The following is a 72,089-nucleotide window of genomic DNA, read 5'->3' as shown; positions in this document are numbered from 1 at the left end:
ATGCCTCCCCACAGGACAGAGTTAGACACCAAGAAAAGGAACAAAAAGTTAAAAATTGTCTCAGTCGTGAAGGATTTCTCCTCGACTGAGAGAGAACAAGAAATTGAAGTGCAGCATCTGAAGAACAGATACTACACTTTGGTAACTTTCAACTTTCTATGTCCTAAGTCAGGGCCATCAATGTATTACAGCCATGTTTTTCGAGATTTTTATTTCGATACAAATAACCATGATACAAATCGCTGTTTCTGCTTATCCTGGCGTTTTTCTTCAACTTTTCAACTTGCTAATAGTACGCAGCCAGCGTTATTTGTTACACTTTTCTGCTAGTAAGCAATGTAATTTTGTTTCGAAAGTAATATGTAACTTAGTGCTATTGCGTGTATATGCACTTATATCATTAATGAATATGTATATATATGTATATATATACAATTATATTTCATAACATATATATATATGTTATGAAATATAATAATTGTATATATATATATATGTATATATATGTATATATATGTATATATATGTATATACAATTATTATATTTCATAACATATATATATATATATATGTTATGAAATATAATAATTGTATATATATATATGTATATATATGTATATATATGTATATATATATATATATACAATTATTATATTTCATAACATATATATATATATATGTTATGAAATATAATAATTGTATACATATATACATATATATATATATATACAATTATTATATTTCATAACATATATATATATATGTTATGAAATATAATAATTGTATATATATATATATATATATATATATACATACATACATACATACCATAACAAAGTATCATTCCTGTCTGTTTGTTTGTTTGCAGCTTGATTGATATGTAAAAAAAAGGGTACACTGTTTCATAAATTCATTTTCGTTCTGAGGATTTGTTCCAGAACGATTTTTATGTATACGATTTATTCCAAAGAAATCCACATTTAAGAAGTGACGTCATTTGCATATTACATTAAAGAAAATCTATGTTATTAATTGTTTTTTTTTCTAATACAATTATTTTATTTATTCTATTTATGAATATTATTTAAAATGGATTTATTTAATTTATTTTTAATTTAGATAATATTTAATGTCATTTATTTTCACTTATTATAACCGACACTAGCTGCTTTTAAAAATGGAAGTAAGTTTATTTATGGTATTAGGTTCATTTCCCTTTTAAGTTATGAGAGTTATTTTCGGTTTAATTTCCATAGACGACAAAAATAGATGTGTTTGATGCTTTCATAAATTCAACATGTGGTCCACTTTCATGAAAATCGTAAAAATATAGGATATTCGCTGTATATTAAATAGTATGTGACTTAACCCTCATCCCGTCAATATGTTTCAACCGGGCAACGCCGGATACTGAGACATCTGCATGCGAGTATTATGTTTTTTTCTAAGCAGTACAATTCTTGTAAGTATAAGAAAAATAATAATAAGTTTAGATCGAAGCTAACACATAGGGACGGTGAGTCGCGTGCGAATACCATTACACCACCTTGAAATGACTTTTATAAAGTATTTTCAAACCAACTCATATTTAATATAAGTAAACGATCATACTTGCAACCCTTTTCTTTATCTTCATCAATGATTTCCAAAATCACATTCTTAGATCGTTCATAGACATTCATGCAGCAACACTTCAAAGGCCGGTGATGATGAAGATCTTTCTAGTTTTCTCTCAGGGCAAACTACGTCCGGGAATCGAGTACCGTTGCTACATCTGGGCAAAAGTTGATCGGAGGACCCTATCCTGCCTTGAGAGAGTTCAAAACCGATTCCACTACCATGTTGGTGATACACTTTTTTTCTTCCCTGCAATTTTTTTCTTACAGAAGAGACATTGCTAACCAGTCTCTGCTCTATCGTTATTTCCATAGCAACTGCGCATCTGAGCTCCAAGCTACAATCTCCTTTATAAAACTTTCACAAAAAACCCATCTAGCTATAACTACTATCAGCAATTTCCCACACTCTATGCCTAAATCTAAATGTAGATTCTATAAACAACCTTTTTTCCTAGAACTGCCTATCGAATTGCTCCGCTGACCTGCTTTCCTACTGACTAAAATATGGTTATTTTCAAGCCCTATATAAACAAGTTCTTGCTGAGACGTCGCCTTAAATAATCGAATTATACCAAATCCCAACTACTAACGATTACTGCACTGCTGCTCTGATGACTACGTACACCCATTGACCCTTATCTTCGGGTCTCGATAAGTAGTGACTTCCTTATTAAAACATTATGTATTATATGTCTCCTGAGTTTGTATGTCTGTATGTGACTATGTATTTTTAAACCAAGATTTAAATACTATGCATTTAGTATGACTGCGACTAATCTAAAATGATGGGTATATACCGATTCAGACCTGTGTTTTTCGTGTAAACACGATCGAGGTACCTTGCGCCATGTACTATCTCCATGCCCGCAATCACTTCAGATGGCATGGCGACATAACAAGGCCTGGAAAATAATAATGGAATTGTTAACAACATGATGTGAAAAAGCAAACAAGCAACCTGTCAAGGAATTCATAATTCAGTTTCGCAAAGAAGGTAAAGTCGGAGGAAGAAAAAATTGGAATGAGAAGTTACTGAATGAAGCTAATGATTGAAAAACGTTTGTGGATCTCAAGACATCTCTGCAATTTCAAGTCCATATAATCTGAACCGAATAAAAACCGGACATTGTAGCGTGTTCGATTGAAAAAAGAGTATGCTCCCCATAGAATTGACCATTCCCTGGAAGTAAAACTAGGAGGCACACAAAAGTTGCCTCTGATTCTCTTGACAATGCAGCTCTATGTGCATCAACATGGATTTAAACGAAAGCGAAAAAAGCAAAAAGCTACTCTGGTTGGCGTATTGGCGTATTATACACACACACACACACATACATACACACACACATACACATATATACATGTGTGTGCGTATGTGTGTCTATATGAATATATATATATATGTGTATATATATGTATGTGATTATATATATACGTATATATATATATATATATATATATATATATATATAAATGCTATTAAATTGCTTTTGATGCTAATACGTGGTTAATGCTAAAACGAATTGCTTTGTACTTTTAAAATAATTTTCAACGCTATTGGTAAAGTTTACCCATTCGTTTATTGATGTTTCATATGTTTGAATTAATGACTTGAAACATGACGTTAATGCTTAATCTATGAAGTCTCACTAAACGTATTACTTCGCTAAAGTAAAACTCTATTCATAAGAAAATACAAACATCTAAGTCAGTAAAACATGAAAGTAAAGTTTTTCGATTTCTTGTCATCAGCATTTTTTTTAAGAATGTGTGACTTATATGATAATACGATAGCGTGTGTGTTATTTTGCGTGTCACACTTATATCTTTTTTCTTCTGAGTAACTGTCGTTTAATTATCATGAACTTTCATTTATTGTAATAAATAATTTTACAAAATATTTTAGCTTCGGTTTCGATTATAGCTGATGGCACTCAAGTCATCTCTCTCTTTTATAAATAATTTTACCGTATTTTAAGCGTATTTTGCAACCGGAATACGCCGAGCGTTCCTGTTAGAAGGGGAGTGAAAGAGAGAAATAGAGAGAGAGAGAAAGAGAGAGAGAGAGGGAGCGAGAACGACATAAAAAGAGAGAAGATATATTCATAGAGTTTGAACATTGTTTTGTTGGCGAGTTCTCCGGGGTTGACCTTTCAAATTCTAAGGTCTTATATCGTTTTGCCTTGGTTCAATATTATATACAAAACTGTCATTCTTGGCTTGAATCATACTAGAACATTTTCAAACTCGTAAGCACCTGCTTAACACATTTGCACCTCATAAGTAAAGACAAGGTTCATTAATGTAAAAGCCTCAGCTCCCTCAAAAGGGGCGCTTTCCATTGTGCCACACCGGTTACATTATGTCACCGAAGTTAAGCAACGTTAAGCCTAAAAATGGGTGACTATTTGGAATTTCAGGTGCTATATGTGCTCTTCGTTTACGTATTGTTTTCATTTGTCCTGGACTTATGCTTGTCACTGTACTCAAGCAGTGCCGATTCAGAGGAGGTGAGGTTGAAGATTGCGCAACTCTTGCCTTACAATTACATTGGCAGCTACACTTACAGGAGGTATCCATTGTCTTTCTAGACTGCACTGAGGTATTGGTTGATCGATTTAATATATATATATATATTATTACATATATTAAAGCTATATCATATATTTAATTATATATATATATATCGTATATATTATAACATATCATATATATAATTATATATACTCTATCCTGTGCGATTAGGAATAAATCAACCTTTTCTCCAAGAGAGAAGGCAAAACCTGAGAGGCTTAATCTAGAACTGCACAGGACCAGCTTTCTACTACAATCAACAGAGAAAAGTTCATTGTGGAAATGGTTTAGACTCTGTTGATTTTGGTACCAATGTAGAAATCCGAGCGGCGCCGAGATTAGATGATCTACGTTTGTATGGCAAAGAGAATTTCTTTTTTTTTGTCCATATTAACGCATGTCACGCATTCATCTTGCGGAAAATACCGTTGAGATGAAATAATTCTTTCAATCTACAAAGTTTTAGTTTAAAACTTTTATATATTAAAACAGTGACATTAGAGTTTAGATATGATTTATGTTTAGTTTTCAAATCCATTTTGTTTCTTTTCGTTTGTGTGCATATGCAGACGTAAATTTAGTGTCTATTAAGATGCATTTGATGCTATTTAGTGTCGGTTCCCTTTGCTCGATATGTCTGGCTACTTGGGAGTCGAGGGTTTTTTGGGTGAGGTCAGAGAGAGGGGTGTATATAAAGGAAAAGATAAAAATGGCGAGAGAACTGCCTATCGTGGGCATCGGACCGCGAGAGAGCGCGAGACTGGCAAACAAAGATGGCGACTGTCAGACGTGTGCACTTTAACGGTCGAGGAGTTGGGAGACGCACGCGCTCTTTTAAAACGCTCGACAGGAAACAGACGAAATAAACAAGTGAAGGGCTCAGATAAGGGACGAAAAGGGAGAAAAAGACAGAGAGAATAAAATAAAAGAAAATAATTTAAATAAAAACCAAAAAATATTCTCCCCCACTCGACAAAAGATAGCTACCCTCAAAACAAACTAAAACAAAAGCAAACATTTCTGTGAACATGCAGGCATAAAGTGCATTCTTCCATCCTTATGCTGGAGTCAATTCAGATATATATATATATATATATATATATATATATATATATATATATATATATATATATATTTTAATATGTCATATATATGCAATTATACATAATATATATATATTATGTATAAGTGCATATATATGACATATTAATATATATATATATATATATATTTTAGTATGTAATATATATGCACTTATACATAATATATATATATATATATATATATATATATATTAATGTCATATATATGCACTTATACATAATATATATATATTATGTATAAGTGCATATATATGACATATTAATATATATATATATATATATATATATATATTTTAATATGTAATATGTATGCACTTATACATAATATATATATATATTTATATATATATATATATTAATGTCATATATATGCACTTATACATAATATATATATATTATGTATAAGTGCCTATATATGACATATTAATATATATATATATATATATATATATATATATATATATATATATATATATATATATATATACACACTAGCAGGGAGACCCGACGTTGCTTGGGATTGAATGAGAATCAACGAATGTTCCACATTTCCAATACTTTTATTGTCATTAAAATCGGTGAAATCGATTGATTGGTTGCTTTCATCAGAAACCCACCACGATGCACCGGAAGGGGAGTTTCACATGCCTCCCCGCAGTGACTTAGTCAACAATTCACTTTAATCTATATTGCCATGTAGAGGACGTACTATTAATTTTATGAAATTATTTTTGTATAACGACTTAATTAAAATTTAAAATACAAAAGACAAGCACAATATTTCAATTGTGCTCTAAGCAGAAACATTCATTTTGAACGAGCCGCTGTCTTATCAAAACCTTGTATTGATTTTATACGAAAGGCCCTCTACTTGTACGGTGATAAAGCTTCTCGAATGCACTTATGATGTTAGGCTTTATGCAAGTGTAACCTTTGGTCAAAATTGGATTATCGATTTTCAATACTTATCCAAGAAATTCCGATACGAAAACTATCTAAGAACACTCCCAGGCACATAAGAAACAGGTGTGTCAAATTTTTAAAAAGATTGGCCCTTTCGTTTTTTAGTCAATCGGCAACAAACGCATAGACCTTCTAATATATAAATATATATATATATATTCTGTATTTTCATTCAGCTATCCTCAGTACTTTAGGTACTTATGTCAAGTAAGCTACAAAGTAACGTCTTTGTTTCATTAATATTAACTAATTGCAAACATATTATTGTAGCTTACCATACGTAAACCGAAATCTTAAGAGTAATATATATATATATATATATACATACATATATATATATATACATATATATACATATATATATACATATATACATATATATATATATATATATATATATATATAACTCTATGTAGCTTACTTGACATGAGTATACTTTCCTAAAGCACTGAGGATAGCTGAATGAAATACAGAATATATATGTGTGTGTGTGTGTGTGTGTGTGTGTGTGTGTGTGTGTGTGTGTGTGTGTGTGCTAGCAAGCTGCCCAGCGCTGCCCGATAATAAAATACGCTTAATATGATAATTTAATCGATATAAATTTCGTACTTCTTATTATAGAGCCAATTCTCTATTGATTATTATCTTGTACCCAATATATAGTAGTGATTTCACAAGTTTTTTTTAAAAATCAGCTAGAATCAAAACCAACACATTTAGCTCTCTATTATTCGCGACTATCTGAACTAATGGCGCATGCACATCAAAACTTGATAAATTAATGCAGTTATCAATATAAATGTGAACTTGCGCATGCGTAGAGCACTTACATTACGTTGAACTACGCATATAAATGTGAACTTGCGCATGCGTAGAGCATGTAAATTGCGTTGAACTACGCATATTAATGTGAACTTGCGCATGCGTAGATCACGTACATTACGTTGAACTACGCATATAAATGTGAACTTGCGCATGCGGCATGCGTAGATCACTTACATTGCGTTGAACTACGCATATAAATGTGAACTTGCGCATGCGTAGATCACGTACATTACGTTGAACTACGCATATTAATGTGAACCTGCGCATGCGGCATGCGTAGATCACTTACATTGCGTTGAACTACGCATATAAATGTGAACTTGCGCATGCGGCATGCGTAAAGCACGTACATTACGTTGAACTACGCATATTAATGTGAACTTGCGCATGCGGCATGCGTAGATCACTTACATTGCGTTGAACTACGCATATAAATGTGAACTTGCGCATGCGTAGATCACGTACATTACGTTGAACTACGCATATTAATGTGAACTTGCGCATGCGTAGAGCATATACATTACGTTGAACTACACATATTAATGTGAACTTGCGCGTGCGTAGATCACGTACATTACGTTGAACTATGCCTGCCAAGTTCTAATTTTTCAATTTAGACCACTTAGCAACTTTTTTTTCGGTTAACAGTCAGACTTTGTTCTACAATATCCGAATAATCCATAAATAAAAGTCTGCAGACCAAAAATTGACGGAGTATATTTTATGACCGGGCAACGCCGGGCGGCCTGCTAGTAAGAAATAAAGAACTGTTCAAGTGATGGTTAATGTTCAAGTAATGGTTAATGTTCAAGTGATGGTTGATGTTCAAGTGATTGTTGATGTTCAAGTGATGGTTAATGTTCAAGTGATGGTTAATGTTCAAGTGATGGTTAATGTTCAAGTGATGGTTAATGTTCAAGTGATGGTTAATGTTCAAGTGATGGTTGATTTTCAAGTAATGGTTGATGTTCAAGTAATTGGTAATGTTCAAGTGATGGTTAATGTTCCAGTGATGGTTAATGTTCAAGCGATGGTTGATTTTCAAGTAATGGTTGATGTTCAAGTAATTGTTGATGTTCAAGTGATGGTTAATGTTCAAGTGATGGTTAATGTTCAAGTGATGGTTGATTTTCAAGTAATGGTTGATGTTCAAGTAATTGTTGATGTTCAAGTGATGGTTAATGTTCAAGTGATGGTTAATGTTCAAGTAATGGTTAATGTTCAAGTGATGGTTAATGTTCAAGTAATGGTTAATTTTCAAGTAATGGTTAATGTTCAAGTGATGGTTAATGTTCAAGTAATGGTTAATTTTCAAGTAATGGTTGATGTTCAAGTGATGGTTAATGTTCAAGTGATGGTTAATGTTCAAGTGATGGTTATTTTTCAAGTAATGGTTAATTTTCAAGTAATGGTTAATTTTCAAGTGATGGTTAATGTTCAAGTAATGGTTAATTTTCAAGTAATGGTTAATTTTCAAGTGATGGTTAATGTTCAAGTGATGGTTAATGTTCAAGTAATGGTTAATGTTCAAGTGATGGTTAATGTTCAAGTAATGGTTAATTTTCAAGTAATGGTTAATTTTCAAGTGATGGTTAATGTTCAAGTAATGGTTAATTTTCAAGTAATGGTTGATGTTCAAGTGATGGTTGATATATATTATTCCTTAATTGGAATTCATTTTTGAGATGAGCATTATATATATTAATTTATTTTTATTTCGGACTATTATTCTCATCTTTATTATTTGTTGAATGAATTCCAATTAAGGAATAATATATATACCAATCGGTACGCACCCGACTGTGGAAGATCAGATAATAAATAAACGTTGCTTTATAAGATCAAAGAATCCAACCTTGATCGCCTGTGGCGCAGTTGATAGAGACGTTGAATCTCTACAGTTCCAGATGAACATTGTCTGAAGATAGCGGTTTCAATCCAACCCAAAGCATGCCAGAGGTTTACTTGGCCAAAAATGTGGTGAAACGACAACAACTACGGATAGCAGTAATGGCTGAGAATGCAGTTAGGAGATTAAAAGTTCCTATCCGTCGCGGTTACTACCTGACGAAGGCCAGAGGAATAGTTGGCCGAAATGTTGTGAATAAACAAACCAATAAAAGATGAAAAACAACTAATAAAGATGAGAATAATAGTCCGAAATAAAAATAAATTAATATAAGTAATGGTTGATGTTCAAGTGATGGTTAATGTTCAAGTGACGGTTAATGTTCAAGTGATGGTTGGTGTTCAAGTAATAGTTAATGTTCAAGTGATGGTTGATGCTTAAGTGATGGTTAATGTTCAAGTAATGGTTGATGTTCAAGTGATGGTTAATGTTGAAGTAATGGTTGATGTTCAAGTGATGGTTGATGTTCATGTGATGGTTAATGTTCAAGTAATTGTTGATGTTCAAGTGATGGTTGATGTTCATGTGATGGTTAATGTTCAAGTAATTGTTGATGTTCAAGTGATGGTTGATGTTCATGTGATGGTTAATGTTCAAGTAATTGTTGATGTTCAAGTGATGGTTGATGTTCAAGTGATGGTTAATGTTCAAGTGATTGTTAATGTTCAAGTGATGGTTGATGTTCAAGTAATGGTTAAGTTCAAGTGATGGTTAATGTTCAAGTAATTGTTAATTTCACTATAGCAGCATTGTAGATATTCATTAGCAGCGCCTGTTCCAGTGACTTGGTGGTTATAGCTACTGACTTCCGACTTGACGGTTGTTAGTCGGACCCTATCCGCGAAAAAGAAAACACTTTATTATTATTATACACTAGCAGGGCATGTGGAAATTCTACAAATGAGAAATATATTTAATAAACAAATACGTTTTGATATTTTTTCTGGATGCCATAAAAACGGTTTTTGATAGAAAAACCAGTAACACTCAGCAAATATGTTATTAAAATTTCAAGGAAAATAGTGTCCATTGTATTTTAGATACAAAACTGACTCAAATGAGATAAATTAAGAACTACTAATAGATACTGAGAAAATAATATTGTGCTACATATAAAATCACATTGTAAGATGAAATCTTTAATTTACTCCTTCAGTTTAGCACCTCTTGGCAGACAATATTTTTCTTTTATTGCGCTGTTTCTTTCGAATGTTCCCTTTTACGTGGCGTTTTTCTTCAGACAATTCTGAAAGAGTATGCCATTATAGTATTTATAGAAATAACTGAGACCAGTAACACCATGTCAGAGAGAGAGAGAGAGAGAGAGAGAGAGGGGGAGAGAGAGGGAGAGAGAGAGAGGGGTTGTAAAGAATAAGACAGGAAGAGACCAATCAAATTGCAGATAGGTTTCTGCGCCATATCAAAACCCTCAAATAATGACAAAGATTCACCAGCCTAAATATGATAAGATCACTGGAGAAATCTAAATATAGTACTCCATACATAGTCGGATAGTAAGTTTGTAGATATAGAGAATGGCCCTGGGTGTCAGAAAGTATTTGAAACGGCAAAGAGCACTGACTCTACGAGAAGTTGAAAGAGCAATGGGTCGAATATACGAACTCCAACACAGATTTCGTGAGAAAGAACAAGAAATTTCAGGCTCGATTTCGGCTCAAGAGTAAAACCACCCATGCGAATGGTAGGAAGAAAGGGATACGTTCATGGCCGAAAGACACGAGCCGTCCCAATAAAGAAAACAATCCATCCTTCCTCTCTCTCTCTCTCTCTCTCTCTCTCTCTCTCTCTCTCTCTCTCTCTCCGTATTCTTATAATGAGCGCAATTAATAGATTCATGTTTACATTACAAAGATGTCCATAAATTGTATTTGCGCAGTCTCCTTCTAACGTAACACGTGTGCGCTGAGCAAGGAGTTATTTTCTCAATTAAAAAAAACGTATTTATTTAAGAGTGGAATGTAATTCTATTGTTTTACACATATTACTCAAGTGCATATAGTTGTGAAAGGAAATGACAGTAATAGTAACTAAATATAAGTATGTCTTTTTTTTATTTATTTATTTATCTCTTCGAAATTTGTCTACAATCGCCAGATGATGTGCACGTTCTGTGTGAAACAATGCCATTTAGAATTTATTACAGTCGCAAATGAGAAGGCAATTTACGGACGTTATTTGTGTTATTTGTGTTATTTGTGTTATTGAAGAAATGTCAGATTTCTTTTGATGATTATGTTAACTTATTTTGCGTTTGGAGTTATTGTAGGAAAAGCGTGTTTCTAATACAAACTCTCCGGGCGGGAATAAGTAATTCATAAAAGTAATCGAAGTGAGATATGAGACGACTACTCTCTCTCTCTCTCTCTCTCTCTCTCTCTCTCTCTATATATATATATATATATATATATATATATATATATATATATAGTAATAAGTAATTCATAAAAGTAATCGAAGTGAGATATGAGACGACTACTCTCTCTCTCTCTCTCTCTCTCTCTCTCTATATATATATATATATATATATATATATATATATATATATATAGTAATAAGTAATTCATAAAAGTAATCGAAGTGAGATATGAGACGACTACTATATATATAATATATATATATATATATATATATATATATATATATATACAGTAGTCGTCTCATATCTCACTTCGATTACTTTTATGAATTACTTATTCCCATTCCATTCTTAAATAAATACGTTTTTTTAATTGAGAAATGAAGTTCATGCTGAAGTGGAAAAGACCTGGACTTGATGAAATTCATATGTACTAGTTGCGATCTTTCACAAGAATCCATGAGAGACTTGCTGGTTCTCTGGATGATTGTGTCAGATTGTGATACCAGAATGGCTTGTAGTGGGAAGGATTATTTTTATAATGAAAGATCCTGCTAAAGGGCCAGATGTTGTAAATTATAGACCAATTGCTTGCTTTAACTTTCTTTGGAAGACACTGACAGGGATAATCAGTTCAAGAGTATATGACCATCTCGAAGTAAATCGGGCACTACCAACGGCAGGAGAAAAAGGTGTTTAGGAATAAAAGATCAACTATTGATTGATAAATGTATTTTAAAGAATGACAAAAGGAAAATATCTTGAATGTAGCTTGGATAGATTATAAGAAAGCTTGTAATATGGTGCCGCATTCGTGAGTATTGACGTTTAAAATGGTAAGGGTGGCTGAAAATATAATTAGGTTCATAGAGAAAAGTATGAACAGTTGGAGGACCAACCTTTTTTCAGATGGGAGTCTATTTGGGACAGTTAACATCAGACATGGTATCTTCCAAGGAGACTTCTTTCCGCCACTTCTATTCATAATAACACTCGTACAATTGACCTATGTACTAAGAATGGCAAAGATGGGATACCAACTGGAGAAGAATGAACAGAATATCAACCACATGCTATTTATGGACGATCTGAAATTGTTTGGCAAAACAAAAAAAGAAATTGACTCTCTTGTTATAACTGTACACCAGATGAGTGAAAACATAAATACTGAGTTTGGAATTTCCAAATGTGCAGTAGTTAGTCTCTGGGAAAGAGAGGAGCCCCAAAAGGCATCATTTTGCCAAATGGTAAAAGACTAAATGATCCTAGTGCAGAAGGCTACAAGTACCTGGGGGTGCTTTGCAATGAAATAAAAGAGAAGACAAAAGGCGTGTATATGACGAGACTCAAACTGCTCCTGAAATCTAGACTAAATTGTAGATATCTGTTCACAGCCATCAATTCATGGGCGATTGTAGTAATTCAACACAGCGCAGCTTTTATAGGATGGACACAGGAAGAAATGAAGAAGCTATATAGAAACACACGGAAACTATTAGTCAAGTATGGAGCACTTCACCCAAATTCTAATGTGTTCAGGCTGTATATCACAAGGAAAAAAGGAGGAAGAGGTCTGATTGCGATTGAAGAATATGTCGGGGGGGATGTTAGAAGTGTTCACCACTACTTGGCTTACGGTCATGAGGTGTAACTCGCAGCAGTGGCGAAAAGGGAAGAGCTAGATAAAGATCCATTGGAAGATAAACAGAAATACAATGAAAGAATCAAAGCAGAAAAGTTGGTAAGAATGAAACTTCATGGTCAGTTTGAGTGAGATACTAAGGCACAAAATGTCCGGATACGTGGAATTTTATGTCGAAAAGTAACTTAAAAAGAGAAACAGAAAATCTTATATTTGTAGCTCAGAAACAGGCACTGAATAAAAACATGTGAAGAACTATCCTGATAAGTGCAGATTGTGTGCTATATCTCTTGAAACAGTGTCACACATTGTAAGTGCGTGTTCTATTCCTGCTCAATAAGAATACAAACGTCGCTATGCCAATGTTTGTACACATTTGTAATGGAGTTTGTGCCTGAACTTTGGAATCCGAGTGACGAACATACGATACCAACATCACCCAGAAGGAGGTAATGGAAAATGAGGACGTTAAGACTGCCTGTGATTTCATGATTCAATGTGACCGAGAGATAACACACAGGAACACGGATATTGCAGCTGAAACAATGAATGCACAATTATTGATCATGAAAGAAATAGAATAGACCTTAAACGACATCAACATAACAGGCAAGAAGAATGAGAAAATACGAAACTATGAAAAACTGGAGATTGTAAGAAAACTTCCATCGTACCAATAATCATAGGTGCGCTTTGCTCAATTCCTTATGATCTTATGAAACAGCTGAACTCCTTGGGAATCAAATACAACATAACCGTACTCCAGAAGTCAGTTCTGCTAGGCTTAGCAAACATCCTACGCCAGGTGCTTTTCATCTAATTGACTCTTTGATTATCCTCACGAGTTATGGTGCAAAATCCGCTCTTGAAAAAAAGAAACCGGTGTAAAACATCGCAACACTGTGAAGTTAATGGAATAATAATAATCATAATAATAATAATCATAATAATAATAATAATAATAATAATAATAATAATAATAATACCCCTCCTCCTCCAAACATTTTAGCGTAGGTATGAACTGGCACCATACCAAATAGTCGTGAAGGATTAGGAGGATGGAAAGACTTAGGAAAGAAACATTAACTAGATCTCCATTTGATGAGTGCGAAGAGGGCGATTGGCGAAGCAAATTACGGTGAAGACTAATGGTCAGTGCTAACGAGAAATCAAAGGTAAACGACTGTTGCGAAAACGCAAATTTATTTACAAAGGTTATCGAAAGAGGTAGAGAGTACTGAAAATCTGGGGAAACTTATTATCACTCAGACTCCAGCGAACATCATAGGTTGTGGACAGAAAAATCTTTGTTACGGCCTGTGTGAAAACTCACACTGAGTAAATGATGATGATGATGATGATGATGATAATGATGATTATGATGATGATGATGATGATGATAATAATAGTAATAATAATAATAATAGTAATAATAATAATAGTAATAATAATAATAATAATAATAATAATAGTAATAATAATAATAGTAATAGTTATAATAATAATAATAATAATAATAATAATAATAATAATAATAATTGTTTATTTAACTCTATATTCTGATACTCTCTCTTGTCTATCCTTCCTTCTTTATTTTTTTCACTCGTCTTCTGCTCTATTTTTCACTCTCTTTATTTGATTATCCGTTATCTACCCCCTATCCTCTCTCTCTCTCTCTCACTCTCTCTCTCTCTCTCTCTCTCTCTCTCTCTCTCTCTCTCTCTCTCTTAATGTATTTATCTATCCGGTATTTCTCCTTCACTTTCTCTTTGTGACTATCTGCCTGTATGCTCACACACACACACACACACACACTCTCTCTCTCTCTCTCTTTCTCTCTCTCTCTCTCTCCTGCCTTTCCCGACTCCTTACCTAGCCCTAAACGGCCGTACGTGTTCGCGTTTGTTTTTCACTTACAGAAAATTTAGGGCTCCAAATAATTGTACACAAACAGGGGCCATCTGTTTCTCTAGAAGTGTCATCTTCGCCCTCATCCCCTGCGACCCATCACCCCGTGGGACTTGTCTTGACGTAGTCAACGAGGGGGTGGGGCTCATACCTCACCCCGATCAGCACCGCCCGCGTACCCTTGTTTACACCCTTTGCGCCGAAAGGGAATGCAGACGGTTTCTATCTTTTTTAAATATCTAAGATTATTCGGAATCCTTGTGGGGGTGGCGGGAAGATATATACGTACATAAATAAATAAATAAATAAATAAATATATATATATATATATATATATATATATATATATATATATATATATATATATATAGTTTGTTTGTGACGTCTGCAGTACGATACACGTAATAATTTGTGTGTGGTCTCTCATATTTTTATATATAATTTTGTTTGAGGAATCAAAGGTAGATGATTGGACTAATTCAACATCGATGATAAAATATCACACACACACACTTAACTATATTATTACTTGGTTTTGGTAGTTCATCTCTCTCTCTCTCTCTCTCTCTCTCTCTCTCTCTCTCTCTCTCTCTCTCTCTCTCTCTCTCTGTATATATATATATATATATATATATATATATATTTATATATATACCCTGCACTGATATATATATATATATATATATATATATATATATATATATATATATATATATATATAGACACCCTGCACTGAAAGGATGAAACACTAGTGTCTGTAGGTATTTAATTATTATAGTAAAAAAATAATTATGACAGCCCCTTTAAGAAATTCATTTCTTACTGTTGAGCACTTTCAGTTGAATTAAAATCGGTCAATTTAGCTCTTATGCATAGATCATCGTATAACGATTAGATCACTTTCTGACTGACGTAATAAACATTTAAAATTAAAAATGTTTAAAATTCAACGTTATTTCACGCGGTTAATGGTAGCCGAATGGATACGGTCTCCGCTAATCGTGCCAGAGATGTCTCGTGTTGCGGGGTTCGAATCGTTCGGCTGGTGTTAATTGTGACACCCTGCACTGAATAATCCGGAAAGGATGAAAAACTAATGTCGTTAGGTATTTAATTATTATAGTAAAAAAATAACTATATATATATATATATATATATATATATATATATATATATATATATATATATATATATATATATATATAAGTGAAATTGTGTCTGTTTGTGTTCAATCAAATAACTCTGTCAATTTTCAGTCTACAGAATCGAGATTTGACATAAGGGGTAGCGAAATTTGGAAAAATCTTTTTTATCCGTTTTCAGCCAGAAATTTGGCTGTCAAGGGGTCAAAGTTCAACGATTTCACCTTTGCAGACTCTACCAATCTCCTTCGCCAATTTTGGGTCTAAACATTTGAAATTTTAGATGTAAGTTAGTTGGACAAGGATCAAACATTTTAATTTGATTTGAGCCCTAAACAATAAATATTAAGAGGTCAAAATTGGGGTCAAAGTTAAATATTTTTACCTCCATAGTCTCTACCAAATTACTCAGCCAATATTTTTGGTTTAAACATTTTAGATTTTACATAAAGTGTAATCAGACATCGGACAAGCTTTTTAATCTGTTTTCGGAAGAAAAATTTGGCTGCCAAGGGGTCAAACACTTGAAATTTTAGATGTAGGTTACCTGGATATGAGTCAAACTGTTTAATATATCTATACATATGCACATAAAGTTATAAACAGTGCATAGGGCCCCAGTAAAGCTGGATTGAACTGCTAGTATATATATATATATATATATATATATATATATATATTAACTCTGTTTTGTAAACTCTCTCTCTCTCTCTCTCTCTCTCTATATATATATATATATATATATATATATATATATATATATATATATATATATATATACTAGCAGTATACTACTAGCAGTTCAGCCCGGCTTTGCTCGGGCCCTATCAACTGTTCATAACTTGTCCTTCGTGTGAATACACTTTATGTAAGATTTCAAATGTTCAGACCAAAAATTGTCTGAGTAATTTCGTAGAGACCGCAGAGGTAATTTTTTTATAACTTGTACCTCAATTTTGACCCCTTAACATTTAATATTTTGGTCTCAAATCAAAATACAAAGTTTTATCCATGTCCAAGTTACCTACATCTAAAATTTTAGGTGTTTAGACCCAAACTTGGCGGAGAAATTTGGTAGAATCTGCAAAGGTCAACTTTTTCAGCTTTGACATTTTGACAGCCAAATTTTCGCCCGAAAATTGATTAAAATGCTTGCCGCATGTCTGCATACTTATTATGAATAAATTTGAAATGTTTAAGCCCCCAAATTGGCTTAGTAGTTTACTAGACACCGCAAAGGTCAAATCCTTTGAACTTTGACCCCGTAGCAGCTCAAATTTTCAACCCAAACCGATTAAAAAGCTTCTGAATACAATTTATGTAAAATTTCGAATGTTTAGACCAGTAATTGGCTGAATAATTTGGCAGAGACCGCAGAGGTAAATTTTTTAAATCTTTTACCCCAATTTTGACCCCCTACCTCAATTTTGACCCCTTACCTCAAATCAAAGTAAAACGTTTGATCCATGTCCAAGTTACCTACATTTAAATTTTCAAAATTGGCGGAGGAGTTTGGTAGACATTTTAAAGGTCAAATCGTTGAACTTTGACCCCTTAACAACCAAATTTTTGGCCGAAAACTGATTAAGAAGATTATTCCAAATTTTATGACAAATCTCAAGTCTCTAGACTGAATATTGAGAGATATTTTGTAAGGAAATGTACACAGACAAACATCTTCATTTTCATGAATTTTCCCTATCTTTCGAGCATTATATCGTCATTTTTAGGGGCGTGTAGTGCAATATTTGCTCACTGGTCATGAGACTATCCGGCACTTCTGGGAATATAGTATGTATTTATTTATCATGATACAAGCATCCCAGGCATTACATCCTTCTTTCATTTGAGTGGTGGTGTTAGCATGATATCTGTTGCGTTGTCATGAGTCCACCCTTCCAAGTATTTGACAACAATATTTTTGTTCCTCATGGTATCATCTCTGAAGGAAACGCAGGAACTTCTTCCTTAGGAAACAGTGTAATGTTCGTTGGTCATGCTCAACCAGGGAAAATACATATAACTAATTTCTGTGACCTTAAGTTAAGGTTAAGGGTAGAATTGCCTTTCTTGGATAGATAGTCTTCACATTAATAATAACGATTTTGTCTTAGAGTTAGGGAAAGAGCCTTGGTGTGGGATAGTGTTTGTATTATGGTGAGGGATAATATTTGAATTATGATGTGGGATAGTATTTGAATTATGGTGTGGGATAGTGTTTTAATTATGGTGTGGGATAGTATTTGAATTATGGTGTGGGATAGTGTTTGAATTATGGTGTGGGATAGTATTTGAATTATGGTGTGGGAGAGTATTTGAATTATGGTGTGCGATAGTGTTTCAATTATTGTGTGGGATAGTGTTTGAATTATGGTGGGGGAGAGTATTTGAATTATGGTGTGCGATAGTGTTTGAATTATGGTGTGGGATAGTGTTCGAATTATGGTGTGGGATAGGGTTTGGGTTATCGTTAGGGTAAGGATTCACTTGCTTAAATAGATTTGTCTGTGTGGATTTTCGTATCCCAGAAAGCTTATACTTTATAAGGTTTAGGTTAGAGCTGCGGTTATGGTTAGGGTTAAAGTTAAGATCACCTTGCTTGGATAGGCTTTCCGTTGTGATTTCCATGTTCTTAAAAATGTCATGTTGTAAAATTTGGTTTAGACTTATAGTAAGGATCACTTTGTTTGGGTTTTCATGTTCCTATCGTAATCCAAGTCTAAATCGGACTGGCAAAATGTTTGTTCATGATAATCCGTTTTATTAGTATAAACGAATAATTCTGATTTCGTTTATGAACATCTCTCTGGAAAGGGATGGGATTCATTTCCAGAGGATTTTCCTTAATCCCGGCTTCAAACCAGGAGCTTCAAAAATCAAGGGTTTTCCTAGGGATGTTGGTGGTACCTATCATTGCAGAAGTTTGAAGGCCGCCAAAAATATCGGGGATTTGTAGTTTTTTCAATTGTCCTTCCAGACAACTTGATACTACTCCTAGTGTACCAACTACGACCGGGATTATTTGTGTTTTAACCCCGTGTATACGCCTTATCTCCAAGGCTAATGGAGCATAATTGCTCCACTTCTCATTCTCCTTCTCTCTCACATTACTGTCCCAGTGTACTGAGAAGTCTACAATCTGACAGTTTTTTGAGACCTTGTCAATGACGACTAAATCCGGACGATTATGTTCCAATTGCTTGGTCGTTATGACACTTTTGTCCCACCATACATCTACTTTGCCATCCTCACTTGTTCTCACTTCATTAGGCACCTCCTCAAACCATTTTCCAGCACACTTCATCTCAACCCTCTTACACACCTCCCAATATATCCGTAGTCCCATGCAGTCGTGTCTTTTGCGGTACTCTCTCTGGGCCAGTCCACCACACTCTGCTGCAAGGTACGCAAGGTACTGAGCTCTTACCATAAATCCGGCATTCTGCAGCAACTTCCTCTCCTAGAATCACTTTTTTAAACAATCGTGTTCCTAATGTCTGCTCTTGTGCTGCACAAACAAAAGCTTCAGTATTCTTAGCCAGATACCCAGCTCTAACCATTGCCATGATCTTTCATCAGCTGCTTCTGCTATATCCTGGAAGAACCTTCCATGCATTTTCTTCCTAGCCAGTTCCTCTGCCCTTTCTCTATCCATACGTTTCACATAATCAGCCTTGGTCTCACATACCTCAACTTCATTGGCCACAACCTTAAACATCCACTCCTCACTTCTAACCACATGCTCCTTCAACGACATCTCCTCGGTTCTAACACAATCTTTTACATTTTTCAATCCTATCCCACCATCTTTCCTCTTTTGATACAGCCTCGCTACGCTACTTCGAATGTGAAATATATCAAACATTGCTAAAACTTTTCTTGTTTTGATATCCATGGCATGCAATTCCTTATCAGACCATTCTAAAATTCCCGCACTGTATCTCAAAACACTGACTGCCCATGCATTTACTGCTTTCATTAGGTTTCCTGTAATGTGCATCCAGGAGACAAGCGCCCGAGTGTTTGTGTGTTGTGTGGGTGCGTAAGAGAGAGGGACGAAAAGGAAAGACTTACCTCGGGGCCGGCTCGGCGTTGCCGACCGAAAATAAAGAAAGAAAGATCAAGATGGCGGCCGCCGTCTTTTGTAAAGAATGATATCTCGCAAAGTCACATGAATTCTCGCAATATGAAAATTTAGCCGGCCTGCAACGGCCATAAAAGCGGGTGTTTGAAAGACGTTGGGGGAGCGATGATTGACTTGGTCGGGAATCGTGTTGCTGTTGCTTCTCGTGCCGTGTGGGTGTGAGCATATCTTACCATTGTTGGGACCGTTCTGAGTAACCGATTGTTGGGTCCGTTCTGAGTAACCGTTCGCGTCCGTCTAGGTACCTTGCTAGTTGGATTCCGTGCAGAACCGGTGTTTACTGGTTATTGAATTGCTTTACGTTGCTGCAACATTATACATTTACAGAGGGCACAGTAATTTTAAAGGACTTTCCTTACACATTTTTTACATTTCCTCCATACAGTTTCGACTTCGCAATTATTTTCACTCTTCTAAGATACTCCTTCCTGACTTTTTCCTTAATTTCTCTGTTCATTATGCCTACACCCTCCAGCACTGCTAAATACTTATATTCTGTATCTTCTATTTCTTTCCATTTCTACCGAATATTTTCAAATCATCCATAAACAGTAGATAGTTGAAGCGTCTGTCACTAGATCCAAAGTTATACCCCAGTTTTTCTCTCTTCAAGAGGATGCTCAGTGGCATCATTATCATTACAAAAAGAAGTGGCGAAAACGAATCTCCTTGAAATATTCCATGTTTAATGCCAACCTGCCCCATCTCCTCTCTGTTTGCTGTCAGCACCGTTTTCCATTGAGCCATACTTGTCTCCAAAGGCCCTACTACATTCTCAGCAACCTTCATCATCAATAGTGTTTCACGTATCCGTGAATGAGGAACCATGTCATAAGCCTTTCTGTAATCGATACGCTCAGATTCCTCTTCTTTTTCTTCTTCTTCGCATCCTGTATTATTGCTTTATCAATTAGTAGTTGTTCTTTAGTACCTCTTGAGCCTTTCCGGTACTCCATTTGTTCGTCAGGAAAAACACCATTACTCTCTAGATCTTCATAAATTTTCTCCGCAAATATTCCAGTCAACAATTTCTACATCAATGGCAGACATGTAATTGGTCTATGATTATTGGCATCTGTTCCATTTGCAGAATCTTTCCTAATCAGTGTTTTTCTTCTCTTCACAAGCCACTCTCCCGACTCTACAACCCTTTGCAGAGCAGCAGCTATAGGTGGATAAAGGCATGGAAACTGTTTAAACCAGAAGCCCATCACTCCATCTGGACCAGGTGCCTTCCAGTTTGTCATCCTTCGTATGCCAGCCTTAACGTCATCGATGTTTATCTGAACGTTCTTCATCTGCTGCATTTCTGATAGCCTTTCTCTGACCTCTCCCACCCAGCTAGCCTTCTCATTATATCGCCCTTCGACAGACCAGAACTTCCTTGCATCTTTTGAATTTAGAGTGTTGCTATTTCCCGCCTATTTACTACCATTTAATTCTTTATACAGCTGAGACTGATTGTTCCGGAAAGGGTTGTTCTGCCGAAATGCAACACTTTTTCCAACAAAGTTCCTAATTTTCATACCGCCATTTTGGACCTTCTCTTTCAACATTGTTAGAACGTTCATCGTTCCCTTTTCCAGCAACCTATACCTCCTTTCAAGCTCGTCCTTGGCTTTCTATCCTAGTTTAACTCCTTTTCTTATTTCTTCGATTCTACCAATGTCTTTCCGCCACCGTTTAATACTTTCTTCAAGCCGCCTCTGCCAGTGTGGCCTCTATCCTTCATTTCTCTCTTTTTCTTCTGTAATAAGCCAAGACGATTCGCAACAACGTATGACACTGCATACAGAAGCCTGTTAAGTTCCGTAATCGATATGTTCTTTCTTATGATGTTGTGAATTACTCCTTGAATTATTTTACCTCGTTTTTCACCTTCTGCCTATCGCTACTCTTCATACTTGGAATCTCTATGATATCGTCTCTAAGAAGAACTTCTCTAACTTCTGAAGTACTTCTTTTTCTACAGAAGTCAAAGTTCGAACTTCATCACCAATTCTCCATACATCTGCTCCTTTCACTGGCTCCATTGTCTCAGCGTCAATGATCTCATCTGCCTTAGATCCTTCAAACTCTTTCTCATTACTTCCCTAACCATAGGATTCCATACCGCCTAAAATAATAATAATAATGATAATAATAATAATGATAATAATAATAATAATAATAATAATGATAAAAAAAATAATAATAATGATAAAATAATAATAAGAATAAAAAATAATAAGAATAATAATAATAATGATAAAAATAATAATAATAATGACGATAAAATAATAATAATAATAAAAATAATAATAATAAAAATAAAAATAATAATAATAACGATAATAATAAATATAATAATAATAATAATAATAATGATAAAATAATAATAATAATGATAAAAATGATAAAAATAAAAATAATAATAGTAATAATAATAATAATAATAATAATAATAATAATAATAATAATAATAATAATAATAATAATAATAGTAATAATAATAATAATAGGAACACTAGGAATAATTCTGAAAAACTTTGAAAAAAGAATCTCAGAAATTGGGATCAGAGGAATAGCTGCAAAAATACAACGACTAACGATAATGAAAACGGCTGAAATATTAAGGAAAACCCTTGAATGCGGAGAATAATACAAGAAGACAATATAACGAATAAGCGTTACAGGGAATGAAGAACACCGAAGCTGCATATTTACAAGTTCTACACCCCCATCATGCATCCCCCCCATTGTTTCATCACCGTTCCTCCCAATGAAAAAATGATACCAAAGAGCCGAGAAAGGTCAAGAAGGACTGAACCAGGAGCGAGCGCTAACCAGACCTCGGCTGGACAAGCGCGAAGAGAACTGAGACCTTGTGGAGGCTTAGTGCCACTCAAATTCCAGTATAAACCAATGGCCACTGCCAGCGAGAAATCAATGGTAAAAGGCTGTTGCGATGACGCAAATTCATTTGCAAATGCTATAAAATATCGAAGGAGGAGGAGAGAGCTGGACGTATGGGGAGACTTGTTGTTACTCAGCTTTCAGTGAGCACCATAGGTTTCCAATCAGACTTGTGTAAAAGCTCTATGTGAGCCAATAATAATAATAATAATAATAATAATAATAATAATAATAATAATAAACGTTTTCATTCAATACGTCTTCAAATACAAACTCACATATGTTCATATTAATTATTACATACACACATATTTAAACATTTCTCCATCCTCTCAACCATTCCTGGCTCATTACTTTCCATCTCCTTTTTTTATCATATTTTAGTACTATTTTTTAGTACATCACCTTTTATCTTTTTTCTACGCCGGTGTAAATTGACCCCAAAACGACATGAGCCACCCAGTTTAGAAATGCAGACCAAACCTGTTACATAAACATGGAATTCCTATAAGCTCTCCCATATATTTATACTAGCAGGGTGACCCGACGTTGCCAAGAATTGAATGATGATCATCGAATATTTCACACTCCAATATATTTATTTTCATCGAAATTAGTTAAATCGTCAACTTTTCAATCAAGTCGATTGATTGCCTGCTCTAGTTAGGGATCCATCACGGGGCACCTCGAGAAAGTTTCACATGCCTTTTGCAGTGACTAAGTCCATATTGCAGTGTACCTTGCACTGTAGAGAACCTACTGTGGATTTTATCAATTATTTTTTTTATATATAATGGATTGAATAAAAGTTTAAAATAAAAAAGTTAAATATCATGACTCATTTGTGATTTAAACAGAAACATTCATGTTATGTGGAGATAGGTAACCAACCTGGAACATTCTACATGAGGAACCAAGTCACCAGATTCACCGGCCCCTTTGGAACAGAGACTTCCCCCTGAACGTCAACACGCTTTATTTGTCTCCATGTAAATACGTAAATAAACTTCTCTTTCAGTATTCAAACCACGGTGTATATTTATTTATTCCTTTCATGGAATACTTTATCTTTGATTGTCCGTATAATAGGCCACCTTAGGACATATGAATTCATACTCACACAGAATCACACACATATATATATATACATATACACACACATATACACACACATATATATACTTACATCCATATATGTATGCATAGGTGTGTCAGAAACTTTGTGAAAATATTGAATAATTCGACCCCCTGTTTTTCCAAGCTTATAACTACTCGAAAAATGTAATTCAAACCCTATTTTTTTAATTAAAGGAGCAAGGACCAAGGTTTCATTAAAAAAAACAACAACAACGTGATTTAAAAAAAGGTTTTTACAGGTAAATTTCTAACAAACACTACTTTTTTGTTTTAAATTTGAATATATTATTTATCTTCAATTTGAGATATATAAAACTTTGGTGAGTAAATTAATTATTTAATTTTTAATAGACATTTCAAAATGGGGGAAGGGCGTGAATTAATTCGAGCCCCTGTCTTTCCAAGCTTATAGCTACTCGAAAAATGTAATTCAAACCCTAATTTCTTTTTCAATTAAAGGAGCAAGGACCAAGGTTTCATAAAAAAAAAACAAAAAAAAACGTTTTTTTTTAAAAAAAAAAAAGGTTTTAAACTTTGGGCTTTACAGGTAAATTTCTAAAAAAAACACTATTTTGTTTTAAGTTTGGCTATATTATTTATTAATCATTTATCTTCAATTTGTGATATATAACACTTTGGTGAGTAAATTAATTATTTACTTTTTAATAGACATTTAAAAATGGGAGAGGAGCGTGAATTAAAAAAAAACGTTTGTCTAAAATATTATATTCGGTTTATTGGAAAGAGCATAAAATTTCATATTGAACCTGAAAATATCGTAACAATTGAATCAATAGAAAAATTTTGATATATTTTTAAAGTTTAAAAATTGAAAAATACTGAACTCGTAAAATTCAATTAATTTCATTACTATTTTTTAAAAAATAAAAAAATAATATTTCTATTACTTTTAATACAACTTTAATAGTTTATTTTGGAAGTATAATCCATAAAGAAAATAAACAACCCACTTTTAAAAGAGAAATTACGAGTCTTTTATATTTTATTCGCAGTTTCGTGTTAGGGGTGTCAAAAAATCCTACAAAAATTCTGATACATCTGTATGCACATACACACTCACATACATACGCATACGTATGCAGACACAGACATATGCATACACACACGCATATATAGAGACATATGCAGGGGCTCACACATACGCATACATTCATATATAATCATACACACACGAATACATTTACCCACCCATATATATGCGTGCATGTATATACACACACATATACACAGATGCCTATACATTTACCAACCAATATATATATGGACACACGCACCCACCATCATACACACACATATATATTCATACACCCATACCTCACATATATATTGGTTGAAGTTTTCTTTCTTTCCTAATCCAAGCACATATGCATACATGTATTCAGTCACCCAAACATAAGTGCGCGCACACACACAAACAAGATGGAGGATAGATAACAGATGATATATATACATACACACGCACAACAATCACACACATACACGCATACACGCATACATACACATACACACATATATATATACATACACACATATGTGTGTACATACACATACACACGTATAATTTCTAATTGTTTGTTTAGTTTAGGGAAATGGTATTATACTGGATATGGATGAGCGCGCCCGTGACAGTATGCGCGTGCTTTATTGCGCTTGTTTTGTTTCGTCTGTGAGGGTGCACATTTACCTAAGTATGCATGCGTGTAAGTGTAGTTTGTTTTACTATTTTTTAAAACTCCGCCGCTGATGTTGCTGACGACCGGAAAAATGTACACAAAAACAGAAACATAAAACATCCGAACATGTGTAAGACAATTCCTTGTTTAACCATGAATTTCACGTTCAAATAAAATTTCGGTTAGAAACTCTTACTTGTTTCGTTTGCTATTTTTTAAACTCCGTCGCTGTTGTCGCTTTTGTCCGGAAAAATGTGCACAAAGACAGAAACATGAAACACCCGAACATGTGTAAGACAATTCCTTGTTTAACCATGAATTTCAAGTTCAAATTAAAATTTCAGTTAGAAACGCTTACTTGTTCCGTTTGCTATTTTTTTAAACCTCGCCGCTGATATCGCTTTTGGCCGGAAAAAATGTACACAAAGACACAAACATAAACATCCGAACATATGTAAGACAATTAAACGAATAATAATAATAATAATAATAATAATAATAATATTAGTAATAGTAATAATAATAATAGTAATAATAATGATAACAACAATAATCATAATAATAACAATAACAATAACAATAATAATAATAATAATAATAATAATAATAATAATAATAATAATAATAATAATAATAGTACCGATAATAGTAGGAGCACTAGGAACAATCCCGAAAAACTTCGAAAAAAGAATCTCAGAAATTGGAATCAGAGGAATAACTGCAAAAGCACAACGACTAACGATAATGAAAACGACTGAAATATTAAGGAAAACCCTTGAATGCGGAGAATAATACAAGACAATATCACGAATAAGCGTTACAGGGAATGAAGAACACCGAAACTGCATATTTACAAGTTCTACATCCCCCCATCATGCATTCCCCCCATTGTTTCATCACCGATCCCCCCCAAAAAAAGATACCAAAGGGCCGAGAAGGGTCAATAAGGACTGACAGACCGAGGAGCGAGCGCCAACCAGACCTCGGCTGGGCAAGCGCAAAGAGAACTGGGACCTTGGGGAGGCTGAGTGCCACTCAAATTCCAGTATAAACCAATGGCCACTACCAGCGAGAAATCAATGGTAAGCGGCTGTTGCGATGATGCAAATTCATTTGCAAATGCTATCGAAGGAGGTGGAGAGGGCTGGACGCCTGAGGAGACTTGTTGTCACTCAGCTTCCGGAGAACACCACAGGTTTCCAATCAGATCGTTTGTTGACTTGTGTGAAAGCTCCATGTGAGCCAATAATAACAATAATAATAATAACAATAATAATAATAACAACAACAGCAACAACACCAACGATAACGATAACGATAATAATAATACGATGCCTTGAAGTGGTTTTGTTTCTGATGGTGACTTGGGGTAGGACATGACAATTTATATGTGAAAAGTCGGAAGTTATTTTTGTAATTAAGTTAACCCCATAAATATTACAGAGATATATTTTGTGATTAATGTGTATGCACTAAAATAAAAGTGTCTTCGAATTTTGATGTTGACTAAAGTATGTTCTAAGACAAGTCCGTGTAGATATAATCACAAGGGAGTATATGGTTAGATATTGGCTGGCATTCATGTCTGCTTCGAGAATGCAGTTGCTGTTGTGTGTTAGATCAGATGTGTGGTGTTTCAGTGCGGTGTACATCGCAAGATAAATGGATTTCGTAGATGAAGGCAGAATAAAGGAAGCGATACATTTTGCCATGTAAATAGGGACATGGGGTGTGGTCTCTGCAATAAAAGGGATTTAAAACGCGTTGACTATTTCGCATGTTGGGTACTCGATATTCAGTGTAAAAAACTAACTTGCGTTCGTCGTAGATAGATTTTTCGTATGTGACTTTCATTTGCATAGAAGGAAAACTTTACTTTAAGAATAATGAATTGAAGATAAAAAGCAGCTCAATTTTTGCCGGCTGAAAGAGAACGTTGGAGTTGATATTTGTCGATGTTAATTGCGATATTATATCTCGGGAGATTCCTCTCAGGGAACTTTTTCTTGTCTTGATATAGTACAAAACCTCTTTGCAATCTTCTGGGAGATGATCTCTTCCCTTCCCGACAGCCTCTTCCATCCAAAAGATCTCACTTACCTCTCCGTGTCCTTATAATATGTGTCTGACCGAACTCTAATCTACAAAAATTTCCTACAACAAAAACAAACTTCTCTTTCCCCATCTCTGTCTGTCTGTCTGTCTCTCTCTCTTTCTCTGTGTGTATATATATATATATATATATATATATATATATATATATATATATATATATATATATATATCAATCTTTCTATCTGTAGCAAAACACGAAACTTTATGGACAAAGTTTTTTTTTAAGAACATACTATTTCTAGAAAAAAATAATGCAAACTGCTTCCAACCGATTATAACACAGTAAAATTCAAGCATAATGCAATCCGAAAGTTTTTGGGACATCCTCTAGAATAATCAGTAATCTTTTGACCATTCCACACATTGCTTCTAATCCTCTTATGGTGACGATTTAAGGCTAGCTAGCATTCAAACTCAAAAATTATCGAGTGATCTTCAAGCCTTGAAAAGCGGTGACAATTAGCATATATATATATATATATATATATATATATATATATATATATATATATATATATATATAATCTGTGGGTTAGATCAGATGTGTGGTGTTTCAGTGTGGTGTACATCGCAAGATAAATGGATTTCGTGGATGAAGGCAGAATAAAGGAAGCGGTACATTTTGCCATACATATATACATACATATACATACATACGTACGTACGTATGCATGTATGTATTTATATATCATAATTTAGGTATTTAAATTTCAAGATTTAAAAAGATTAATTAATAAATGCATTTCCTTAACCCATGAGTTGTCGATGTTTTTTCATCTTCCCCGATGAAAAATATTAGCAAATGTTTTTATTAGTGTTCACCTTATTTGCTAAAGGCAATAAACACAGAAAATTAAAAGGTTTTAAAGTTTTTAAATCATTTTAACTACATAGAATAAGGAAAAATTGGTATTAAGGTAGAAAAAAGGATATTGAACTTCAAATCCAAAATGCATGCTAACTCCTGAAATGGAAGTTCCTGGTAGTAAGGAGGTAAAAATATCCATACGTATTGTAATTTTTCCAAGGCACTAGGTAACAACCACATGTAGACGTAATTCCTTCGTTTCACCTTTGGTTGGATAAGATATCCGGCAAAAATTTGATTATATTAATCCGGTAAAGTTTCAAAATTTAATCCAAGTTCATAATCCAATTCGTGAATAAAAACAAAAATATTCTTTACCGGATTTATATAATAATTTTTTTGGCCAGATATCTTATCCAACCAACGGTGAAACGAAGAAAATATGTCTACATAAGTTATGGGAGCTTCACATATATGGATCATTTTTGAGGGCCCACTAAAGTAGCACGTTTAAACGCCAGGATTTTATCCCTTACACATTTTTCAATTGTGTGTAAAGGATAACCATTGGTTAAAGGGATCTCAGTTATACTTTGGAGTTCCGCATGGAGCAAATCAACAGATCCCGATGAACTAAGGATTTAATCAGATTTATTTTTGGATTTTAGGGGAGAACGAAACACAGCTAATGTATTGACCTGTAAAGGTAGGTTATCAATATACGATTGTAATAAAACTCATTCCAGATCTTTCGACAAGACCAACTAAGAAGGCTAATGACCCATTAACCTCACCATCCATTGGAGAAGTCAACGCAGAGTGACATAAGTTAAATTGTTGAAACAATTCCTCAGCTTCCGTACAAGAAGAAAACATGACGAAAATGTCATCCACATAACGCAAATAGCACTTGAAAAATCACTTAAAACTTCTATATCCGATCATGATTGAGGAAACAAGAACAACCCACTCATGTGGATTAAATAAACGATATGATTCGAAACATTTATAAATTCCCAACTCGAACGTAAAAATTATCGAGTTTGAAAATATTCACCTAACCGGCCGAAAATTTGTGAAAATAACGAAGTTGTCCAAATAATAAAAGTAACCCAAATGAAAACAAAAGGCAATATTTTTAATTATTACTATCAATATTTTTAATTATTACTATCAATATTTTTAATTATTACTATCAATATTTTTAATTATTAATTACAATATTTTTAATTATTACTATCAATATTTTTAATTATTACTATCAATAAAAGGCAATATTTTCAATTATTACTATCAATATTTTTAATTATTACTATCAATAAAAGGCAATATTTTCAATTATTACTATCAATATTTTTAATTATTACTATCAATAAAAGGCAATATTTTTAATTATTACTATCAATATTTTTAATTATTACTATCAATAAAAGGCAATATTTTTAATTATTAGGTTGACAAGAAAGTTCTTGCGAAATTTTAAATCTGATTTCAAATGATGTATTTCAAAGAAGTTTCATTATAATACCTTAACTTCATATATCATTTTAAAGAGCGTTTTTCACTCTATTTGATCGTTTAAATGTCAATCGTTTTAAAACGATTGCCATTTTTTCAGAACGCTGAATACAAGATGGAAAAAAAGCAAATTTGCATAATTTTCTTATTTCGTACAAGCTAGGCCGGAAATCTGTTGAAACAGTTCGTGATATCAATGAAGCGTTTGGTCCAGAATCCACTATTGAACGCACAACACAATAGTGGTTTAAAAAATTTCGTATCGGCGACGAGTCTTGAAGCTGATAAACGTAGTGGTCGGCTATCAGATGTTAACAATAAATTAAGTGCCTTAGTCGAAGACAATCCACGCATAACTGTTCAAGAAATTGCTTCTGAATTAGACGTAACGTATACAACGATTTCCAACCACTTGAGAGAGATTGGAAAACCTTGGTAAATATGTACCTCACGGACAACAATAAAGAAAACGTCATTATGAAGTGTCATCTTCCCGTCGTTTACGCAACAAGAACGATCAGTTTCTTCATCGGGATTGTGACTTGCGATAAAAAGCGTGTTTTTTACGAAAACTGAAACGCTCAACTCAGTAGTTAGATGCATACGAAGCTCTGCCACACTTTCCGAAGCCAGAGTTGCAACGAAAGAAGGTCATCCTGATTGTTTGGTGGTCTGCGACTCGTCTCATCCAATACAGTTTTTGAATGCAGGCGAAACCTTTACGGCGAAGTATTGCCAACAAATGGATGAAATGCATCAGAAACTTCGGGAACAACACCCAACAGAAAGGGCCTAATTCTCCTCCACAGCCAATGCCCGACCGCACGTTGCTAAAACGACCCTGCAGAAGTTGAATAATCGAATAAATTGGGCTAAGAAACTCTGCCTCATCCACCATACTCTTCAGAAGTCTCACCTACCAGCTATCACTTTTTCTCGAAAACTTTCTGCGTATGAAATGCTTCAAAAACTTAAACGATAAAAAAGGCCTTCAGCGATTTCATCACCACTAGAACGCAAGATTTTTACGTTATGGTATGAATACATTTGTTTTGCGTTGGCAAAAATGTGTCGATTCTGATAGTGCTTATTTCGATCAATAATTTTTTTGTTTGAACCGAGATATTTTTATCTGGATTTAAAAGTTAAAACCGCATGAACTTTCTTGTCATGTAATTGATTTTTATTTATGGTCTTAGTATCTTCAATTACAGAAACCAAACTTCCATTATTTAAAGATAATCACATGAAATTAACGCGTATCATGTCTGCAACGTTATAATCACTGAACATATGTGTATTGAGACATGTGATAAAAAGCAAGAAAAATTTAATATTCGACCGCATAGTCTGAAAGGATATAGCTTAAGCCAATTCTGCACCCATTGATTATTATGCTAGAAATATCCACTTGTAATTAAATACTGTATTAACCCTATCATTTGATTCGCATTTATTCCCAAAAATCAAAAATCACAAAACAGAAAAGAAAATGGTGGAATCAAATCTTTGAGTCCGTTCAGCTGTTAATTATTCCGGACGACCTTCACCTTTTCGGATTATATACTGTTACATCACACAAGTATAAAAATGTCAGACGTTGTCCAGAGATATAAAACTAAATGGTTTGTATGTTTTTCATAAATATTCCGTCGTCACCCGTCGGTTCTCCACCCTTAACGAAGCCAACAAAATCTAATGATATCAATGCAGTTAAATATGAGGACATTTTTGTTCTTTATTCTCTAACGTCTTTCAACCGGTCTCTTAATCGGTAGAGATTAAGATCTCACCAAATCTCGTGACGTCACGACGTCTAATGATATTCTCGTGACATATCGGTCGTCATGAGCATTATCAATATGCGTGTTATTTATTGTAAACACAAACCATTAAACATGAGCTCATTTAATCGGGGGCTGGATGTACGCTGCTTGTTCTTCAGTTGGTCTTAACCAACTTAGCTGGTCTTAAGTAACCTCTTCCTTTCGTTAACGTTAAGGTCTATAGTCTGTATTTGTGTTAACACTCAAACGCTTTTAAAAGAATAAAACTAGTCATTCATTTCTTTTCCTTTAGAAAATGTTAACACTGACATCTCAGAGTCATCTCGGTCATTACATCCTTCTCTTTATACAATATATTAATGTGTGTATCCTGTGGTCGCAATAAGCGTGAAACGTTATAACATTTTAGGTAAATAGCACTTGATATGTTATGGTCGATATGTTGGAATCGCAATAATTTCTAATCTGGCTCCATTGACGGGAATGAAGTTGGTCATTTGTTGTTTTGTCTTAATTTCCTGGAAATGAAGGCCGGTAATATGAGGTCGCAATAAACTTCAAACGCTGCTCCCTCTGAGTTGTTTCTAAAGAAATTAAAATGCATTCTGTTTGATAAAATTTAGTAATTAAATTATTTTAATAAGATTTTATTCAAATTTGTACTATTAATATTACTTTATTACGTTTTTATTCAAATAAATAATCGCTACTTTCCTTTTGTTTGCCACTCTCTCTCTCTCTTTCTCTCTTTCTTTCTATATATATATGTATATATATATATACATACTTATATATATATATATATATATATATATATATATATAGAGAGAGAGAGAGAGAGAGAGAGAGGATGAAAGAGTGAAGTACTGATTATTTACGGCAATAAAAATGTAATAAAGTAATAATACGAACATATATATATATATATATATATATATATATATATATATACCTGGGAACGCCGGGTACACGCAGCTAGTATATATATATATATATATATATATATATATATATATATATATATATATATATATATATATATATATTAGCTGCGTGTACCCGGCCTGCGTGTACTCGGCGTTGCCAGGTTGAAATATATTTGTTGGCGGAAGGTTTAGTCACATATTATTTAAAATACACTGAATATTCTAACTTTTAATGATTTTCCTGGGATTGAGGCACAGGTTTATTTTATGGAAGCATAAAACACGTCTATATAAATTAAACGGGAATTAACTCTCATGCCTTAAAGGGGAATTAATTCTCATGACTTAAAGGGGAATTAACTCTCATGCCTTAAAGGGGAATTAATTCTCATAACTTAAAGGGGAATTAACTCTCATGACTTAAAGGGGAATAAACTCTCATGACTTAAAGGGGAAATAAATTTCACAGCCTAAATAAATACTTACTTCTGTTTTTTTTAAGACAATTTGCGTCCACTAATAATAATTGAAAATAAATTTAATTAAAAATAAATGAAATTAAAAATAATTAAAAAAAAAAAATTAAATAATATTTCTAAATAAAACAATTTTATTTCAATTAATAACATGGAACTAATTATTAAAATATATTTTCATTAATTTATTATGCAAATAACGTTATTTCATCAATGTAGATCGATTTTGCATAAATGGTATATAAAGAAATCACGTGCCTTTTATAGATATTAATCAAATTGTGAACAAATAAACAAGCCGATAGGAATACGGCTTTATTATTATAATATGCTAGCAGTATTATTCGGCGTTGCTCGGGAGTTGCTTTGATATGTTTCTATGATTATTTTGATCTGTATCTTTGGTAATTCCAATATTTTCTTTTCATTTTTGTAATCCTAAAATTATTTTAGTAAATTTCGGTTATATAGAACCCTTACTGATAAACATAGCACCAACACAGTGGATGCAACGTGCCAGCAACAATCCAATTTCTCTGATTTGTCCCCTTAGCAGTTATTATTCCAGCTCAAAACCAACTACTTTGGTGAGTTTTTTTTTAGGGGGGGGGATTAATTTCTTGAACCGTATGCGAAAGAAACTGCAGGATCAACATCGACTTTCTATTCGTTGTAAGAATTTATGTGGTTGTCGCTGTATAGTTCTACAATGAGTCAACTGTGTCGAAAAATTCTTTATCTTATGTTGCCGGGTATACTAATTGTGCTTGCCTATTGGGGCCTATGTTTTTGTTAAACCGACACATAAAAAAAACTATGAATTACATTTTCACTAAATGTGTGTGTCGACAATTTTGCAATTTCTTCAGGATCAGTTGCTTGTTCAATTTACGTTCAAAAACAGAAACATAATTTACTTTTGCACTGCTAAAATACACGCAAATTTTCAAGTCTTATAAAATTCTTTGCAGTTAATAAAAATAAAAATTAAAAAATTTACGTGCGGAGTTTGAACCTACAGACCACATCATGCAAAAAAAAAAACAATGAAAAAAACAATAAAAAAAACTAAAAACAAAAGATAACACGATATAAACTTACCTATAGTAAAATTTTCACGACCGTTATACTATCATTGACGACATGGAAATGGCTTTACCGATGATAGATTAATTAAAAGTCGGTTTCGATTATCGATAATCGGTTATTATCGGGAGTATTCTCAGACAAAATTTGATTAAGATCTCTCCTAGACTTATACACTAAAGTTCTGAAAATTTTTAAGAAAACCTGTTCAGCCGTTTCAGAGTCTATAAGGAACGAAATCACACACAAAAGACAAAGTTGCATTACTCTAATTTTAAATTCTAAATTTATTTTACTTTAGTCGAAAGGACTAACACTTGATCTTTATATGAGATTCATGAATAGTCAGTTATTCTGAATTTAATCTCAAACACTAAGTTAGTAAATAAGCTGGGAATTTTATTTCCTAAATGAACCATTTAAATATGTAATAATATATATATATATATATATATATATATATCAACCATTTAAATATGTAATAATATATATATATATATATATATATCAACCATTTAAATATGTAATAATGTATGTATATATATATATATATATATATATATATATATATATCAACCATTTAAATATGTAATAATATATATTTCTTGTAATCTCTTGGTCTAACTGGATTCCGGGATTAGAATTCGTCTAGTCTGGTGGAGTATCTAGTTTCATGCTGTTACTCGATGTTGCAATAGTCACCTCTCAGGACTTGTGTGGAACAACGAACCATCGGAAACTGTTCTGTCTACTGCAAACCAGTCACCTCTCAAGACTTGTTTAAAACAACGAACCATCGGAAACTGTTCTGAAACTAAACATGGCTTACACTTCTAGAGGTTATGGGCCCAGCGTGCGTCTTTATTTCGATGGATCCGAATCAAAATTCGAATTGTGGCAAGTTAAATTTCTAGGATATCTACGAATCTAAAAGCTACACAATGTACTTCAAACACAACCTGAAAACAGAAACGACCCCGATTTCATTGAAAAGAACGCAACTGTCTTTGCGGAATTAATACAGCGTTTAGATGACCGAATTCTATCACTAGTAATGAGAGAAACCATGGACGATGGCTGCAAGTATTGAACATATTGAGAAAGCATTATTTATCGAAAGGAAACCCCAAAATTATTTCTTTATACACTGAACTGACCTCTCTAAAACGAATTGAAGCCGAAACTATTACTGATTATATTATAAGAGCATAAACGACTGCAAATTCTTTAAAAATATCTGGTGAAGTTATAAGTGACAGTCTGTTAATTTCCATGGTCCTTAAGGGATTACCGAGTGATTTCAAGCCATTTACTACCTTGATAACCTAGAAAGAAAAACCCATGACTTTTAGCGAATTCAAGGTAGCACTCAGAAGTTACGAGGAAACTGAAAAAATGTCACAGAAAAAAACGAATCTACAAATATCATGAAATTTAAAAATACACACATAAAAATACCAAAATTAAATTATACCCATGCCAGGAATAAAAACCGCAACTTTGCCAAAAACAATTTTTCTCCTAAGTACAAAAATTATTTGCTATAATTGTGGACGACCCAATCAAAAGAGTTTCCAATGTAGATACAGGACTCAAAATGGCGACTCCATTAAAAATGTTGAGAGCTCTGTTAGCGAACATACATTTTTATTTTCGTGTACGTTCAATGCTTCAACAAACAATAATAATTTTCTTGTCGATTGTGGGGCACGGCACATGTGATTACAAAGGAATCTGATTTTATCAATTCTGACCCCAACATTAAGCCACAAAATCATTTTGTAGACGGGAGTCGAGTAAATGATATCGTTTTGAAAAGAGGCGATGCTAAAATCTCGCTAAGGAACAATAAAGGTGAACTATGTTTCTGTATTCTAGAAAACGCTCTTCTAATCCCAAAATTTAAACAAAATTTATTTTCTGTACAAGCTGCCACTAAACAAGGTGCAAATATAAACTTTAGCCCCAGTAAATCAAAACTGGTATACCCGAATAGAACTGTATTCGACATTAAAGAAAACGGAAGACTATATTATTTAAATAGCATAGTCCCATCGAAAACCGCCGGCCATGATCTACAGACATGGCATAATATTCTTGGACATTGCAATATTCCTGATATCAAGAAGTTGCCAACTGTAGTTGATGGAATGAAAATACAAACATAAAAAAAACTCAACTGCGACGTCTGTACGCAAGGGAAAATGACAAACTATCAAAGCAAGATACCAGACAAGAAGGCCAAAAAAATCCTATCAATGGTACATTGTGACTTGAATGGTCCCGTGGAACCGATGGCCAGAGAACATTATAGATATGAGTTGAATTTCGTCGATGAACATTCAGGTTTAATAATGGTTTACTTTTTAAAGAAAAAATCTGATACCCTGCTAGCAACTAAAAAATATTTAGCCGATATGGGTCCCTACGGTGAAGTCAAGTGTATTCGGTCTGACAACGGTACGGAATTCACCAATAAAGACTTTGAACTATTACTAATTAACCATTATATCAAACATGAAAAATCAGCTCCTAGGTCGCCACACCAAAACGGGACTGCTGAAAGAGCATGGCGGACACTTTTTGAAATGGCAAGATGCCTACTCATTGAATCAAAACTCCCCAAAAACCTTTGGACGTACGCACTTATGGCGGCAGCCTATATACGCAACAGGTGTTTTAACATATCACTATCTAAAACTCCATATGAATCTTTCTGTGGTAAAAAAACAACAAATTTAAGCAGAATGCATATATTTGGTTCAACTTGCTTTGCATATATAGATAAAAAGAGTAAATTGAATATTAAAGCCGACAGAGGTATATTTCTTGGATACGATAAAAACAGTCCAGCCAATTTAGTATTTTTTCCGGAGAAAAATAAAATAAAAAGAATCTGATGTGTAAAATTCACAGACACGTTTAATTTTAAAGACAAAATCCCGTCATATGAAGAAGATGAAATTATATTTCCTCAAATAATTAAAACAAACGAAGAAAATAAAAATGACGGAGACAAGAATATCCATGATGATGATGATGATGATGATGATGATGATGATGATGATGATGATGAAAGATATCCCAAAAGAAATAGAAGGCGACCCGATTTTTTTGTGGTCGACAATATAAAAGATTATCAAATCGACTATTGCTATTCAATGGAAAATGCGCCAAAAAGCTTTAACGAAGCAATTAATTCAGAACATTGTGATGAATGGAAAATTGCCATGAAAAAAGAAGTAGATGCCTTAACCGAAAATGATACCTATACGGTAGTGCCTCTCCCAAAAGATAAACATGTTATTTCTACAAGATGGGTCTTTACAAAAAAGAGTACAGCATCAGGCGTAGAACAGTACAAAGCTAGATTTGTTGCTAAAGGGTACTCTCAGATTTACCGTATAGAATATTTTTCTACGTTTTCACTGACCACAAACCTAACGACAATCAGAATTTTACTGCAAATTGCATCGCAATATGACCTAAACATCCATCAAATGGACGTAAAAAATTCTTATTTGAATGCCCCAATAGACTGTGAGATTTATATTACCCCTCCAGAGGGATTTATAATGAAAAATAAAAATAGCGTGTGTCGACATAACAAGTCATTATATGGTCTAAAGCAGAGTGCCCAGTGTCGGAATACAGTATTTCATGATTATATTATTAAACAACAATTCAGACAATGCGCTGTAGACCCTTGTTTATATACAAAGACGATAAACTACTGATTTTTGTTTTGTGGGTCGATGATATTTTAATCGCATCAAATTGTGACATAATGTTAACCGATGTTAAAAACAAATTAAGTAAAAGATTCAAAATGACCGAATATCCTGATTTGGGGGATAAAATTTACTGAAAGCAAAGGACTTGTGGCGATGAATCAATCGAGATACATCGACAAAATACTATTAAAATTTGGAATGGGAGTGTGCAAGAAACGCTCTACACCGGTCGAAAATGATATTAATAAAAATATACACACAGAATCTGAAATAATAAATGATAAACAATACCGCGAAATTATAGGTAGTCTTGTATATTTAATGACTGCAACCAGACCCGACATATGCTATACAGTAACAAAACTGTCACAAAAATTATCACGACTGAAAATGAAGGATTTAAACAGAGCTAAACAAATCCTGCGTTATATAAAAAGAAATTAAAGAACAGAAGTTAGTATTTAGAAAATCAAAAAATCCCCTAAAATTAGAAGGATTTTCGGATTCAGATTGGGGAAATGACGAAGATCGAAAAAGTATATCTGGATATTGTTTCAGATTCTCAGAAAATGGGCCTACTATTTCATGGAAATCTAAAAAGCAACAGATTGCATCTCTCTCTACGTGTGAAGCAGAATTTATCGCGATCACACACACGACCCAGGAAGCACTCTACTTTAAAAATATCCTAAGGACTATTTTAGAGCCAGAATTAACTAAAAGTTTCGTAGTAATTAATTGTGATAATCAAGCCAGTATAGTCTTAGCACAGAACACGATAATCAACCAAAGATCTAAGCATATAGATATAAAATACTATTTCATAAAAAACGAGGTGAAAAAGGAATCCATTATTTTGAATTACATATCATCAGAACAAAATTAACCATGCTCTAGTCCGGCACCTTACAGATGCTAAACTTCTGACTGGCAAACAATATGGATTTAGACAAGCCCGTTCCACAGCAGACATCCTAACTGTGATCTCTGAACGTATATACCATTCACTGGACAAAGCGGGGGAGGGCAGAGCGGTAGCTCTAGATATATCTAAGGCTTTTGACAGGGTATGGCACAAGGGTCTCCTCAGTAAAATTAAATCATACGGTATCACTGGTAGAATACTTAGCACAATTAAATCCTTCTTAGATAAGAGAAAAATCCAGGTTGTCCTCGACGGTCGAACATCTAAACAGTGTGATATAAATGCGGGAGTGCCTCAGGGGTCTATTCTTGGACATCTATTGTTCCTGATATTTATTAATGACCTCCCCGACAAAACTGCCTCTGAGATGGGTATATATGCTGATGAAACTACACTCTATAACAGGCATGACAGGAAAACAAATGAACACATATCTAAAGTAATGGCAAAACACTAGAGGATGACCTCCAATCTGTAGTGGAATGGGGACATAAATGGATGGTCACATTCAATGCTGCCAAGACTAAACTGGTTTCCTTCTCTGCCACCAAAAGCAATGGCCAGTGACTTCCTGCCTGAGGGTACATCTTTCAAACTGCTTGGCCTAACGTTCACAGGAAACATGAGCTGGAACAATTATATTGAAAACATTGCCAGGGCCGCTGCGAAAAAGGTAGACTCTCTCTACCGTGCTAGAAAACTACTGACACCTGAAAGTATCCTGTATCTCTATAAGGCCACCATTCGCTCATATATGGAGTATTGTTATCACATCTGGGCTGGTACGTCTACTACTAGTCTCTCGCTCCTAGACAAGGTTCAAAAAAGAGTCGCCAATCTGATAAGCCCTGAACTGGCATCTAAGCTTCAACCCCTGTCCTATCGACGAAACATTGCATCCCTCTGCTTGTTCTACAAGTATTTTAATGATGAATGCTCTGACGAACTGCAGACACGTGCTCCCACGACGCAGACACCCTCGACAAACCCGACAGGCAGCTAAATCCCACCCCCACACAGTAGAGATCCCTAGATGTAAAAGATCTTTCTACTCAAGTAGTTTCTTCCCCAGAACCTCTAGACTCTGGAATTCCATTCCAGGATCCTGCTTCCCTAACTGTACTGACATGCAGAAGTTCAAGTGCAACGTGAACCGACAACTTGCTGCCCCAAGCCCTACATAGTGCCCCAGTAGTTGCTGCCCTAATAGTAGCCCCCTACACCAAAGTGGCAATGTGCCTTGTTTGGGGTGAAAATGTAAAAATAAAAAAATAAAAAATATCGCTGATGTATTCACGAAACCCGCAACAAGAATAAAGTTAAAGGGTAAATAATTTTTTTGTATGTATATAAATTTCTATATATCAAAAAAAAAAGTCCTGGACAAGACGTTAAACTGTATCCATTTTGTTTGTATTAACACTTTGATCTACTAATGCGTAACTAATACTTTTACTGAAATAAAAAAAAAGAAAAAAGTCACTTTTTTACAAAAAACTCTTCTTTGTAATTTTCCTTTTCGACAAATACTTTTTGCATGCTTATTTTAAGGCGCGTATAAATTACAATTGACTTTTATTTATATTTTTTGCACATTAGTTTTCTTATTTTTCAAAAATGTCCTATATTTTTTTTGCATGTTTTAATAACAAAAGAAAACTCTTTAAACGGGTACATATTGCATGTATGTTTATTTTTATGTATATTTATTTATATGTATGCGTTTTTTTTTTTTTTTTTTTTTTTACAAAAGTGCATAATCAAATTTAAGGAATGGCTTCTTTTTCACACACTCACCCCTTTTTAAGATAAAAATACCTTCCATTTCTTTTATTTCTCTTCTCTGTACACATATATATCTGTTTTGACATTTGAACACAATTAAAAATCGCGTCTTTTTACATGCTAAAATTTTAAGATCCAAATGATTTCTAATTTTGTTATGTATAATTGAATATAAAAAAATATATATTTATTTTTGAGCAGAACAGACACAAGGGACTTCCCCATTATGAAAAATAGGGGAGATGTTGCAATATTTTTTATTCATAATGGGGTACAGTATTTATTTGCCGCCCACCTCAGCAAAATGTGACACAAGGCCGGAAAGTGGGGATCCAGCAGGTTCCCCTAAAGCAGGGGCACTCCTGCAATTGTAAAAATTGCCTGAGTAACCCCGTCGGCATTCCCTGGTCGGGGCGCCTCAGGCAGTAAGTGATAAACTTACTCCACCGGAAAGCCCAGTGGCAAGGCCTGGGAGGGTGGACCCAGGCGATGTACCTCAGTCCGACAGGTGCTGGGCCGGTTCCCGGCCCCTCATCTGTCAGGCTGAGTGTCAAGAACGGATCCTTAACGAGTACTTCTACCCCGTATCCCTGCAGCTGAAGCCGCTAGGAGACACATCCCAGCATCCAAGATGAATAATGGGGTAGAGATTTATTTGCTGGCCACCTCAGCAAAATGTGGCACAAAGCCGGAAAGTGGGAATCCAGCAGGCTCCCCTAAAGGAGGGACACTCCTGCAATTGTAAAAATTGCCTAAGTAACCCCGTCGGCATTCCCCGGTCGGGGCGCTTCAGGCAGTAAGCGATAAACTTATTCCACCAGAAATCCCAGTGGAAGGCCTGGGAGGGTGGACCTCCTAGGTATTACCCAGGCGGCGTACCTCAGTCCGACAGGTGCTGGACCGGTTCCAGGCCCCTCACCTGTCGGTCTGGGTGTCAGGTGACGAATCCTTGACGAGTACTTCTACCCTGTCTCTCTGCAGCCGAAGCCGCTAGAAGACACATCCCAACATCCAAGATGAATAATGGGGCATGATCCCACACAGTCGGCCGATTCTATTTATAAACGATGCTGTTAGGAACTGACGATTCGAATTAATTCATGTTCTGCTACGAACCAATCAAAAACCAGAATTGCTCCATAAATATTAAACCTTTTCTGTAACAATTTCGCATGTTTTTCCGTCTCGATACGGTAAGAATCTTTTGCTCTGTGGAACTGTCACCTCTCAGGACTTGTTTAGAACAACGAACCATCGGAAACTGTTCTGAAACTAAACATGGCTTACACTTCTAGACTTGATGCACAATTTCTCCTAAAATCCAGTGTTTGTTATTTATAGTAAGGATATCTTATGCTGTGAATACTGTTATTTTGAATATTTAATCAGCGTTTTCTTTAGGGGAAGTATCCTCATATCAGGTTGCCCTGACAACCTGACAAACCCTTGTACAGAAATACCTTAGACATTCGAGGATAGTGTTTAGTACGCATTCAAGTATATATATATATATATATATATATATGTATATATATATATATATATATATATATATATATCAAACGTTTACATGTCCTTTTTCAATTGGAGAGAATCCCTTAAAAAATTAATGATGTATATCTGATTTTAATGAAATGTAAACCGTATCTCTAAGACACTAATTCAGAGGGATTTCCAAAAGTTCACTTTATTTCGACTATATTAAAACCTGAAGTAGGGAAAGTCATGCAAAGATATGGGTTTTATGAGTGAAAAAAGACATTTTTATTTGTGTTTCTCTTATTCACCATGGACAAGACATATTGCCACTTGAACATAAGAAGTTATTATTTAGGACTATGCATGCTAAGAAACGCAATATCGGTTCGCATTTTATTTCAATATTAACATGTTAGTACAGTTAGAATTTCAAATTCTAGCAGTTTGAGAGAAATAAATTATTAGAGTTAAAAGCTTTTGGCCATTGAAGGCACTCTACAGTGAATCGGGTGGGGTTTTGCTGCTTATCGAGTTAGTCGGCGATATTTACCTCGATGCTACGAGTTTGTAAGAACACATTTAGTTAAAGTACTTGTAAAAAGGACTCAGGGATTCAATATGATGGCGGTGGAACAGGAGTTAGAAATTGGTTCATAGTGCGATACCTATGGGATTTAGACTCGTTTTGAACCACTGTGTAAGTGTAGTTAAAGATGCACGAAGCCAAATGTGGCAACAATATTCTATGCATGGGAGAACTGTGGCTTTGTAGAGATAAAAATGATGTCAGATATGAGTAGTTTTCTAGCATGGAGACGAGACCACTTTTTTTACCGCAGCCTTTGCATTATCCTTAATGTATTCGTTCCAATTAACCTGTGAATATTAATTCGAAGAATTTGAATGATGAGCTCCTAGGTAAAGGGTTATCAGTCATGGAAAATCGGTGATTGAGAATGCTTCTTGTAATATTAAAAGAAAGAAGTTTAATCTTAGTAGCATTAAATGTTACCATCTATTTCCATTCCCATTCCACTACAGGCTGAAGGTTTTCCTCTAAGATTTCAGATATTGCCTTGGATATGTGTACACTTGTATTTTTCCTCATGTCTGTTATATATCGTTGTGTCACGAATATATACATTAGCAAACATATCCATCTTAATTTAATAAGAAGGGGTCGTTTATGAATATCAGGAATAATATAGGTCTTATAGTCAACTACTTGGATTTTTCTCTTGTCTAAGAAAGCTCTAATTATATTAAATATTCATCCAGTAATACCGTATAATTAAATTTTTATAATACTGTCATGCCAGACCCTGTCAAAGGCTTTCGATATAGCAAGGGCTCCTGTCTAGCTTCGCCGGTCTTATCTACTGTATGGGATATGCGTTCAGAGGTTCCCGCGATAGAAAAAGCCTAAATCCATACTATCTGTCAGAAAGAAGTTAACATTTGCGAAGTGTTTGACTAGCGCTTGATTAATTAATTACTCAAAGATTTTAGCGAAAAGGGGGGAAACTAGTGAGGCAATAATTGAGGGTGGTAGTTCTTTCACAAGAATCCACATACTGATACAACAGACGCAATTTTCTAACTACCATGAAGCAAGATTCAGCAAAGCATTAGATAAGCAGAGTTTTTTTAGTAGTATAGAAGGAATGAGATCAGGTTCACACGCCGTGGAAGTACGTAGGCATTCCATAATATCACGGACATTAAAAAGAGTTTCAGATCATCGACTGTGGCTCCTGTTTACAAAGGGAACTTTGAGAGGTAATGATTTGTGGGATCTAGTGTGGAGTTGAAGGCGAACCAACAAACAGGTTAGCTATCTAGGTTGCCTCGCTAGCAAACTTATGGTTGTTAGATAGTAGAGGAATTGTTGATTATTCGTGACATGTTTATGAATTTTCCAAAAATCGCAAGTTCGCCTATTGTCACTTGATTAATGGCAAACAATTCGACGAAATGCATGCTTTTCTGCAATGACATCTGCAAAGGTTGAAGGAAACCTGTGGAAAGTGAAGCTTGCTCTCGAATTTTCGTGTGAGAGCATGTGCTTCAATGCTTTTAGCTATTTATGTGCTAGAGCGCAGCCAGCCGTGTTTTCTGTGCTTTTTGGATCCCTTCCCCAGGAGAAGTCGACCGAAATATTTTCTCTAATTTAAAGTGCCAGTAGAGCAGCCAGAGATAGGCAGGCATGCATTTGTCTTATAGATTATTTTGCCTGTTAATGGGGAATTATTTACTGCTTGCGAATCAATTTTACATGCCATTTCACAATAACGCTCAAAGTTTACCCACCTATAGGGAAAATTTGCAGGGTTGGATTTGTTTGGCTGTTTCGTTCAAAATATTTAGTAATTTTCATTTTTTCTACAAATCAAAAACGAAATTTATTTTTCGCTTCGTACATCTGTAAATATTTAAATACAATTAGAATGTTGCAATAGGTGGCAAGGCTTAAAAATATGAAACATGAAAAGTTATAGGTAAAGCAACCCCAAAATTGCATTTATTAATCAGGTAGAGTAATTTGATAAAGTAATTATAAAAAAAATCATAAATTAATCAATATATTCACATTTCACGTTATAAGAACATTCAGTGAGCGTTAAGCGAAATTTTATATTGCTCTAGTTCTAATAAAATCGAACGAAACGAAACTTTACTAAAACGAAACGAAACGGATGAAACATTATATTTTGTAAAATTTTTGCTACAAAAGTTCGGACCCCCACCTCTGTTCCTTCCTGGCTGAGCCTTTTTACGCATACCTCATTTTTAACTGAAAAAAAGATATTAGTTCAAGAAGCGTCTCTGATGTGATCTCTGATGGCTTCTCAATTAGACTTATTTAAATATTTTGTAATTTTTAACAATGGCTCAAAGTCAAGAGTTAAGTGTGATATCTATTGATATAACTAATGAGGTTTGTAATAAAATTCGTTTATGCAGTTAAATGTTAATTATGTTTTTTTAGAATTTTGGAGTTCGTGTATTACTCCATTATATGGCTTCATCTTCGTGTATTTTTATGTAATTATTTTTGTTGTAGACGTAAGTTAATGCGCATGTTTACTTGTGTTTATAAAATAATATTGTAAATCTCGATGTGGTTCCTCTGATGCCTTTTTTTCTTGTTCTTATTTTGATATAGCTATGGATGGGACATCCTACGGGATGCCAGACATTCACCCGCTATCTCATACTTTCAACTGAGAAAACGTGTTCGTTCCTTTAAGTTGCATTTACAGGGTATGTTTTAGTTTATCAGTTATATATTTTGAAAATATTTTTTATGAATCCAGTTGCTACTGAAATGATAGAGATCTTCCTAAGATTCCAGTTTCTTTTCATACATAAAACTTTGGCATTTCGTTATCTTTTCCCTCACAGCTGTTTGTAACCCAGCATCGTTGGGGGGCACTGACTCGTACTAAATTAGCTTCCTTCTCCTTTGTCAGGTTTTATAGTTCTGTTTTCTTGGTGCGTTCTTGTAGGAATTGCATAGTTATAGCGAGTAGTGTATGGCGTATTTCTAACTGTTCTTGCTCGTATGTGTTCCCAGGACTTGCATTCGATATTCAGCCTTTTACAGATCGTCTAGTGCAAATATTTACACACTCCATTGTGTTGCGTCGCAGCAGAACCTTACAGTTGGATAGCAGGTTATTCTCACCCTCTTCTTTTTTTTGGTAGAACCTTCACTTGTTGCCATTGTTAAGACCAATCATCTTCTGCCAAGCATAATGAGATGTTTTGCATTTCTATTTGACTTTACTGATTCTCGGGCAGTGCTGGGCAAGAACAGCTTGCCTAATTTATAATGTTCTTATTTACTTGTCTCCCCAAGAGGACAGAGTAAGACATAAGGTCGATTTTTAATGTGGGGAAAATCCAGTTCCCCAAAAAGGGGGACTCTGGATAAGAACAAAAATAAAAATTATCTCAAGCTAGAAGAATTTCTCCTCCACTGACTGAGGGCAGAAAAAGTGAAATGTATCAGATTAAATACTACACTTTGTTCTTAGCCAAAACATCTTCCATATCTGAGTCTGTCCATTTCATCTTTTTCGCAAATTACTAGATAGCCTTAGCTGAAATGTTGTATTGCCTTTGTTATGATATGGTTTGCAAACTGAAATATTCTGATGTCCGTTCAATGCACAGTGAAGAATTAAGGGTTTATCGGTTTTCAAGGTTGTCACAAGCGGGTGTTAGTAGGGATAAGCTCCCTCTCCCTAAAAAATGCTCTCATAGTGTGCGTCTCAAATAGCATCTGACAAACCCAGTTTCAGACAGTCCGATGGAAAGGCAAGCGAATACGGTCTAAGCCTTTGCGTTGGAACTATTTGCTCATAGCTGGTTCAAATTTGAAAATACTTCCAATTGTGACGAAAATAACGGGGATTGTAATCGTAGTTATGCTTGTATCAAAATAAAACCACGAGATGCTGCTATTAATATACTGTAAAACAGCGAGCACAAAACAAATATCTTTTTCTATTTTCTCCAGAATGATCAGCAGTTGTTAGCTAATGAAAAGCAAAGGATGTTTTGAGATTGGTTTGGTATACATGACCTACTTCATTTTCCCTAGAAAAAGCAACGTTTTAAGCTCATCGTAACCACAAGATGCAGATATTAATGACTTGTAAACAATAAAGATTACAACAAACTTTTTTATTCCTCGGAGAAAGAAGGGCTTGAATTGCTATCACATTGAGCAGGGATTGAAACCTATTGCTATTACATTGAGTAGTAATTTAAGCTCATTGCTAACACATTAATCGGGCCTTGAAGCTTATTTCGATCACATTGACAAAAATAAAAGCTAATTTCTATCACATTGAGCAAAACTTGAAGTTCATTGCGATCATATTGAGCAAGGCTTGAAAGTCTTGCTATTACATTAAACAGGGCTACTTCACGCTCTTCTTAATGTTAATGCATTCATATTAAGAAAAGCGCGAAGTTCATGGCCATAACATTGAGCATGGATTGAAGCTCATCGCTATAACATTGAGCATTAATTTAAGCTCATTGCTATCACTTTGAGCAGTTCTTTGAGCTCATAGCAATCACATTGAGCAGGGATTGAAGCTCAATGCTATAACATTGAGGAGTAATTGAAGCTTATTGCTATCACATTGAGCAGGGCTTGAAGCTCATTGTTATTACATTGATCAATGGCTTAAAACCCATTGCTATAACATTTAGCAGTAATTGAAGTTCATTACTATCACACCGAGATGTAATTGAAGCTCATTCTATCACATTGAGATGGGCTTACAGCTTATTGCCATCACAGTGAGCAGTGATTTCCATCACATTGATTAGGGCTTGAGGGTTAATGTTATCACACTGAGCAGTAATTGGAGCTCATTTCTATTACATTAAGCACGACTTAAGTTAATTTCTATCACATTGAGCATTAATAAAACTCATTGCTATAACATGAAGCAGTAATTTAAGCTCATTGCTATTACATTGAGCTGGTCATTAAGCTTATTTCTATTAATTCAACAGTAATTAAAGCTCATTTCTATAACATTGAGTAGGGTTAAATCTCTTTGCTTTCACACTAAGCAGAGCTTGAAGTTCATTGCTAACACATTGAGAACCGCTTGAAGCTTATTTCTCTCAGATTAAGCAGGTCTTGAAGCCTATTGCAGGGCTTGAAGATTATAGCTATTATATTGAGCAGTACTTTAACATCATGGCATTCACATAGAGCTTGGCTAGAAACTCATTAGTACAACATTAGACATGGGCCAGAAGCTCATTGCAATAAAATTTAGCAAAGGTTGAAGTTTCTTGCTATCACATTGAGCAGTAAGTGAAGCTCGTTGCTATCAAGTTGAGTCGGGCTTGAAGTTAATTGCTATCAAATTGAGCAAGGCTGGAATCTCATTACTATCACATTGACCAAAGCTTGAAGCTCATTGACCATTAATTGAAGCTCATTTCTATTACATTGAGTAGGGCTTGAAGTGCAGTGCTTTCACGTTAAGAAGGGCTTAAATACCATCGATGTCACATTAAGCAGATACTTAAGCTCATTGCAATCACATTGAGCAAGGCTTGAAGCTCATATCACTTACATTGAGAAGAAATTGAAGCTCACTGCCATCAAATTAAGTCGGGCGTGAAGTCTATTACTATCAAATTGAGCAGGGCTTAAAGCTCATTGTTATCATATTGAACAATAATTGAAGCTTATTGCTATTACATTGAGCACGACTTGAATTGCATTGCTATTACATTGAGAGGGCTTGAAGCTCATTGCTATCACAGTAAGCATAGATTTAAGCTCATTGCAATCACATTGAGTGAGCTTGAAGGTCATTGTAACAACATTAAGTAATTAAAGCTCATTACTATTACGTTTAGCAGGGCTTGAAGCTCATTGCAATCACATTCAGCAGAGCTATAAGCTAATTGCAATTATATTGGACAGGGCTTGAAGTTTATTGCAATGGATTCTTTAAAAAAAATATTTAATTGAGGGTGTATGAGCGTCAAATATTACTAGATTTTCTATGAAAAATCCTGTAGCTGCTGGATCGAAATTTTACTTGGGAGATTTCAATCGAAATTCCAAGATCCAGCGGGAAAACAGCTAAATTTTAACACTGAATGCAATGCAATAAAACACTAGGTCTATTTACTTAAGAAGAAGCAGCGTATAAATGTTATCGCAAAATACGATACGGACATTGACGTGTTGTAGAAAAATAAGTGAAACAACAAATGCCTAACCTTATTTAATTCAGAAAGAGTATTGATTGAAGCTCATCTAAACCAAGAGATATGGTTATGGATATGCTGTAAATAGAAGATGACACAACAAAATGAATAACACTTTTTTCCTGTGAAGGATCAGCGTTTATTGTTATAGCAAATCCTGATCTGAAATGGAGCACATATATCAAATTTGTTGCCAAGATCGCTGGATAAATGGTTGGATCATTCAACCACCTCAGTAGATTTATCACTGCCGATGCTATTCTCTATAAGAGTCAAGTACGTCTTAAAATGGAGTACTGTTGCCACATATGGACAAAAGCTGCTCCACGTGTCTTATCCTTCAAACCCGGCTTCGAAATCTCTTTTACACAGAGACGTTGCGAGCCTGTTCTATCTCATTTTTATGGAAACTGCTCGTCTAAGTTCCCCTTGCCAAACTTTCACAAAGTATTCGACTAGCTACCACCACTATAAACATTTCCCCCAATTCTCTATCTCTGCCTAAATCTAAACGCAGATTTCATAAATAAGGCTTCGTTCCTAGAACCGCGCGCCTGTAGCTACAAAAAGAAAGCGTAAACAGAAAACTGAATCCCTAATAACAGCCGTATAAGATAACGCGATTAGAACCAACCACATAAAAGCAATGAACAACAAAACACAATAAAACATTAAAGGCAAATTCTGTGCACAAAGAGACGAAACAATAAACCACATTATAAGCGAACACAGCAAACTAGCACAAGAAGAATATAAAAATAGACATGGTCAAGTGGGGAACGCAGTACGCTGGGAATTATGCAAACAACTACATCTTGAACACCCAGATAAATGGTAAAAGCACAAACCGGAAACATTACTTGAAAACGAAAATCGCAAAATCTCATGGGACATGGATATACAAATGGATAAACTTATCCAAGCAAGAAGACCGGGTGTAATAATAGTTAACAAGGAAAAATCCTGCCAGATTGTAGATTTTGCCGTAACTGCAGACCACTGAATGAAAATCAAGAAGACAGAGAAGCGGAACAAATACACGGAACCAGCCAGAGAGCTGAAACTGATATGGAAGATAAGGAAAGTCAAGAAAACACCAAGTAGGCGCACTGAGCAATACTAAAACAATGTTCGAAAAAATAATAGGAGAGCTTAGAATCAGAGGAATAGCTGAGAAGATACAACGGTTAACAATAATGAAAACGACTGAAATATGAATGAAAATACTTGAATTCAGAGACTAATACACATGAGCTACAGACTAATACACATGAGCTACAGACGCAAACGTGTAGAGACTACTACAGAGGGAAAACATAAACAATAGAAGAAAAAAAAACTGAAACTAAAATTGTAAGTAAACCTTGCACCCACATCAAAACAAACAAAAAAGTGGGAGAGTGGCATCAACGGGCACCATACCAAAAAGTTAAATAGGTTGAGGAGAACGGAAAACCCGAAGAGATAAAGCACTTGCTAGACCTCCGCTTCGTGAGTACATAAAGGAATGGTACCTTAGGGAGACTTATTTCCACCCAAATTCAAGTGAAGATCGATGGTCGCTGCCAACGATAAATCAATGGTAAATGGCTTTTGTGATAACGCAAATCCATTTGAAAGAGGTGGAGAGTACTGAAAATCTGGGGTGACTTGTTGTTACTCAAACTCCAGAGAACACCACAATATTTTCTTAAAGAGAAATATTTGATGATGGGCTGTGTGACTATTCCTTGTGAGTAAATAATAATAATAATAATAATAATAATGATAATAATAATAATAATGATAATAATAATAATGATGATAATGATAATAATAATAATAATAATAATAATAATAATAATAATGATAATAATAATAATAATAATAATGATAATAATAATAATGATGATAATAATAATAATAATAATAATAATAATAATGATAATAATAATAATAATAATAATAATAATAATTCTGTTTAAAGCACAATTGAACTATGATAGTTGATTTTTGCATTTTAAACTTTTATTCAAGCCATTATATTTAAAATAATTTCATAAAATTAACATTAGCTTCTCTGCAGTGCAATGTAGACTACAATATAGTGTGAACTAAGTCACTGTGGGGAGTCACGTGAAACTTCCTCCCGGACACAGTTATGGTTTTTGGTGTGTTTTCAAGTGAGGGCCACATCATACCACCTCACATCTTCGAAGTCAGCTTGAAAGTCAACACCAAAGTGTACTTGATGTGCTGAAGAACGTGGTAATCCGATGGTAGACCCTGGGTTTGGCAGCAGGACTCGGCGCCGGACACAAGTCCAAAGAGACCCAGGCTTGGCTTCAGAAGGAATGTTACGATTTTTTACCCTCCTCTCCCGACTTGAACCTGCTGGGTTATTTCGTTTGGTCATACGTCGAGAATATCACCAACATGACCTCTCACAACATTACAGCCAGCCTTATATTCGCCGGCGCATTTAGAAAAGGCATGCTTAAAGTTCCGGACCCGTATCGAGGCGGTGATTTAAGCTGAAGGCTGCTACATTGAATTGATGTCGGCTATAATCACGTTATCTGAATTGATTTTTCAATAAAATTGTTTTCTTTAGGGCGACACTTTTATCGTTCCACCCCGTATTTCGAAAGGAAGAAGATATAACAAATAAATATTTGTTTTGATGTTTATCGCGAGCGCGGGATACACATGGAATAAAGACTAGTATAAAAGGAATGAATAACTAGATTCTTCTAAGTATACAAACATTAAGGCTTATTTTTACAAGGAACACAAAGAAGATAAAGAATTACTAATTTACTTCGCTAAAAAGGAACAGCGTTTGAAGCTTTTCTCGAACTTAGCGTTTATGAAAGGAAGAGATTACAGCAATCAACTCTTTTGTCTTCAGAGGTATTAAGACTATTCAGATCGGTTAAGACCAAGTAAAGAACAGCCCAACCTTCTACCCCCCCCCCCCCCCGATTAAATGGCCTCATGCTTAATGGTTTGTCTTTACAATAAATAACACGCATATTGATAATGCTCATGACGACCGACATGTCACGAGAATATCATTAGACGTCGTGACGTCACGAGATTTGGTGAGATCTTAATCTCTACCGATTAAGAGACCGGTTGAAAGACGTTAGAGAATAAAGAACAAAAATGTCCTCATATTTAACTGCATTGATATCATTAGATTTTGTTGGCTTCGTTAAGGGCGGAGAACCGACGGGTGACGACGGAATATTTATGAAAAACATACAAACCATTTAGTTTCATATCTCTGGACAACGTCTGACATTTTTATACTTGTGTGATGTAACAATATATTAATCCGAAAAGGTGAAGGTCGTCCGGAATAATTAACAGCTGAACGGACTCAAAGATTTGATTCCACCATTTTCTTTTGTGTTTTGTGATTTTTGATTTTTGGGAATAAATGCGAATCAAATGATAGGGTTAATACAGTATTTAATTAGAAGCGGATACAACGACCATATTAATCAAAGGGTGCATAATTGGCCTAAGATATATCCTTTCAGACTATGGAATAGTGTATTGACCCGGTCAAATTATTCTTTCTCTTTATCATGAGTCGCTTCAGTGATTGTAACGAGCAGACAGGGTACAAGTTGAGTTTATCGTCTTCATATAATGGATGTTTGGTGTCTGTAACTGAAATATATAAAATATTATTACGTTATATCTATATATATATAAAAATGTAAATTTGGTTCGTTACAAGTGAATAAAACCATATTTCTACGTTACCAATTTATTTGAAATTTTCAGACAACCCATCTTTAGAGTCGAGGGATGTTTTTATGTTATTAAAATAAATTTTCCTCGCGAATTATTAAAATATTAAATAAAATAAATATATTTTCGTAACCGTTAGTGCGAAACTGTTCTGTTGATAAAACTGAACTTCCGGTTCGATTCATTTCACAGCCACGAATTGACGAGAAGAAGTAGATTTCATTTTCTGTTTACTCGATAAGTAAAAAAAAAAACAAAAAAAACATAATTCATTTGTTTATCTTCCAAATTTTTTAGTTTAAACATTTTTCTTTATTATATAAGGCAAAAAAAAAGTTTGTCGCTTGCTATTTTAGTTTTCTTTTGTTTTTTTTTGTTTTTTTTTGTTTTTTTGTTTTGTTTTTCGATATAAGATTGGTTGGTAGTGCAAAGAGTGGTCCGCGCTATTTTTTAAATCGTATTTCCAGGTTTAATTAAAGTTTTATTATGTTTTTTATTCAATTGTAAAGTTAAAATATAGATTAGGTACAAAACACGCTCCCCTCCCCATGTTAAGAATGGCTTTTTAAATAATAACGGCATTATTTCAACACGGATCACTCTCTGCATGAGTAAGGTACTTTCACGTAACAATTTAATAAACAAAACATGGTACTTATTCAGAGAAAGTACCATAATAATATAATAATAGAATAATAACGTTATTTAGAAAGCCATTCTTAACATGGGGAGGACGTTTTGCTACTATTCTATACTTTCACCTAACAATTTAATAAACAAAAGATGGTACTTATGCAGAGAAGGTACCGTGCTGAAATGACGCTATTAAGAAAGCCATTCTTAACATAGGAAAGGGAGAGTGTTCTGTAACTATTTCATATTTTCACCTAACAATTTAATAAACAAAAGGGTTATCCTGACGCTGTGCACTCTTTACATTGGAAGTGACGTCACACAAATTGTAAAAATAATTTGTTTTATTTTTCTCTCTCATTTGTTATATTGGTATTTGAGCGGAAAATCTAACATTTCTTTTCATTTTAAGAATTTGTTTTAGTTTTTAATTACTAACACAGCGGAGAATTTAACTCCCCCCCCCATTTCTTATTTTGAGCGGAGAATTTATTTTATTTTCATTTTGAGCTCTTTTTCCGATCCGACGTTACCTTTTAGAGGTACTCCTGCACTTTACAACCCGAGCTATTTTTTAACGCTATTATTTAGAAACCTATTATTTAACATGGGGAAGGGAGGGTGTATTGTAACTATTCTGTACTTTCACCTAACAATTCAATTAAAAAAAAGGTAAATATGAAGAATTACTCCACCCTCGAAAATTCCTTTAAAATTACTACTCTTAAAGGTTTTCGGGGTCGCTGAAAACGAAAATAACGTTTAAAATTACGGCAAACGAGTAGTTTCCAAGATATGAAGAAATGTTAGTTTTAAAAAGTGGGGGATCACTTTTCTATAATAATTTAACGTAAAACGATCACCCACTTTGTGGCCACGAGTACCTATAAAAGGTAACGTCGGATCGGAAAAAGAGCTCAAAATGAAAATAAAATAAATTCTCCGCTCAAAATAAGAAATGGGGGGGAGTTAAATTCTCCGCTGTGTTAGTATTTAAAAACTAAAACAAATTCTCAAAATGAAAAGAAATGTTAGATTCTCCGCTCAAATACCAATATAACAAATGGGAGAGAGAAAAAATTAAATTCGCTAAAACAGAATTTTTTTTTTATTTGTAAACTGGTTTATTAATTGTACCTATTTACTATGCCTCCCCACTACTAAACTTTGATCTTGTCCCGAAGGCCAAGTAACTGGTTTATTAATTGTAGAAAACAAAAACAAACGGGAGAAAAAAGGAGCCCAAAATGAAAGAAAAATAAAACAAATTATTTTTACAATTGTAGCCATCCGTATTATAAGATTTGTGTGACGTCACTTCCAATGTAAATAAAGAAGTGCACAGCGTCAGGATAACCAACAAAAGATAGTACTTATGCAGAGAAGGTACCGTGCTGAAATAATACCGTTATTTAGAAAGTTATTCTTAACATGGGGAGGGAGTTTTATACTTTCACCTAACAATTTAATAAGCAAAAATAGATAGCACGTATGCATAGAAAATACCGTGCTGAAATAATGTTATTTAGAAAGACATTCTTAACATGGGGATGGTATTTTGTAACTATTCTGTCCTTACACCTAACAATTTAAAAACAAAACATGGTACTTATGCAGAGAAGCTACCCCGCTGAAATAATGACGTTATTATTTAGAAAGCCATTCTTAACATGGGGATAGGGGTGTTTTGTAACTATTCTGGACTTTCACCTAACAATTTAATAAACAAAGTTAAACTTAAGCAGACAAGGAACAGTACTGAATCATTAAAATTATTTAGAAAGCCATTCTTAACATGGGGAGGGAGGATGTTTTCTAATTATTCTGTACTTTCGGTGCTAATGCAGAAAGTGATCTGTCTATTTTTTAAATCGCATTTTCACGTTTAATTAAAGTTTTATGATATGTTTTTTATTCAATTGTAAGGTTAAAGCACAGAATAGGTACAAACCCCCTCCCCATGTTAAGAATGGCTTTTTAAATAATAACGTTATTATTGCAGCACGGATCACTCTCTGCATGAATACCGATTAATGTTTTGTTCTTTGCTTTTTTTACCGTATTTTTTTGTTTTTTTTTTTCAAGAAAACCTTTAACAAAAATTGAAAGTACACGTTTTTGTTTTTTTACAGAAGTTGTTTTTACATAAGAAAATATGAATGCTTTTTCTTTATTAAAGAAATTGGGTACTCGTGCACTTATTGATCCGTGCTGAAATAATAACGTTATTATTTAAAAAGCCATTCTTAACATTGGGAGAAGAGGGTGTCTTGTAACTATTTTGGACTTTCACCTAACAATTTAATAAACAAAAATTAAACTTTAGCAGACAAGGAACAGTACTGAAGCTTTAACATTATTTTGAAAGCCATTCTTAACATGGAGAGGGAGGATGTTTTCTAAATATTCTGTACTTTCGGTGCTAATGCAGAGAGTGATCCGCGCTATTTTTTAAATCGTATTTCCACGTTTAATTAAAGTTTTATGATATGTTTTTTATTCAATTGTAAGGTTAAAGCACAGAATAGGTAAACCCCCCTCCCCATGTTAAGAATGGCTTTTTAAATAATAACGTTATTATTTCAGCACGGATCACTCTCTGCATGAATACCGATTAACGTTTTGTTCTTTGCTTTTTTTTACCGTATTTTTTTGTTTTGTTTTTTTCAAGAAAACCTTTTTTAACAAAGATTGAAAGTGCACGTTTTTTCTTTTTTTTAAATTGTTTTTATATAAGAAAATATGAATGCTTTTAAAGAAATTGGGTACTCGTGCACTTATTGATCCGTGCTGAAATAATAACGTTATTATTTAAAAAGCCATTCTTAACATTGGGAGAAGAGGGTGTTTTGTACCTATTCTGTACCTTACAATTGAATGAAAAAAAACGGTAAATTTTTAGATTAGGTCCACCTCCACAATTTTCTTTTAAATGACCACTTTTGTAGGTTTTCGACTATGCTGAATACGGAAATCGCATTGAAATTTTGCAGAAATAAGTAGTTATCGAGATATTGAAAATTTGTATAATGCATTGTGATCTCTGGCAGCCGTCTTTTTTTACATGCTTGCGCGCGTCATAAACAAATCTACGCACGTAACAAAGATGGCCACCAAATAATACAATGCATAAAACAACTGTCTATATCTCGATAACTACTTATTTCTGCAAAATTTCAATGCGATTTCTGTATTCAGCATATTCGGAAACCTTTAAAAGCCGTCATTTAAAAGGAAGTTGTGGAGGTGGACCTAATCTAAAAAAAAATACCAAAAAAAACATAAACCTTTAATTAAGCTTGGAAATACGATTTAAAAAAAATAGCGCGGATCAGTAAGTGCATTAGCACCCATTAATCGACTCACGTGACCTTATTGCCAAATAAGGTCCGGCTACAATGTAAAATGTTCACATTGTTTTTTTTTCAAGTTAAATTCAACTTTCACAATATCTTTTTATTTTTTTATAATTTCACACTATCTTTTTTTAATGATAAATTGTTAGTTAAAAAAGCACAGAATAGTTACAAAACACCATCCCCTCTCTATGGTAAGAATGTCTGAAAAAAATATTAGGTACTTATGTAGAGAGTGATCCGTGCTGAAATAATAACGTTATTATTTAAAAAGCCATTCTTAACATGAGGAGGGGGGTGTTTTGTATATATTCTGTACTTTAACCTTACAATTGAATAAAAACATATAAAACTTTAATTAAACTTGGAAATTTGAAAAATACAAACGATGATGGACACTGTTGATGATCTTAAGTTTGAGAAAATGATTTAAAACTAAAACACTAAACAAAATACTATCAGAAACCCACCGAATATGTCAGCCTATGTCACAATAACATATAATCAGTAGGTGTCTGACATTGTTTTGTATAGTTTTTAACTGATTTTCCCAAACTTAACGTATTCAACAGAGTCCGCGACCATTCGTCTTTTTCAAATACATAGATAAACACTGCGTTTTTGAGCCGATTAAACATTTTACATTAAATAAAAACACTAAAAAATTATCCAGTTTGATAGAAACGTAATTTAACTTACCTTTGCTTTCATTTATTCGTTTTTTAACAACTTTTTAGAATCTGTGTATAGTAACACCCCCCCTTACCCAAATATTAATTAAAAACTCGCATTTTTTAATACAATAAAAAAGAAAACTATTAAGCGTTTCAATGGTTTAGCAACTTTCGGCTTAATCCACTGAATGTTGGTCGAGCCCAAGCCATACATGATGGTAACTCCCGAGGATCCGGATCCAATTCTGCAATATTTTTTTTCATTTTCGCCTTTTTTTTTTTAACTTTTTGGAGTGGATTGCTGTACTAAAAATATAAGAAACATGCATTTTCTCTTTTTATTAGAATTTTCCATTACACGAAATTAAGCCACAGCAACGCGTGGCAGGGTATAGCTAGTAGTTAAATATGTTGTTTTTTTTTTAGAGTGTTATTTTAATTATTCGAAATACAATTCTTATCTTCATTGTTATTTTCACAGCGTTTCGGACGATGTAAGGTCCTTCTCTCTCTCTAGGTAAATGTTTTCAAACTCGATACTTTTTACGTTGGACTCGATAATTTATACGGAATATCGAACGACATATATTTAATCAACGAGGATGAACTGTTCTTGTTCTGTCTACCATTATAACTAAGCGGGGGCTCTTATGTTAACATAGCGCGTATGGGCGTGTGTGAGCAAATCAGCAGAAGCAGCAGAATAACTGACTTGTGAAAATATTAATAGCAGCAGTTAAAGCACGTATGTAAATTGACAAGTGTGCACGCGCTGACGTCATGGGAAGAAGAAGGACAGAAAAATAAAGATGAAAAAGGGAAGCACGAGTTTGAGAAGTAAAGTGCGACCCTGGAAAGATAGCTATGTGAAGTTGAGGAAAAGGCAGAGTTGCCTAAGACTGACGTCAGGTTGCGATGAAGGACACATTGTTGTAAAACATGTGTGCGTTTGTTTACATTAATTTTGGACGCTGGTGAACAAGGGTAAGAATGATGGAAAAATAACAGCAAAATTAACGTTACCACGAAGAATGCAGATGCAAAACGGGATGTAAAAACGAATTAAGCGGAGGGAAATAATAATGAAAAAAACAATAGCAAAATTAACGTTACCACGGAAAATGAAGCTGCAAAGAGGCACGTAAAAACAAATTAAGCGATTAAGGAAAGAATTAAATAAAAACAATAATTAAATCTAGAAATAATTAACGTTACCACGGAAAATGAAGCTGCAAAGAGGGGCATAAAAACAAACTAAGCGGAGGAAAAGAAGAAAAAAAAACAATAATTAAATCTAGCAAAATTGATGTTACCACGGCAAATGCAGCTGAAAAGAGACACGTAAAAACAAACTAAGCAGAGTGAAAAGAATTTAAAAAAAACATAATTAAATCAAGCAAAATTAACGTTACAACGGAAAATGCAGCTTCAAAGAGGGGCGTACAAACAAACAAGCGGAGGGAAAGAATTAAAAAAAAAAACACAATAATTAAATCTAGCAAAATTAACGTTACCACGGAAAATACGGCTGCAACGAAGGACGTAAAAACAACTAAGAGGAGCAAAAAAAAAAAAGCAATAATTAAATCTAGCAAATTAATATTACCACGGAAAATGCGACTGCAAAGTGGGACGTAACAGCAGACTAAGTGGAGGGAAAGATTTAAAAAAAAAAAAAACAATAATTAAATCTAGCTAAATTAACGATGCCGGGGAAAATTCAGCTGCAAAAGGGACTTAAAAGCAAACTATGCGGAGAGACGGAATTCAAAAAAAAAAAAAACAATAATTAATCTAGCAAAATTAATGCTACAATAGAAAATGCAGCTGCAAAAAGGAACGTAAAAACAAACTAAGCGGAGGGAGAGAATTTAAAAACACCAATAACTGAATCTAGCAAAATTAACGTTACCACGGAAAATGCAGCTGCCAAGAGACACGTAAAAAATCTAAGCGGAGGGAAACACTTAAAACCAAATAAGTATTAAATCTAGAAAAATAACCGTTACAACGGAAAATGCAGCTGCAAATAAGTACGTAAATACAAACTGAGCGGAGTGAAAGAATTAAAAAAAAAAAAACAATAATTAAATCTATCAAAATTAACGTTACCATGGAAAATACAGCTTCAAAGAGTAAGGTAAAAACAAACTGAGCGGAGGGAAAGAAATAAGAACGAACAATAATAAAATCTAGCAAAATTAACGTTAGAGGAAGTCGGGGTAAGTTGAGCCAATTTTCCATTTTGGCTCTTCAGAACCCAAACGACTAATTATTTTGCAAAGATGAGTGTATTATTATAAAATTCTTTTATTTGGGATCATTTTGAAACAAGTTGCAGTTTTCTGCTAGTACACCTAAACCGACCATGTGCTTTACAAAAATACATATCAAATGGCTCAACTTGCCCCGACCATGGGGCAAGTTGATCCAACCTCTAGGGTAAGTTGTGCCACACAGGGGTAAGTTGTGCCACGCAAAAATGTGTTGCAAAGAAAGAACAAGCCTCAAATTGTTGCTGTGGTTATAAAACAAATTATAATAATGAAGTAAAAATGTTAATTACAGCGAATGAACCAGCACAAAATTTGAAACATATATCTGAAAGTAAGTTAATGAAGTTACCACTGTGACAAGTCACAGCTGAAAACGAGCTGGCTAGAACAACGGACAGAACTGCCAACACTATTTGGCTGTGGCAGCTTGTAAACAACATCTTCTGCATTGAAACCCGCTTCGTCCTTTGGGTTTGGAACAAACACAGGCTTGTCCATTCCTACCTTCCCAGCAACTTTTTGAAGGAAAACACCTTCAAACTCAAAGTCCTCCCCGTTAATAGTGTCAACCCGGGCAATATAGTTCACAGTTCGTGATTTGCCAGCACATTTGACAACCACAAAGTCACCTTCGATCATTGGGCTATCCAGATCAATATCACCATCACTATCTGATGAGACATCATCAAATTCAAAATCTGAATCATCAGTGTCACTTGAACATGGGGTTTTAGATCTCGTGGGACATGACTTTTTCCCACCAGCATTGAACAAACACTGCTTTGTTTTTGTTAATAGGCTCCTCTTTCTATTTTCAGAAAGGGCTATCAGCTTCTGTCGTTCAGGGCTGTCAGTCAAAATCTTTGAGCTGCCCTTTTTGTGACCACCTTTTCTTGCCTTTCTTGGTGCTGCTTTCGGAAATGGCTGAATTACAGATGGTGAAATGTATGGACGATGCATGACATCATGTGAGCTAGATGAAACACAAGACCCAGATGCGGATGGTTGCATAAGATCATCTTCTTGCTGTTTTTGTGATCGGACATCATCACTGTGCACGGGTAAGACTGCTCCAGGAACCTCACCTTATGGTCCTGCATCTTCCACAGTAGAATTTGCCCCAAGGCTTTCTGCAGCCCTATTTTGCTCACGGTCAGTTGGAAGAGAAGGGGAATAGTCAATTTCACTAAAGATGTCCCGGTTAAATGGACGAATGCCCGAGGCTTGGAATCCAGCAGCAATGTTCAATGGTGTCATGGCAATCATCTGGGCTTGGTTCACTAGAGCTGGGATTTCATATATTGTTACTGTTTTCCCTGGATTGGATCGTAGCCACCCATCCATGGCTCTGTTGTACGCTGTTTTGAAGGGTCCATACACTGACCAGTCGAGCGGCTGGAGACGATGGGAAGTGTGTGGTGGAATGGTCAGTAAGACAACGCCATGAGATCTTGCTGTTTTCACAACATTCAAAGAAATGTGTGTGTCATGGTTGTCGAGGATTAAGAGGATTTTCTTTCCTGGTGAGCATCTGGTGTGCTTGATGATGTGATTTAAATATTCCACAAACACCTCTTCATTCATCCAGCCACTTCGTGTTGCTCTCCCTATGCACTGTGTTGGTCAACCTCTGATGAAGTGATCTCTGTAGTGGATTCTGGGAAAGATGAACAGAGGAGGCACGACTGATCCAATTGCACTCACAGTGTACACCACCATTACCAATTCCCCGCGTTCAGCGGAGGTGATTGAACCAACTTGCTTCTTTCCTTTTTCTGTGACAACGGCTCGAGGGTTTGGAACGGTGGTGCACCCAGTCTCATCAGTGTTGTAAATGTCACTTGGTGAGAACTTGTACTTGTCCATTATCTGATTCAAGTTGTTGAAAAATTTATCAACAACTGGGCGGTTGAAGGCTGTGGCACGCCTAAAAGATGTTACTTCTGTCACTCTAATTGCCAGGTTCCGGCGCTTCTTGAAGCCTAACCACCAATCATGTCCTGCTTTTTTCTCACGATCACAACTTGGTGGCAGATTGAGTTTTTTTTAGCAAACTCATATGCCAGTGTGCGATATCTTCTCAATGACAAACCATGAAACATGTCTTACAATTGTTTCACGTGGTCAGCCAAATCCCTTTCCATTTCAGGACTAAAAACCAATTGCCATAAGGAAACAGGTGTGTAAGCAGTTCCTGCTGGTTGACTGTCCTGTTTGTCCATGTACCACTTCAGTGTCATTCGATCAATGTTAAAGTCCTTTGCAGCACTCCTCACACTCTGACCTCCAGTAACAGTGGCAGCAGCCCGTTCCATAACGTATGTAGGAGTTTGTCCACGATTCGTCTTTCGCGCGTAGTGGCGCATGTCTGGTGGGCTTTTTTCTGTGAAACACACAAAAAAGAAAAATGAAATTAATACAATAAATCCGATAATGATGTAGAATATTACTAGAGTGAACTAGTTGATTCAGTGGAGTTCCTGGCATAAGTCTGGAACATTGAACAATGAATGCCAGAACAGCTGGCATTTGTAGAGAGGCACCTGCCTCTCCTGGCATGTTTAGCCAATCAGGCGCCTCCAAATGGAATAACCCACCATGCCTGACTAATTGTAGGCTAGTCTATAATGGTGGAGAGAGGAGGTAAGTGCATTCTTGATTCTACAATGATAATAATAATAATGTTAAAAATAATAATGATAATAGTAATAATAAAAATAATTATTATTATTAGAATAACAAAGCGCCTGTACAGCATGCAAATTCCTATCCAAGCACGGCTTACACATCTTAAACATTTACCAGGTAACCCATAGATCTAATTCTTATACAAGTAGAGCATGTAACTTATACAACATGCATTTTGAATTCACTCTATAACAGGCCTACTGATGTGGTTGCACATTCATCTGTTTCTTGAAAACGTGTAAAAAGACATATGGGGCAAGTTGAGCCAGTGGCACAACTTACCCCATTAGCATTGGCTCAACTTACCCCAGTCTGACCTCATTGGATTGTCTGTTCAAATGCATGCATCTCATGTGTGGTGAATGTAAAAATCTTTTACAGATATGAAGGCAAGTAATTGAACAAACAACTACCACATATTATATCTAATCAAACTATTACTACACACAAGAAACATGCATTCACCTCTGTAACGCTTTATTTTATTTTTTGGCACGAAATATGATTTTCGTTTACTGCATCAACCTCCGATATTGGTTCAGCAAAACAAAATGGTGGAGGTTAAAGTCACGTGATCAGTTGTTCATAGATTGCATACAAACTTGGATTGGCTTAGTCAATTGTGGTAAAAAGGGGGGGGTGGCTCAACTTACCCCTATGCTCAACTTACCCCGACTTCCCCTACCATGGAAAATGCAGCTTCAAAGAGTGAGGTAAAAACAAACTGAGCGGAGGGAAAGAAATAAGAACAAACAATAATAAAATCTAGCAAAATAAACGTTACCATGGAAAATGCAGCTGAAAAGAGGGACGTACAAACAAACTAAGCGGAGGGAAAGCATTGAAAAAGAAAAACAATAATTAAATCTATCAAAATTAACGTTATCACGGAAAATGCAGCTGCAAAAAGGGACGTAAAAAACAAACTTAGCGATGGGAAACAATTTAAAAAAACAATACTTAAATCTAGTAAAATTAACGTTGGCACGGAAAATGCAACCGCAAAGAGGGACGTAAAAGCAAACTTAGCGGAGGGAAAGCATTAAAAAAGAAAAACAATAATTAAATCTATCAAAATTAACGTTACCACGGAAAATGCAGCCGCAAAGAGGGACGTAAAAACAAACTAAGCTGAGGGAAATAATTAAAAAAAAACAATAAATTAAGGTTACCAAGGAAAATGCAACTACAATGAGGGACATGAAAAAAAAACTAAGCGGAGGGAGAGAATTTAAAAATAACAAGAATTAAATCTAGCAAAATTAACGTTACAACGGAAAATGCAGCTGCAAAGAGGGACGTAAAAACAAACTAACTGCAGGGAAATAATTAAAAAAACAATAATTAAATCTAGCCAAATTTAAGTTACCACGGAAAATGCAGCTTCCAAGAGACACGTAAAAAAATAAAAGCGGAGGGAAACACTTAAAACCAAATAAGTATTAAATCTAGAAAAATAACCGTTACAACGGAAAATGCAGCTGCAAATAAGTACGTAAATACAAACTAAGCGGAGTGAAAGAATTAAAAAAAAAAAACAATAATTAAATTTAGACAAATTGACGTTACCACGGAAAATACAGCTTCAAAGAGGAACGTGAAAACAAACTAAGCAGGGTGCGGGTAAGAATTAAAAAAAACAATAATTAAATCTAGCAAAATTAACGATACCACGGAAAATTAAGCTGCAAAGAGGGACGTAAAAACAAACTAAGCGGACGGGGCAGGGGGGAGAGAATAAAAAAAACAATAATCAAATCAAGCAAAATTATCGTTACCACGTAAAATGCACGTCAAAAGAGTAACGTAAAAACAAACAAAGCGGAGGGAAAAAACAAAAAAAAAAACAATAATTAAATCTATCAAACTTGACGTTACGACGGAAAATGCAGCTGCGAAATGGACGTAAAAACAAACTTAGCCGAGGTAAAGAATTAAAAAACAAAACAATAATTAATCTAGCAAAATTGACGGTACCAGGGAAAATGCAGCTGCCAAGACGGACGTAAAAGCAAACTCAGCGGCTGGAAAGAATTAAAAAAAAAAAAAAACAATAAAAAAACTCTAGCGAAATTAACGTTACCACAGAAATTTCAGCTGCAAAGAGGGACGTGAAAACAAACTTAGCGGGGGAAAAGAATTAAAAAAATAGACAATAATATAATCTCGCAAAATTGACGTTACCATGGAAAATGCAACTACAAAGAGGGACGTGAAAACAAACTAAGCGGAGGGAAAGAATTTAAAAAAAAACAAACAATTAAATGTAGCAAAATTATCGTTACCACGAAAAATGCACGTCAAAAGAGTAACGTAAAAACAAACAAAGCGGGGGGAAAAACAAAAAAAAAAAACAATAATTAAATCTATCAAACTTGACGTTACGACGGAAAATGTAGCTGCGAAATGGACGTAAAAACAAACTTAGCCGAGGTAAAGAATTAAAAAACAAAACAATAATTAATCTAGCAAAATTGACGGTACCAGGGAAAATGCAGCTGCCAAGACGGACGTAAAAGCAAACTCAGCGGCTGGAAAGAATTAAAAAAAAAAAACAATAATAAAATTTAGCAAAATTAACGTTACCACGGAAAATTTAGCTGACAGGCGGGATGTAAAAACAAACATATCGGCGGGAAACACTTAAAAAAAAATAATCAAATCTATCAAAATTAACGTTACCACGGAAAATGCAGCTGCAAAGAGAGACGTAAAAACAAACTAAACGGATGGAAAGAATTGTAAAAAAAAACAATCATTACATTTTGCAAAATAAACGTTACAACGGAAAATGCAGCGGCAAAGCTAGGCGTAAAAACAAACTAAGCAGAGGGAAAATTTAAAAAAAAACTGCAATTAAATCTAGCAAAATTAACGCGACCACGGAAAATGCAGCTGCAAAGAGGGATGTAATAACACACTAAGCGGAAGGAAATAAGTGAAAAATAAAATAAAATAAACAATAATTAAATCTAGCAAAATTAACGTTTCTACGGAAACAGCTTCAAAGATGGATGTAAAAAAATTTAGCGGAGGGAAAGTATAAAAAACAATAATTAAATCTGATAAATCAACGTTACCACGCAAAATGCAGCTGCAAAGAGTGACGTAAAAATAAACTAAGCGGAGGGCAGAAGAAAAAAAAAAAAACAATAATTAAACCTAGTAAAATTAACCTTACCACGGAAAATGCAGCTGAACAAAGGGACGTAAAAATAATTTTATGCGGAGGGGAAGACTTAAAAAAACAATAATTAAATCTTGCAAAATTAACGTTACCACGGAAAATGCAGCTGCAAGGAGGGGCGTAAAAACAAACTAAGCGGAGGGAAAGAATTACAAAAAAAAAATAATTAAATCTAGCAAAATTAAGGTTACCACGGAAAATGTAGCTGCAAAGAGGGGCGTAAAAACAAACTAAGCGGAGGGAAAGAATTACAAAAAAAAAATAATTAAATCTAGCAAAATTAAGGTTACCACGGAAAATGCAGCTGCAAATAGGGGCGTAAAAACAAACTAAGCGGAGGGAAAGAATTACAAAAAAAAAATAATTAAATCTAGCAAAATTAAGGTTACCACGGAAAATGTAGCTGCAAAGAGGGGCGTAAAAACAAACTAAGCGGAGGGAAATAATTTAAAAAAAAAATAATCAAACCTAGCCAAATTAACTTTACCACGGAATATGCAACTTTAAAGAGGGAAGCGGAGGGAAAGAATAATAATTAAAAAAAAAACAATAATTAAATCTAGCAAAATTAAGGTTACCACGGAAAATTCAGCTGCAAAAAGTGACGTAAAAAACAAACTTAGCGGAGGGAAAGAATTTAAAAAAAAAACAATATTTAAATCTAGCAAAATTAACGTTATCACTGAAAATGCAGCTGAAAAGATGGACGTAAAAAAATCTAAGGGGACGGAAAGAATTAAAAAAAAAAACAATAATTAAATCTTGCAAAATTAACGTTTCCGCGGAACATGCAACTGCAAAGAGGGACGTAAAAACAAACTAAGCGGAGGGAAACAATTAAAAAAAGAACAATTATTAAATCGAGTAAAATTGTCGTTTCCAAGAAAAATGCAGCTGCAAAGACGGACGTCAAAATAAACCAAGCGGAGGGAAAGAATTAAAAAAAAAAAAAACAATAATTAAATCTAGCAAAATTAACATTACCACGGAAATTGCAGCTGCAAAGAGGGACGTAAAAACAAACTAAGCGGAGGGAAAGAATTAAAAAAAAAAGTTTCTGTGTATAGCCGTTCCCTTTTTTTCTTGTTTTTTTGTTCATTTTTTTTTTTTTTCTCCAGTCGTGTCAGTCATAATTTTTGCTCAAGGATTATTGTGAGAACCATAATTTACTTTCAATGTTGTTTTTCGTGCTAATGACGAATGTTCTAGTCTTACTGGTCGCTATGCGTTATTATAAAGGATATTTTTATGCCTATGTTGATGCAGCAAATAGTTTGTTTTTGTTTAGATAAGAATTTGGACTTGACCATAATTATGTAAATTTTTATTTGGGTTGTTTGAATTATTTCAGACTCTTAGCTGGGAATGCTAAATATCTACATTAAAAAAAAAGTTAGGGATCCTTTAAATTTGAAAATTTAAAAACAAACCTGAAATGACTATATTTCTATATATATAAAATTTCGATCAGGAAATAACATTAGTTTGAAACACGGGGAAGTCGAAGAATGTTTATTTACGGCAATCGTTACATCGACAGATAGACATAGAAGAGAAGAAAAATAATCTGAAATGGAAAACAAGAGGAGGATATAAAGTTATGTTTACGCTAGGCACACACGTTTGCCGTAGTATATTGATGACAATTAGTCGAACTTTTCTTTTTGTATTATGTGTGAAATAATGACGACAACTAGAAACTATGAAAAGCTACAAACATGTGTTCGGATTTTGATATTTCCTTAAAAGTCACGGGACTACGTCATAAGTCTAGATCTTATTCAAAGAAACCACACACAAAGATAAATGGAATTTGGAAAAACTTGCCTTCTTGAAGGATTAGACACCACATCGGTGATTGATAAGACACGCGTTCGGGGTGTTACAGAGTATTTATTACCGTCTCTGGTTAGTTGCTGTTAGTACACAATTTGGTTAGTTGTTGTTACTATACAATTGGGTTAGTTGTTGTTACTATACAATTTGGTTAGTTGTTGTTACTATACAATTTGGTTAGTTGTTGTTACTATACAATTGGGTTAGTTGTTGTTTGTACGCAATTTGGTTAGTTGTTGTTAGTACACAATTGGGGTAAAATTTGAATGATAATTGGAGAAAATTTGAATGTCTATTAGACACTGCCCTCAATTGTCTAATGTCTTTACCACAACAACCTGGCATGAGATACTTCACGCGGACAAATTTTCATTATAAGATTCCTTCGGTATGACTACCTCCACTCTGCTTTATACGAAGCTGCTGCGCCTTCTTCAAGTGATGTTGCTTAAAGTAACAACACTAGGCTGGATACTCAACCACACTAGAGGAATTCTTGTGGAATTCGAGAATTCAAGTACAAGAAATATAACGCATAAAATAAATAACTGATCAGTTCGGAAGAGAAAAATGTTTTTCACAAATTTATTAACTTATTTTATTTTAATTAATTTAATTTATTAACTCCACTTTTGGTAAAATATAACTTTAAGAGAATGTAATTGGATATGTAAGTAGCTCATACACAGATCAAAGTGTTTGTCTCAAAAAGATGACTCGTTTTGATCCACGAGAATTACTGAAATAAAATGAAACAAAAAATGTTATACACATACAATTATTTTTCGTATTATTATCGACTTTTTCGTATTATTATCGATTTTTTCGTATTATTATTGATTTTTCAGATTATTATTGATTTTTCGGATTACTGTTCTCATCTTGGGTCTTATTTAAACAATGTTTCGGTCGACGAAAATGTTGTGAAAATGACAATTGAAAATAGTAAAAGAATCGAAAATAATGCCAATAATTAAACATAAAAAATCCAGAACGATCACTATATTATTTTTTCTGCTTTATCGGTTCTTCTTTGTCTTCGCTTAATTGGTTCTTCTTGACATTCGCTTAAAGATCTGTCCGTTTTACAACTCGAAATACGGTACTATGATTCGGATTTACAATTAATTTTTCTTGCATGATTTATCTACGATAGCCGAATGAAACGGCCATATGAAAATTAAGCGTGGAGAGCTAAATTTTATTTAAGACTAAAGTATCAAAAACGAATATAAATACAGGGTAGAACGATAAAATTAGTAACCTGAAAAGACGACATGATTCTATTTCCGTTTAATGAGAACCAGTTTTCTTTTGGTGTTGTAGACTATCTAATAGTTGGCCAGTTGCGTACAAATCTCAAGAGCGATAGGATCCTTCTATCATGCCTAAAAGTGACACAATGTTCAACGAGCGAGATCGAAGATGCGCCGCTGTACAACTCATGCTCTCTACTGATCCAAGTTATGAAAATACGGCCATTGCCAGCACCCTCAAAATGCATTGATGGATTGCCACGAATAATATCTCTCTCTGATTCCCTCTCCTCATCTAGCATCAATTGAAATGGATGGCTCTCGTCTTGGGGAGGCTTCGTGTTTTGACAAGCTCCTGGGTTTGACCTTTACTCCTGATCTGAAATGGAACATGTATATCAAGTCTGTTGCCCGAGCCACTGGGAAAATGGTGGGATCCTTCTACCGCTCCAGAAGATATCTCACTTATGATGTAATTCTCTATCTATATAAAAGCCAAGTACGTCCAAAGATGGAGTACTGCTTCCACATCTGGGCTGGACCTTCTAAAACAGCATATCCTGCCTTGACAAAGTACAAAATAGACTTCGTGGCTTAGTGGGGGATGCTCTCTTCTCTTCCCTTCAACCTCTCTCCCACAGAAGAGACGTTGCGAGTCTGTCTTTGTTTTATTGTTATTTCCATGGCAAGTGCTCGTCCGAGCTCCAATCTCTGCCCCCCTCACCAATCCTTCACGATAAACAACCGTCTAGCTAAAACCACTGTCAGTAATTTCCCCCACTCTTTATCTGTGCCTAAATCAAACCGTAGATTCCATGAACAAAGCTTCTTTCTGAGAAGTGCACGCTTGTGGAATTCTCTTCCGTTTGTCTGTTTCCCACCTGACTACAACTTGGACGTCTTCAAGTCCAACATAAACAAATTCCTGATTAATCGCCCCCTTAAGTAAGACACTTTATCAAATCTCCGATACCAACTATTACTACGATATTATCCTATTGCTTATTGTACACACAATAACCCTTATCCCCGAGTGGCTTCCGGGCCTTTATAAGTGGTGATCCCCATGCAAAAAAAAAAAAAAAAAGACGTACATAGGGCGATGAAAACAACGTTTTCGTCTACGGTTATGGTCTTCGGTGTGTTTTCAAGTGACGGCTACATCATGCCACCTCACATAGTCGAAGTCGGCTTGAAAGTCAAGACCAAAGTGTACTTAGATGTGCTGACGAGTGTAGTAATTTGATGGTGCAATCAGGTGGTCGCTGGTAGACCCTGGGTTTGGCAGCCGGACTCGGCGTCGGGCCACAAATCCAAAGAAATCAAGTGCTACGGCTTTGTACTCTTCTGTCACTCCTCCTCCTCCTCCTCCTCCTCCGACCTGAACCTGCTAGACTACCAAGTTTGGTCATCCGTCGAGTGTTCGCTGAGCTCACGCCAGCATTTATGGAAAAAGCATGCTCCCAGTTTCGAACCCGTATCGAGGCGATGATTGGGGCTGATGGCGGCTACATTGAATAGATGCCAGAGCTCTACTACATAATCAAGATACCTGAATTGATATTTTCAATAAAAGTGTTAAAGCTGTTTAATGTTGTTTTCTTTAGGGCGACAATTTTATCGTTCCACCCTGTAGATGTACACATTACATGCACTTTTTGAAACTTAAGTGGAAAAGCATTTAATTCCATTCGAAGCTTAAACAAGACAAATGAACGAATATGCTATTTTAAACATGCGTTGAATACCATTTCAAGCTTATTTTTACTCTGAAACATGACAAGTGACTGAAAATGATATTTCAATATAAAACAGCAAAGGTTAAATTTTATTTTAAGTTAAGCCTTACACAATGAAAATACTCTTTAAAACTTAATCAGGAAATCGTTTAATTATTTTTTTCAAGCTTAAGCATGAGAGACAACAGAAAATGCTATTTCAATCTGATGCAGGTAAGTGTTAAATTTCATTTCAAGCTTAAGCATGACAAACGGTTTTAATGCTATTTCAAACTTAAGCGAGAAAGTGTTTAATTCATTTAAAGATAATGCATGAGAGACTCATGATAAAATTTCATTTCCTGATTAAGCGTGAGAGACGAATGAAAATGTTATTTCAAAATTAAGCGCGTAAGTGTTAAATTATATTACAAGCTTAAGCATGACAAACGAAAGAAAATTCCTTTTCAATTTAAGCTAAAACACGTTAAATTCTATTTAGTACGTTAGACTAAAAAGTGCTATTTCAAACTTAAGTGGAAAAGCGTTAAATTATATTACAAGCTTAAGCATGACAAACAAACGAAAGTGCTATTTCAAACATAAGCATGAAAGCGTTGAATTCCATATCAAGTATGAGGGTCGAATAAAAATGTTTAAAACTTATGTGCAAAAGCGTTAGGTTCCATTTCAGGTAAAGCAGACAAACAAAAATACTATTTCAAACTTAAGTGTAAAAATGTTAAATTACATTTCAAGCCTTAGCATCACAGATCAACTAAAATTTTATTTCAAACTTAAGCAAGGTTTTAAACTTTATTTCAAACTTAAGCCTGACATATAAAAGAAATTCTATTAAAAACTTAAGCGTGTAAGCGTTAAATTTTATTTTAGTTTAATGACAGACGAATGCAAATTGTATTTGAAGCTTGACCGGAAAAAAGTTCAATTCGATTTCAAACTTAAGCATGACAAACGAACGAAACTGTTATCTAAAATTTAAGCGTCATAGGCAAAAATTAGAATTTAAAATGTAAGCGTGACAGAGAAATAAACATTCTCTTTCAAATATAACATAATAAACTGACAGCTGTAGGTGTGACCGACAAATCAACTGATATAACGTCTTAATTTAAAAGTTTTGGGCGCATCTCAAATAATATATCGCCATTTGCGTAGTGTATTTTTAGAAAAAAAAACATATTTTCAAACTTCTGCGTGACGAATCAACGAAAATTATAATTGGAACAAATAGCTGCACTGACAGACCATACTTATAATTGAGATACAATGACGTATTTTAAAACTAAAAGTCTAATGGGCGGAGATAGTTTCAGCCAATGGCAATCGAGGTACTATGACGTCACGTGAAGGTCAAGCAGTCAATTGGT

The sequence above is a fragment of the Euprymna scolopes genome, chromosome 39, assembly GCF_053919585.1.
Source record: "Euprymna scolopes isolate OS-2025 chromosome 39, ASM5391958v1, whole genome shotgun sequence".
NCBI classification, from domain to species: Eukaryota; Metazoa; Mollusca; class Cephalopoda; order Sepiida; family Sepiolidae; genus Euprymna; species Euprymna scolopes.
This window is presented reverse-complemented; position numbering follows the sequence as displayed.